General features: G+C 46.9%; 2 protein-coding genes and 1 non-coding gene across 3 annotated transcripts; all 3 read right to left on the bottom strand.

The window, feature by feature from the left end:
* Nucleotides 1-28,363: 28,363 nt before the first annotated feature.
* LOC123183302 (probable GABA transporter 2) lies at nucleotides 28,364-31,059 on the bottom strand. The gene is made up of 4 exons (XM_044596084.1): nucleotides 30,244-31,059; nucleotides 30,004-30,101; nucleotides 29,395-29,581; nucleotides 28,364-29,277 (listed from the first exon to the last, which is right to left on the bottom strand). Exons 1-4 carry the CDS (start codon nucleotides 30,629-30,631, stop codon nucleotides 28,520-28,522), a joined length of 1,431 nt encoding a protein of 476 aa, XP_044452019.1. The 5' UTR covers nucleotides 30,632-31,059; the 3' UTR covers nucleotides 28,364-28,519.
* Nucleotides 31,060-34,730: 3,671 nt separating this feature from the next.
* On the bottom strand, nucleotides 34,731-34,833 carry LOC123183730 (U6 spliceosomal RNA). Its single transcript, XR_006492759.1, has one exon. It is a non-coding gene; the product is annotated as a U6 spliceosomal RNA (small nuclear RNA).
* A 6,494-nt stretch (nucleotides 34,834-41,327) lies between these two features.
* Nucleotides 41,328-46,157, bottom strand: LOC123183301 (uncharacterized). Its single transcript, XM_044596083.1, has 5 exons — nucleotides 45,956-46,157; nucleotides 43,766-45,831; nucleotides 42,993-43,053; nucleotides 42,691-42,914; nucleotides 41,328-42,046 (listed from the first exon to the last, which is right to left on the bottom strand). The coding sequence occupies exons 2-5, from the start codon at nucleotides 45,772-45,774 to the stop codon at nucleotides 41,992-41,994; spliced, it is 2,349 nt and encodes a 782-aa protein (XP_044452018.1). The 5' UTR covers nucleotides 45,775-45,831; nucleotides 45,956-46,157; the 3' UTR covers nucleotides 41,328-41,991.
* Nucleotides 46,158-72,089: the final 25,932 nt, after the last annotated feature.

Here is a 72,089-nt window from a genome sequence, read left to right as displayed (position 1 = left end):
GCCGACCTGCTCTGGCCAAGTTCATGGCTGTGCCCCACTACGCCTACCTAAAGATGAAGATGTCGAGCTCGAAGGGGATCATCACCGTAGCCGGCGACTACAAGAAGTCCATCGAGTGCGCCATGGCCAGCAGTCGGCTGGCCGAGTCCCTCGTAGTGGCAGAAGAGAAGAAGATGCTGGAACGGGTTGTGGCCATGGCCGGCAAGCAGCCGGCTTTGTCCCCCAACCCCAAAGATTGTGATGCGCAGGGCTCCTTCCAGCCGGCCAAGGAGACGAAGAAGATACCCCTGGACCCGGAGAACCCGGAAAGGTTTGCTGTCATTGGGGCAAACCTGGACAGTAAATAGGAAGGCGAGCTCGTCGACTTCCTCCGTGAGAATCGAGACATCTTCGCATGGTCCCCAAAGGACATGCCGGGTGTCCCGAAGGATTTCGCCGAGCACAAATTGCACGTCCGAGCCGACGCGAAGCCGGTCAAGCAGCCCCTCCGCCGACTGTCAGAAGAGAAGCGAAGAATCGTAGGAGAAGAGATAGCCAGGCTCCTCGCCGCTGGCTTTATTATGGAAGTATTTTTTCCAGAGTGGCTGGCCAACCCAGTCTTGGTTTTGAAAAAGAATAACAAGTGGCGTATGTGTATAGACTACACCAGCCTGAACAAGGCCTGCCCCAAGGATCCGTTTGCTTTGCCACGGATTGACCAAGTGATAGACTCCACAGCCGGATGCGAGCTGTTGAGTTTTTTGGATGCCTACTCAGGGTACCATCAAATCAAGTTGGACCCAGCAGACCGACTGAAGACTGCCTTCATCACACCATTCGGAGCTTTCTGTTACCTGACTATGACATTCGGCCTGAGGAATGCCGGTGCCACTTTTCAGCGTTGCATGCAGAAATGCCTCCTCAAGCAACTCGGCAGAAATGCCCACGTCTACGTAGACGACATTGTGGTGAAGACAGAGAAGCGCGGCACCCTGCTGGAGAACATTCGCCAACTTGCGCCGATTCCAAATCAAGCTCAACCCCGAGAAATGCGTGTTCGGAGTACCAGCCGGCCAGCTGTTAGGCTTTCTGGTCTCCGAACGCGGCATCGAGTGCAACCCTGTGAAGATCAAGGCCATCGAAAGGATGGAGATTCCCACCAAATTGCGAGATGTGCAGAAGTTCACCGGGTGCCTGGCCTCCCTAAACCGCTTTATCAGCCGACTAGGAGAGAAGGCTCTCCCCCTGTACCGACTCATGAAGAAGTCCACTCACTTCGAGTGGAATGACCAAGCCGACCAAGCCTTCCATGAGCTGAAGAAGATGCTGACCACTCCACCTGTCCTGGCGGCGCCGACTGAGAAGGAGCCCATGCTCCTCTACATTGCCGCGACTAGCCGAGTGGTCAGTACAGTTGTCGTGGTCCAGCGCCCGGAAGAAGGCCGAGCCCAGCTAGTTCAAAGGCCGGTGTATTATCTAAGCGAAGTACTATCCAGCTCAAAGCAAAACTACCCGCACTACCAGAAGATGTGCTATGGGGTGTACTTCGCCGCCAAGAAGCTGAAGCCCTACTTCCAAGAGCATCCCATCACGGTCGTGTGCACCGCCCCGCTGCCGAGATCATAGGCAGCCGGGATGCATCCGGCCGGGTGGCTAAGTGGGCCATTGCATTGGCACCATACACAATCTTCTACCAACCCCGCACCGCCATCAAGTCCCAAGCATTGGCCGACTTCCTCGTCGACTGGGCCGAGACCCAGTACCTACCGCCGGCTCCCGACTCTACCCATTGGCGGATGCACTTCGACGGGTCCAAGATGCGCACCGGCTTGGGAGCCGGCATCGTCCTCACCTCTCCCAAAGGCGACAAACTCAGATACACGCTGCAAATCCACTTCGCCGCCTCCAACAACGTGGCCGAGTACGAGGCGCTCATACATGGGCTCCGGCTAGCCAAAGAACTCGGCATACGCCGGATCCTGTGTTATGGCGACTCAGACTTGGTGGTCCAGCAGTCATCTGGCGACTGGGACGCCAAGGATGCAAACATGGCGAGCTATCGATTCCTCGTCCAGCAGATCAGCGGGTACTTCGAAGGGTGCGAGTTCCTTCACGTGCCAAGGGCCGACAACGACCAAGCAGATGCCCTGGCACGGATCGGCTCCACCCGACAGGCTATACCAACCGGCGTCTCCCTCCAGCGCCTCCTCAAGCCCTCCATCAAGCCGTCTCCAGAGTCGGACTCTATCTTCGTACCACCTGTGCCAGATGCAGCCGAATCCGACTGGAGGAACCCCGCAGGCGGCACGGGGACTTCGACAACTGGCCCGCCGACTGCCGTAGTCGCACCCGGCCCGGGGACTGCAGCAGTCGGCCCAGGGACTGCAGCAACACAAGAAGCGGCGGCCGACTCCAATTCCACGCCACCCGACCCACCCACCCGAGTCATGGTGGCCGTACTAACAGAACAAGAAGTCACAGCTCCATCATGGGCCCAGCCCATCCTCAAATTCCTAGTCAACAGAGAGCTGCCGGCCGATGAGATTTTAGCAAGACTAGTGCAACGACAAGCCAGAGCATATGCAATAATCAACCGAGAGCTTGTCAAGCGTAGCGTCACTGGGGTCTTCCAGCGCTGTGTCGAGCCAGAAAAAGGAGTGGCAATCCTCAAGGATATCCATCAAGGCGAATGCGGCCACCACGCAGCCTCAAGATCACTTGTGGCCAAAGCTTTCCGCCACGGCTTCTTTTGGCCGACTGCTTTGGAAGATGCCAAAGAGATAGTCAAGAGCTGCAGAGGATGCCAAGTTTTCAGTTCCAAGCAACACCTGCCGGCTTCTTCACTCAAGACCATTCCCCTCACCTGGCCCTTTGCCGTCTGGGGACTGGACATGGTGGGCCCTTTCAAGACAGCCCGTGGCGGCTTGACACATCTGCTTGTCGCCGTGGACAAGTTCACCAAGTGGATCGAAGCGAAGCCGATCAAGAAGCTGAACGGGCCGACTGCCGTGACGTTCATCACCGACATCACTACTCGGTATGGCGTACCGCACAGCATCATCACCGACAACGGCACAAACTTTGCCAAAGGAGCACTGGCACGTTTCTGCGCAACGCAGGGTATCCGACTGGACTTAGCGTCCGTTGCCCACCCGCAGTCAAACGGCCAGGTCGAGCGAGCAAATGGGCTCATCCTCTCCGGCATCAGGCCCCGACTGGTTGTACCATTGGAGCGATCGGCCAGCTGCTGGCTCGATGAGCTGCCAGCTGTCCTCTGGAGTCTGCGTACTACCCCTAACAAGTCAACCGGCTTCACTCCATTCTTCCTTGTATATGGTGCTGAGGCTGTCATCCCAACCGACATCGAGTTCGACTCGCCTCGGATCACCATGTACACGGAGGCGGATGCCAAGGAAGCAAGAGAAGACGGTGTCGACCTACTGGAAGAAGGCCGACTGTTAGCACTCAGCCGGTCCGCCATCTACCAGCAGGGGTTGTGCCGCTACCACAACCGCAAGGTCAAGCCAAGATCTTTCCAGGAGGGCGATCTTGTGCTCCGGCTGATCCAGCGAACAGCCGGCCAGCACAAGCTCTCGGCCCCTTGGGAAGGCCCCTTCGTCATCAGCAAGGCACTAGGCAACAACTCCTACTACCTGATCGACGCGCAAAAACCAAGAGCACGCAAGAGGGACGACTCCGGCAAGGAGTCGGAGCGACCATGGAACGCGAACCTCCTAAGAAGATTTTACAGTTGAAAAGCAGTATGTATCATGCTACCCTTTTGTATTAAGTATGAAACTATAGGCCCCCCGAGGAGCACTCGGGGACTGCCTTTATTTATCTATGAGTGACGAGTGTCATATCCATGAATGTATCACTACATTTGATTTCCTGTCTGACACCGGGTTCGATTAGCCGGCCCGCGGACTGGCTGCCTTAAGCTATATCAAAGTTCTACCTGAAGTCAGACAAGTAGTGTGCCGGCTCCCGAGTCCTCTCTTGTTGAAAGTCGCAGCTCGAAGAACCGACTGTCCGACTAGCAAGAGCCAAGGCAGAAAGGATGCCTACACGAAAAACGGCTAAGGACTAATGAACTTATATAGCAAAAAGACGGCCTCCAACCACGCCTGCCGGCTGTCAGAACAGCCGGCTGGCCGGCTTCCTAAACACTTAGCTCTAATCCAACAAAGCTAGAGTACTTGCCCTCCCAATTGGCCAAGCACTTCTCCAGCTACAGATTGCAGAGCAATTGTCTGTCTGGGGAGGCGACAACCAAGGGAGGGCGGCAAAGGAAACAGCAGAAGGATGAAAAGCAAAGAACAAGGAAAAGCCAAACACATGCATAGTCATATATACATATAAAGCCCCCAACAGGCCAGCAATCGACATAGTTCGAATACACCCCCAGTGGGTGGAATTGTGTAAACTTAACAGAATATTGTTCCAAAAGCGACAAGACAGGAAAATGAAAGATAGCAGACTAGACTAAAGGTGCGACGTGGGAGCCGGGTTGGTCGGTGGAGATGACGTCGCCGGCTGAAGGAGTGGCCGGCTGGCGGGTCTCAGCCTGATCACCACCGGTGGCAGGCGACACACCCGCGCGCGACGTGTTGCTGGAGGCGCGGTCAGGCTGAGGCTGGCCGGTCGCCCCACCATCCGGCCCGGCGTCTTCACCTTCCTCCTCCTCTTCCTCACCCTCGTCGCTGGAGTCGATCTCCTTTGCCGAGTCTTTGCCGTCTGCTGGGTTCAGCCCGAACCAGTCCTCCGGCTGGGCAACACCGTTGTCATCTACCTCAGGGGCGAAGGCGCTGGTGTCGGTGTAGTCGGCGATCGCCGAAGCCCGCCGGATGATAGCCGGCCACGCCGACTCCAGCTCCGTGTCGGCCTGCTGCCGCCAGGTAGCCAGCTGGTCCAGACTCAGGCCAGGATACCAGGCCTTGACGAACTCCAGTGCCCGCCTGGCGCCGGACCGAGCCGCCGAGGCCTTCCAGGCTTCGAAGCGGCCGACCGCCACCTCCAGCCAGTCAGCAGTCCGACTAGGGGTGCGGGGAACCACTTCGCCGGGCCAGAGGGCGGCCAACACCTGCGCCCCGGCACGTTGAAGCCGGCGGAGCAGTCGGTGAGCCGGCTGGAGACGGGCCTGGATCGCCAAGAGCTGCTCCTCCAGCGACCGGCTAGCGTTTGGTGCAATCTCGGCGCCAGCCTGCCTCCGTGCCTCGCGGCGGGCCTCGGATGATCTGGTTGGCGGCGGTAGAGTAGCCAGGGAAGTACTCTGCGCAAGAAAGAAAGAGAAAGAAGAGAAAACACCAAGTCAGAAAACGAGCCAAAAGCGGCAGGCGGCAAGAAAGGACGAAGAAGAAGGCGGCTTACCGTCAACCAAATCTTCGATCTGGCCATAGCCGTTGATCAGCGTCTGCCTTGCTTCGGCCCAGCCAGCCGCCTCTGTCTCATACTCGGCCTGGAGGGCGGCTTCGCTGTCCTGCACCGCCTTCAGAGCCGCCTTGTGGCTCTCCTCCTGGTCGGCCAACCTCTTGGCCAGGCGGTCACGTTCCTACACCAAGGCGGGAAACTCGGCCTCCTTGGCATGAAGGGCAGCCTGAGACCCTCCCAGCTGCGCGCTTAGACTGGCATTGGCCGCTGCAGGGACGGCAGAGAAAGAAGAAGCAATAAGAAGAAGTCGTCAAGGAAGATCCGACCCGACTGCTCAGCAGTCGGCCCGAATCCCGGGGACTACACCCAGTGGGTGCGCTGACGCGCCCCCACGTGAGATAAAGGACGAAGCACTTACCCCGGCTCTCAGTTAGGTCGGCGGTCTTCTGGGTCAGCTCCCGAGCCTGGGAGTTGAAGGATGCCGCGCGAAGATTGTGGTAGTCCTACAAGACAGGCAGAAGAGTGAAGTAAGAGCAAGAACAGCAAAACCAGATCCACTAAGAAGTTCCAAGCCGCCTGCTCAGCAGCCGACTCGGAACTCGGGGACTACACCCAGTGGGTGCGCTGACGCGCCTCCACGGAAGAAACCAAGATCAAAAAGAAGCAAGATAAGAAGACTAACCCGAATGGCCGCCCGTGTCGCAAGGAACTCGTCGTTGTACTTCCTCAGCGCCGTAGCCTGGGCTTGCAGCCGGGTCCGAACGTCCTGCGCGGCCACGTTCATCACGGCTGTCCCTCCGCCCGGCGTCCACCCCGAGCTGGCGCTGGCCGCCTCCATATCTTGGGCCGACGAGCTGGAGCCCGCAGCCGGCTGGGGCTCTGAGGCAGCCTTCTACGGCTCTGATGCGGCCTTCCCCGCGTGCTGGCGCGACGGCGTCTGGACCACCAGATCAACCCTCGCGGTCGGCTCGCCCCCCGCCGACTGCGCAGGCGACAGATCAGGCCGGCCGCGGAGCCGCCGCCCTCTCCAGGATGACGACGTCGTCATCCCTCTCCAGCCCCGGCTGGTCACCGCCGGTTTCTTCTAGCGGGGGCTCCGGGGCCCCAGGCGCCGCGACGCGCAGTGGGGTGACCAGCAAGGCCCCCTCCGCCATCGCTGCAGCCGCAGCCTCTGCTTGGGCCTTGGCTGCGGCGTCAGCGCGCGCCTTCGCCGTCTCCTCCTCCTGCGCCGCCTTGGCGGCGGCCGCCCTCAACGCCTCCGCCTCCCGCTCCTCTCGCACCTCCCGCGCATTCCGCTCCGTCGCCGCCTGAAGATCGGCACGGGGGTCCATGCAGCGAGTAGTGCTCCCAGATCCTCCCGGCGACCCAACGATGGAGGCGGCAGCAGCCCGCTCGAGCGACAATGGAGCCCTGGGTTTTTTTGGAGAAAAAGACAAGGACTCAGGAGCTACCAGAGAAAGGAAAAAAGAATACACGAAGAAGTATATACTTACGCCGACACCGTCTGCGGCTGCTTCACCGCCTTGCGGAAGCGGCCCGCCTTCGCGGCCGCCTCCTCCCGCCTGGTCGCCGCTGCCCCGCCTCTGGGCTTCTTCGGCCGACTGCCGAACAAGCCCGGCGCGGCACGACGCTTTTGCCCGCCGCCCCGAGCAGGCGGCGCAGCAGAGGAACCCGCGCCGTGGCCAGGCGCCGGCTGGCGGTGTGGGACGACTTCAGCCTCGTCATCGTCCGGCCAGTCGTCGAAGCTGACTCCAAGCCCGGAGCCGCCTGCTTCGCCGCCGGCTTGGCCACCGCCCGCCTCGGTGTTGTCGTCCATAGCGGCCGCCCCCAAGTCGGGGTCCTCCAGATCGTGCTCCGTCCGGTCGGGGACAAATCGGCGCTCCGCGTCCGACCCGCCTGCAGGCCGAAGAAGAGGGCTCTATCGAGACAAGCCGACTAGTCAAAGTCGGCCAAAAGGAACTCGGCGACAAAACTAAGAGAAGAGAGAGAGAAAAGGAGAGCATACCGTGGGCGGCGGATGGGCTCGGCAATATGGCTCCTTGCCAAACTGCCACTCTGCGGAGAGCTTGCAGTTCGCAAGGTAGTTCACCATATAGGCCACCTCGTCGTGCGGCATGTCTTTGGTGCACATCCGGCTCGGATCGAGCTGGCCGCTCATCTGACAGATCAGATGAGGGCGGCTTTGGAGCGGGAGCACCCGGCGCGTGACGAAGGCGGCCAGCAGGTCGGGCCCCGACAAGCCCTCCGACTGGATCATCGCCCGCACTCGGGCGACAGCTGCGGTTCCAGCCGGCGTCAGCGTCACGGACCGATAGGACCACTGGGGCCGCCTGCCCACCGGTGGGCCGGCTACGTAAGCCGGCAGATTGACGTAGTCGCCCTGTGGGGCGACGTTCTTCACGTAGAAGTATGACTTCTGACATAGCTTCACCGACTGGATCAGCGTGATGACGGGGAAGGGGTTGTCGGCAGCCACCCTCCGCATCGCGACGAAGGCGCCAGTCTGAGCCGGCACGCCTTGCATGCGCGTGCCCAGCTTGGACTAGAAGAACTCCCCCCAGAGCTCGAGGGTGGGGAGGACGCCGAGGTAGCCTTCGCACAGGGTGACGAAGGCGGACAGCAGCACCACCGTGTTCGGGGTGAGGTGGTGCGGCTGGAGTTGGTAGAATTCGAGAAAGGAGCGGAAGAAGGCGCTCACGGGCAAGCCGATGCCACGCAAGAAATGTGAGCGGAAGACTACCCGCTCGCCTTCCTCCGGCTCCGGCGTAATCTCCTTCGCCGGCGCAAGACGGACCTCCACCTTGTCCACGCCGGGCAGCCGCCGCGTCTTGCGGAGGAACTCGGCGTGATCTTCATGGACCTTGGAGCCGTCCCAATCCCCGCGGAACTGCATCGTGGCGTGAGGCTGGCAAGAATGAGCGCGGCGGCGGAGGATCGAGTGGTGGAGCGGTGCGGCGGCGAGGCGCTGTCGCTAGAAAGAGCAGAAGGAAGAAGATGGCGGAGAGGGAAGGGGCGTGCGAGCGCCTGCCGCTCTCCCCCTCCCCCTACTTATAGCTTCGCACGGTGAAGCCGGGGAGGCGGGGCGTGGGGTGAGACGTGGGATTAACTGCACCCACTCCCCCCACGCCTCGCGATTATTACGCCCTAAAGGCGTGCCGAAACCACGGCAGGAAGACGTGCGGGCGGCTTCGGGCCGCAGAGAATCCGCGCCTGGGCCCAGGCGTAAGCATGGCGGGCCCCCGACCTGCGGCGACGTCCCGTCGCGCGCGTGGGCTGGCAGGCTTTTTAGCCAAGGGATGCCAAGTGGTTCGTAGGCGGCAAGTGGCCGGCCCGCGGCCCGGTGCACGGGCAGGCAGGCTCCCGCCCTCCGACTCCAAAAAATTTCGCCAAGACAGCGCACCCAACCGAAGCCGGCTCCCAGCTGCCGGCTTGTCAAGATAGGAAGCTGACCGAGCTTCTCGACTCCCACCCAACCTCGAAGCTCAATCAGCTTCAGGGACTACTGTCGGAGTAAATGGCCACGGGTAGCCTAACCAACTACCCCTGGCTCTTCAAAATTATCAGGCCATTTGAGCCTTCAAGCATTCAAGGCATTGGGCCGCCTTCCCCCGGCCGGCAACCCCCGGAGCCGACTCTCAGAAGGAGACCCAGCCTTAGGAACCTCCCCCAAGATAACTACGAGATGGCCGACTCCAGGAAGCCGGCCACGGAGAACGCCAACTCCCAAGAGCCGGCCATGAAGAGCGCCGACTCCAAGAAGCCGGCCAAGACCGCACCCACCAAAACTACGCCCACATAATGGTGACGAGACGGGGTGTGGCTGTTGGAAATATGCCCTAGAGGCAATAATAAATAGGTTATTATTATATTTCCTTGTTCATGGTAATCGTTTATTATCCATGCTAGAATTGTATTGATTGGAAACTCAGATACATGTGTGGATACATAGACAACACCATGTCCCTAGTAAGCCTCTAGTTGACTAGCTCGTTGATCAATAGATGGTTATGGTTTCCTGACCATGGACATTGGATGTCGTTGATAACGGGATCACATCATTAGGAGAATGATGTGATGGACAAGACCCAATCCTAAGCCTAGCACAAGATCGTGTAGTTCGTTTGCTCAGAGCTTTTCTAATGTCAAGTATCATTTCCTTAGACCATGAGATTGTGCAACTCCCGGATACCGTAGGAATGCTTTGGGTGTACCAAACGTCACAACGTAACTGGGTGGCTATAAAGGTGCACTACAGGTATCTCTGAAAGTGTCTGTTGGGTTGGCACGAATCGAGACTGGGATTTGTCACTCCGTGTAAACGGAGAGGTATCTCTGGGCCCACTCGGTAGGACATCATCATAATGTGCACAATGTGACCAAGGAGTTGATCACGGGATGATGTGAGTTACGGAACGAGTAAAGAGACTTGCCGGCGAGATTGAACAAGGTATCGGGATACCGACGATCGAATCTCGGGCAAGTAACATACCGATAGACAAAGGGAATTGTATACGGGATTGATTGAATCCTCGATATTGTGGTTCATCCGATGAGATCATCGAGGAGCATGTGGGAGCCAACATGGGTATCCAGATCCCGCTGTTGGTTATTGACCGGAGAGTCGTCTCGGTCATGTCTGCGTGTCTCCCGAACCCGTAGGGTCTACACACTTAAGGTTCGGTGACGCTAGGGTTATAGAGATATTAGTATGCGGTAACCCGAAAGTTGTTCGGAGTCCCGGATGAGATCCCGGACGTCACGAGGAGTTCCGGAATGGTCCGGAGCTAAAGATTTATATATGGGAAGTCTTATTTTGGTCGCCGGAAAAGTTTCGCACTTTATCGGTATTGTACCGGGAGTGCCGAAAGGGGTCCGGGGGTCCACCAAGGGGGTCCACCAGCCCCGGGGGGCACATGGGCTGTGGGGGTGTGCCTTGGCCCATATGGGCCAAGGGAACCAGCCCCAAGAGGCCCATGCGCCAAGAGATAAGATAAATGGAGAGTCCTAAAGGGGGAAGGCACCTCCGAGGTGCCTTGGGGAGGAAGGACTCCTCCCTGGCCGCACCCTTCCTTGGAGGAAGGGCCAAGGCTGCGCCCCCCCTCTCCCTTGGCCCTATATATAGTGGGGGGAAGGGAGGGCAGCAATACCTAAGCCCTGGCGCCTCCCTCTCCCTCCCGTGACACCTCTTCCTCCCCGCTTGCGCTTGGCGAAGCCCTGCCGGGATCCCGCTACTTCCACCACCACGCCGTCGTGCTGCTGGATCTCCATCAACCTCTCCTCCCCCCTTGCTGGATCAACAAGGAGGAGACGTCGCTGCTCCGTACGTGTGTTGAACGCGGAGGTGCCGTCCGTTCGGCGCTAGGATCATCGGTGATTTGGATCACGACGAGTACGACTCCATCAACCCCGTTCTCTTGAACGCTTCCGCTCGCGATCTACAAGGGTATGTAGATGCACTCCTTCCCTCTCGTTGCTAGTAAACTCCATAGATTGTTCTTGGTGATGCGTAGAAAATTTTGAATTTCTGCTACGTTCCCCAACAGTGGCATCATGAGCTAGGTCTATGCGTAGTTTCTATGCACGAGTAGAACACAAAGTAGTTGTGGGCGTAGATGTTGCCAATTCTTCTTGCCGCTACTAGTCTTATCTTGTTTCGGAGGCATTGTGGGATGAAGCGGCCCGGACCGACCTTACACGTATGCTTACGGAGACAGGTTCCACCGACTGACATGCACTAGTTGCATAAGGTGGCTAGCGGGTGTCTGTCTCTCCCACTTTAGTCGGAACAGATTCGATGAAAAAGGCCTTATGAAGGGTAAATAGAAATTGGCATATCACGTTGTGGTTTTACGTAGGTAAGAAACTTTCTTGCTAGAAACCTATACAAGCCACGTAAAAACTTGCAACAACAATTAGAGGACGTCTAACTTGTTTTTGCAGCATGTGCTATGTGATGTGATATGGCCAGAAGATGTGATGAATGATATATGTGATGTATGAGATTGATCATATTCTTGTAATAGGAATCACGGCTTGCATGTCGATGAGTATGACAACCGGCAGGAGCCATAGGAGTTGTCTTTATTTTTTGTATGACCTGCGTGTCATTGAATAACGCCATGTAAATTACTTTACTTTATTGCTAAGCGCGTTAGCCATAGAAGTAGAAGTAATCATTGGCGTGACAACTTCATGAAGACACAATGATGGAGATCATGATGATGGAGATCATGGTGTCATGCCGGTGACAAAGATGATCATGGTGCCCCGAAGATGGAGATCAAAGGAGCAAAATGATATTGGCCATATCATGTCACTATTTGATTGCATATGATGTTTATCATGTTTACATCTTATTTGCTTAGAACGACGGTAGCATAAATAAGATGATCCCTCACTAAAAATTTCAAGAGATGTGTTCCCCCTAACTGTGCACCGTTGCGAAGGTTCGTTGTTTCGAAGCACCACGTGATGATCGGGTGTGATAGATTCTAACGTTCGAATACAACGGGTGTTGACGAGCCTAGCATGTACAGACATGGCCTCGGAACACAAGAGACCGAAAGGTCGAGCATGAGTCGTATAGAAGATACGATCAACATGGAGATGTTCACCGATGATGACTAGTCCGTCTCACGTGATGATCGGACACGGCCTAGTTTGACTCGGATCATGTATCACTTAGATGACTAGAGGGATGTCTATCTGAGTGGGAGTTCAATAATCAGATGAACTTCATTATCATGAACATAGTCAAAAGGTCTTTGCAAATTATGTCATACGCTTTAGTTCTACTGTTTAAGATATGTTCCTAGAAAAATTTAGTTGAAAGTTGGTAGTAGCAATTATGCGGACTGGGTCCGTAAACTGAGGATTGTCCTCATTGCTGCACAGAAGGCTTATGTCCTTAATGCACCGCTCGGTGTGCTGAACCTCAGCGTCGTCTGTAGATGTTGCGGAACATCTGACATACACGTTTTGATAACTACGTGATAGTTCAGTGCGTAATGCTAACGGTTTAGAATTGTGGCACCAAAGACGTTTTTGAAACATCGCAGAACATATGAGATGTTCCGAAGACTGAAATCGGGATTTCAGACTAGTGCCCACGTTAAGAGGTATGAGACCTCTGACAAGTTTCTTAAGCCTGCAAACTAAGGGAGAAAAGCTCAATCGTTGAGCATGTGCTCAGATTGTCTGAGTACTACAATCACTTGAATCGAGTGGGAATTAATCTCCCAGATGAGATAGTGATGGTTCTCCATAGTCACTGCCACCAAGCTAGTAGAGCTTCGTGATGAACTATAACATATCAGGGATAGTTATGATGATCCTTGAGCTATTCACGATGTTTGACACCGCGAAAGTAGAAATCAAGAAGGAGCATCAATTGTTGATGGTTAGTAAAACCACTAGTTTCTAGAAGGGCAAGGGCAAAAGGGATACTTCATGAAACAGCAAATCGTTTGTTGCTCTAGTGAAGAATCCCAAGGTTAAACCCAAACCCGAGACTAAGTGCTTCTGTAATGAGGGGAACGGTCACTGAAGCAGTACTACCCTAGATACTTGGTAGATGAGAAGGCGGGCAAGGTCGAAAGAAGTATATTGGATATACATTATATGAATGTGTACTTTACTAGTACTCCTAGCAGCACTGGGGTATTGGATACCGGTTCGGTTGCTAAGTGTTAGTAACTCGAAATAAAAGCTGCGGAATAAACGGAGACTAGCTAAAGGTGAGATGACGATGTATGTTGGAAGTGTTTCCAAGGTTGATGTGATCAAGCATCGCATGCTCCCTCTACCATCGAGATTTGGTGTTTGCGTTGAGCATGATTGGATTATGTTTATCGCAATACGGTTATTCATTTAAGGAGAATAATGGTTACTCTGTTTATTCGAATAATACCTTCAATGGTCTTGCACCTAAAATGAATCTCGATCGTAGTGATACACATGTTCATGCCAAAAGATATAAAATAGTAATGATAGTTCCACATACTTATGGCACTGCCATTTGAGTCATATTGGTATAGAACGCATGAAGAAGCTCCATGTATATGGATCTTTGGACTCACTCATTTTTGAAAAAAGATTGAGACATGCGAACCATGTCTATATATGCATGAAGAAACTCCATGCAGATGGATCGTCTGGACTCACTTGATTTTGAATCACTTGAGACATGCAAATCATACCACATGGGCAAGATGACTGAAAGTCCTCATTTTCAGTAAGATGGAACAAGAGAGCAACTTATTGGAAGTAATACATTTTGATGTATGCAGTCCAATGAGTGCTGAGGCATGTAGTGGATATCGTTATGTTCTTACTTCACAGATGATTTGAGTAGATGCTGAGTGTATTTACTTGATGAAACACAAGTCTGAATTATTGAAAGGTTCAAGTAATTTCAGAGTGAAGTTGAAGATCGTCGTGACAAGAGGATAAAATGTCTGTGATATGATCATAGAGATGAGTATCTGAGTTACGAGTTTGGCACACAATTGAGACATTGTGGAAAGTGTTTCACAATTAATACCGCCTGGAACACCATAGTGTGATGGTGTGTCCGAACATCATAACTGCACCCTATTGGATATGGTACATACCATGATGTCTCTTATCGAATTACCACTATCGTTTATGGGTTAAGCATTAGAGACAACCGCATTCACTTTAAATAGGGCACCACGCAATTCCGTTGAGACGACACCGTTTAGAGAAACCTAAGTTGTCGTTTCTTAAAAGTTTGGGGCTGCGATGCTTATGTGAAAAAGTTTCAGGCTGATAAGCTTGAACCCAAAACGGATGAATACATCTTCATAGAATACCCAAAAACAGTTGGGTATACCTCCTATTTCAGATCTGGAAGCAAAAGTAATTGCTTCTAGAAACGAGTCCTTTCTCGAGGAAAAGTTTCTCTCGAAAGAATTGAGTGGGAGGATGGTGGAGACTTGATAAGGTTATTGAACCGTCGCTTCAACTAGTGTGTAGCAGGGCACAGGAAGTTGTTCCTATGGCACCTACACCAATTGAAGTGGAAGCTTATGATAGTGATCATGAAACTTCGGATCAAGTCACTACCAAACCTCGTAGGACGACGAGGATGCGTGCTACTTCAGAGTGGTACGTGATCCTGTCTGAGATATCATGTTGTGGGACAATACTGAACCTACAAGCTATGGAGAAGCGATGGTGGGCCCATATTCCGACAAGTGGTTATAAGCCATGAAATTCGAGATAAATGTATCTTTAAGAAGAAGACGAGCGTGGACGGTAAGGTTACCGTCTATGAAGCTCGACTTGTGGCAAAGAGTATTTTCACAAGTTCAAGGAGTTGACTACGATGAGATTTTCTCATCTGTAGCGATGCTTAAGTCCGTCGGAATCATGTTAGCATTAGCTGCATTTATGAAATCTGGCAGATGGATGTCAAAACAAGTTTCCTTACCAGTTTTCGTAAGGAAAGGTTGTATGTGATACAATCAGAAAGGTTTTGTCTATCCTAAGGATGCTAAAAGGTATGCTAGCTCCAGCGATCCTTCCATGGATTAGAGCAAGCATCTCGGAGTCAGAATATACACTTTGATGGAGTGATCAAAGTTTTTGGGTTTATACAAAGATTGTTTGAAACTTGTATTTCCAATAAAGTGAGTGGGAGCACTACAACATTTCTGATAAGTATATGTGAATGGCATATTGTTGATCCAAAATGATGTAGAATTTCTGGAAAGCATAAAGGGTTGTTTGAAAGGAGTTTTTCAAAGGAAGACCTGGATAAAGCTGCTTACATATTGGGTATCAAGATCTATAGAGATAGATCAAGACGCCTGATGATACTTTCAAAGAACGCACACCTTGAAATGATTTTGAAAGAGTTCAAAATAGATCAGCAAAGAAGGAGTTCTTGGCTGTGTTACAAGGTGTGAGTATTGAGTAAGACTCAATACCTGACCACAGCAGAAGAGAGAGAAAGGACGAAGGCCGTCCCCTATGCTTTAGACGTAGGCTCTACAGTATGCTATGTTGTGTACCGCACATGAAGTGTGCCTTGTCATGAGTTGGTCAAGGGGTACAATAGTGATCCGGGAATGGATCACATGACAGCGGTCGAACTTGTCCTTAGTAACTAGTGGACTAAGGAATTTTCTCGATTATGGAGGTGAAAAGGAGTTCGTCGTAAAGGGTTACGTCGATGCGAACTTTGACACTAATCCGGATGACTCTGAGTAGTAAACCGGATTCGTATAGTAGAGCAATTATTTGAAATGGCTCCAAATAGCGCGTGGTAGCATCCACAAGATGACATAGATATTCGTAAAGCGCACACGGATCTGAAAGGTTCAGACCCGTTGACTAATAACCTCTCTCACAAGCATAACATGATCAAACCAGAACTCATTGAGTGTTAATCACATAGTGATGTGAACTAGATTGTTGACTCTAGTGAACTCTTTGGATGTTGGTCACATGGTGATGTGACCTGTCAGTGTTAATCACATGGTGATGTGAACTAGATTATTGACTCTAGTGCAAGTGGGAGACTGTTGGAAATATGCCCTAGAGGCAATAATAAATAGGTTATTATTATATTTCCTTGTTCATGATAATCGTTTATTATCCATGCTAGAATTGTATTGATTGGAAACTCAGATACATGTGTGGATACATAGACAACACCATGTCCCTAGTAAGCCTCTAGTTGACTAGCTCGTTGATCAATAGATGGTTACGGTTTCCTGACCATGGACATTGGATGTCGTTGATAACGGGATCACATCATTAGGAGAATGATGTGATGGACAAGACCCAATCCTAAGCCTAGCACAAGATCGTGTACTTCGTTTGCTCAGAGCTTTTCTAATGTCTAGTATCATTTCCTTAGACCATGAGATTGTGCAACTCCCGGATACCGTAGGAATGCTTTGGGTGTACCAAACGTCACAACGTAACTGGGTGGCTATAAAGGTGCACTACAGGTATCTCGAAAGTGTCTGTTGGGTTGGCACGAATCGAGACTGGGATTTGTCACTCCGTGTAAACGGAGAGGTATCTCTGGGCCCACTCGGTAGGACATCATCATAATGTGCACAATGTGACCAAGGAGTTGATCACGGGATGATGTGAGTTACGGAACGAGTAAAGAGACTTGCCGGTAACGAGATTGAACAAGGTATCGGGATACCGACGATCGAATCTCGGGCAAGTAACATACCGATAGACAAAGGGAATTGTATACGGGATTGATTGAATCCTCGATATCGTGGTTCATCCGATGAGATCATCGAGGAGCATGTGGGAGCCAACATGGGTATCCAGATCCCGCTGTTGGTTATTGACCGGAGAGTCGTCTCGGTCATGTCTGCGTGTCTCCCGAACCCGTAGGGTCTACACACTTAAGGTTCGGTGACGCTAGGGTTATAGAGATATTAGTATGCGGTAACCCGAAAGTTGTTCGGAGTCCCAGATGAGATCCCGGACGTCACGAGGAGTTCCGGAATGGTCCGGAGGTAAAGATTTATATATGGGAAGTCTTATTTTGGTCACCGGAAAAGTTTCGCACTTTATCGGTATTGTACCGGGAGTGCCGAAAGGGGTCCGGGGGTCCACCAAGGGGGTCCACCAGCCCCGGGGGGGCACATGGGCTGTAGGGGGTGCGCCTTGGCCCATATGGGCCAAGGGAACCAGCCCCAAGAGGCCCATGCGCCAAGAGATAAGATAAATGGAGAGTCCTAAAGGGGGAAGGCACCTCCGAGGTGCCTTGGGGAGGAAGGACTCCTCCCTGGCCGCACCCTTCCTTGGAGGAAGGGCCAAGGCTGCGCCCCCCCTCTCCCTTGGCCCTATATATAGTGGGGGGAAGGGAGGGCAGCAATACCTAAGCCCTGGCGCCTCCCTCTCCCTCCCGTGACACCTCTTCCTCCCCGCTTGCGCTTGGCGAAGCCCTGCCGGGATCCCGCTACTTCCACCACCACGCCGTCGTGCTGCTGGATCTCCATCAACCTCTCCTCCCCCCTTGCTGGATCAAGAAGGAGGAGACGTCGCTGCTCCGTACGTGTGTTGAACGCGGAGGTGCCGTCCGTTCGGCGCTAGGATCATCGGTGATTTGGATCACGACGAGTACGACTCCATCAACCCCGTTCTCTTGAACGCTTCCGCTCGCGATCTACAAGGGTATGTAGATGCACTCCTTCCCTCTCGTTGCTAGTAAACTCCATAGATTGATCTTGGTGATGCGTAGAAAATTTTGAATTTCTGCTACGTTCCCCAACAGTGGCCACAGTGCGGCCCACTACCCCCCGAATCCCGAAGCAGGCATGGCCACAGGACGCCGTACGGGTCGGCCATCTCCCGTCCGGCTCGGCACTGTAGCCATGCTGGCCTCAACGTCATCCACGACAGATGCCAGTACGGCCCACGGGCGGCGGGCCCCTTTAGCCAGAGAGAGGCACGAAGGCGGCTCGGCCTTCCCCAGTCGGCCAGGGGCGTAGCCGGCCCCCAGAAGCCGGCTACCCCCTTCCCTCGAAACATGTGCCACATTAAGGAGACAAGACGAGGTAAGGCTACAGTGAGAACCCTCAAGGCGGCACACTGTAGCCATGCTTACCTCGACAAAGCCCTCGTCATCAGGGGCGAGGCTACAGTAAACAGCCGCCGACAAGACCCCCAGGCGGTGAGGCCGGCCTGTCGACCAAGAGGCTGGCAGCCGGCCGGACCCACCAGTCGGCGGGCCCCAATGGCCGGCGGAGAAGCCGGCGAGCGCAGACGCTGACGACTGGGACCCACGCCCAGCCGGATTACAATTGTACCCCCGGGGGGTAGGCCTATATAAACCCCCGGGGCACCCATGCAAAGGGTTGGCTTCTTGGAGTTACACACACACCATATAGAGAGGAAAGTGAGAGCTAGCCTTGCTCTTCTTCCCCCTTGAATCCGACAGCTCTAGGAGCATTTGTAGCTACTCTTTCTGATCTAGTGATCATGCGGAGACCCTGCAGAGCAGGACTAGGGGTGTTATCTCCACGGAGAGCCCCGAACCTGGGTAAGATTCGCCGGCGTGCATGTCTTCGCCTCATCCCGTTTCCAAGCACCGGCGATGTCTTACTGGCTCCCACCATGATAAGCCACCCGTTGGCATATGTCGCACCTACCACCCGACAGCGGAATAGGTCTCTAATATTTGCTCCTTTTCCAGTCCAGAATTCCAGCTGCCGGCATTCTCCCTCTTCATGTAAACCTTGTAAAATAAGAGAGAATAGGCATAAGTATTGTGACATAATGTGTAATAACAGCCCCTAATGCAATAAATATCGATATAAAAGCATGATGCAAAATGGACGTAGCATGCCCTCCCCACGTATATAAAGGAGGGAGAGGGAGGGAGGCAGCCTAGGGCGCGCCCAAGTAGGAGGAATCCTACTTGGGCCCCTAGTCCAATTCGGCCCCCCTCTACCATATTTGGACAAGGGGGAAAGGAAGGAGGGGGGAGGAGAAGGAAGTAGGAGTCCCACTACATACTTTCTTTTTCCTCCTCTCCTTTCCCTTTCTCCCCATGTGGCTGGCCCTACAGGGGGTGCACCAGCCCCTTGTGGGCTGGTGTGTTCCCTTACTTGGCCCATTAAGCCCATATCTTTGCCGGGGGTTGCCCGGAACCCCTTCCGGTGACCCGGTATCACCCGGAACACTTCCGGTGTCCAAATACCATCGTCCTATATATGAATCTTTACCTCTCAACCATTTCGAGACTCCTCGTCATGTCCGTGATCTAATCAGGGACTCCGAACAAACTTCGGTCATCAAATCACATAACTCATAATACAACTCGTCATCGAACGTTAAGCGTGCGGACCCTACGGGTTCGAGAACTATGTAGACATGACCAAGACACATCTCCGGTCAATAATCAATAGCGGACCCTGGATGCTCATATTGGCTCCTACATATTCTACGAAGATCTTTATCGGTCAAACCGCATAACAACATACGTTGTTCCCTTTGTCATCGGTATGTTACTTGCCCGAGATTCGATCGTTGGTATCATCATACCTAGTTCAATCTCATTACCGTTAAGTCTCTTTACTCGTTCCATAATGCATCATCACATGACTAACTCATTAGTCACATTGCTTGCAAGGCTTATAGTGATGTGCATTACCGAGAGGGCCCAGAGATACCTCTCCGATACACAGAGTGACAAATCCTAATCTCGATCTATGCCAACCCAACAAACAACTTCGGAGACATCTGTAGAGCATCTTTATAATCACCCAGTTACGTTGTGACGTTTGATAGCACATAAGGTGTTCCTCCGGTATTCGGGAGTTGCATAATCTCATAGTCAGAGGAACATGTATAAGTCATGATGAAAGCAATAGCAATAAAACTAGACGATCATTATGCTAAGCTAACGGATGGCTCTTGTCCATCACATCATTCTCTAATGATGTGATCCCGTTCATCAAATGACAACACATCACTACTAGATAAAACCTTACTAGTGGCGTTGGTTTTTTACATACCAGTAGCGCGGGCACCCGCGCTACTGCTAGGGCGCTACAGCTATTATTTAACAGTAGCGCGTTTCTAAACAAGCGATGCAGCTAAAATACTTAGTAGTAGCGCGTCTTTCTCCACCAACGCTACTACTATCATCACGTAGTAGTAGCGCCCTATTTTCTCCCCAGCTACTACTAGGTAAATAGAAATAAAAAATAAAAAAGCAGTCAGATGCAATATTCATGGAAATCAAGACAAGTCCAGTGCAAATAAACTAAGTTCACAGAACCATCGCACAAACATTAACGACAATACCACATTTAATATAACCACACAATCTCACAAACTCATATATAGTAGTCAACAATGCATGGATAGATCATAGTTGATAAGTCTACTAGGTAGTCATACTAGCATATATATGGTTCAACAGCCACACGCATGCATATGTAGTTCTAGATGATATCGATGACGACCATCATCCTCAAGCCTGGGCGGTGGGTGTTCCTGATAGTAATTAGGATTGCATGTCCAACATGAAGATTCTTGCCGACGAGGAAGCTCTTCCACCCAACCGAGTTGAAGTGTGTGCGACCGTCCGTGTCCACGCCGTACGAACAAGTGGTGACGGAGCCCCTCAAGGTAAGGCGTATTCCAGCAGAGCCTTCTTCGTCAGGCTTGATACCACAACTCTCAAATAGGCTCTTTGGCAATTTCTGAATAAGAAAAACATATCAATTAATAAGTAGCCTCACACATTCTACACTATCAAAAGACAGTACTACATTTCTGCTAAGCATGAATTCTACTAATAAGTATATATGGATTCTACACTATTAACAGTTCTTTGGATTCTACACGAAGCATATATATCGTCGGATTCACTAAGCATATAGATCATCGGATTCACTAAGCATATAAGATTCACTAAGCATATATATCATCGGACTCTACACTAAGCATAACAATAAAGCATATATATCATCGGATTCACTAAGCATATAGATCATCGGATTTACTAAGCATATAAGATTCACCAAGCATATATATCATCAGACTCTACACTAAGTATAACAATAAAGCATATAAGATTCACTAAGCATATATATCATCGGACTCTACACTAAGTATAACAATAAAGCGTATCATCAGATTACTACAGTAAATGCAACATACCATGATATGCCGATCAACCATGGTACTTGTCAGGCGGGTCATGAATGGCACCCCGGCGAAGTCAGCACGTGGCGGAATGATGTCCCATAGGTTGCACACCTCCTCCTCACTCAACCTCATTCTTTGAGCTATGATGGCTTCACCAAGTGGGTCGTCATCATCCTCATCATCCTCATCATCTTCATCATCTTCTTCTTTGTTGACATAAATCACGGCCAGCTTGGGTCTTTCAGCTTTGAAGGAGAAGCTGATCAACTCACCACCGGTGATACGCATGTGGGCGATGAAACGGACCCATCCATCTCCTCCCACCTGCGTCATATTTTGTCCTTTCTCGACCTCCATAGTGTAGGGGCCCCCAGGAGCCTCAAAGGTCACAGAGTCTCCGGTCAGTTGTTGAATTCTGACCTCACATTGCATGGGACGATCTGTGTACAAAAAGAAAAATGATATATACACGATGCATTAATGCCAATAACACTAAAAACAAAATAGTGGTTACTAGTTTCATATAATTTATTACCTCCGCATGAAGAAAACTAGACTCGAAGTAGATACCGAACAGCGTGCCAGTTGCAAGGCTGCTGGCGCACCTTGACTTTCACCATCGACATGGTGTTGGTGGTGGTGGTGGCACCATTTCCCTAAAGCAATATGATTAAAGGATTAACGATCCAAAAAGTAAACATAAAGTTTTCAATACACATCAGGTTTTGAATAATATACACATCAGGTTCACATCATAGAGAATACACATGAGGTTCACCTGGCAAGCAAAATAACAACTAAATTGTAGTTCAGTTCAGACAATAACCTAATAGAGATCATGTAACCCAAACAGAGCCTAATAATAAGATAAATGGCATATAGCCATTATTGCGCAAGCAGACAAGCAAAAGTAGTTCAATTCAGGGGAACACTTTATCTATTCCCACATCCAAAAGTTGAACCAGCTTAGAATCTTTCAAAACAGCACGGCACAAGATTCACAAAACACAATAAGTAAACATCCATTCCACCTTTGGCATGAGATGCACAATAATTAAAACTATAAAAGGCAAACACCCCCCTTTTAGATTAGATACAACTCTCTGTCTATCTGTGTTTTCTTTTTCTGAAATTTACCAAAAATGGGCTCACTAACAGCATCAGATGGATAGCAATTTGGGTCCATAGGGGGCTTTGTCAATTTACACCCTGCTCCTTTGCCTAGAGAGGCATTGCAAAATTGACAAAGCCCCCTGTGGAGAACAAGGAAGCAAAGTTTATGTACAAAGATTCAGTTGCAGAAACAGAATACACAAGTGGCTGAAAATGTAGCCAACATTTTCTACTACAAAATATAAGCACCAGACTAAGAGGTAATACAAGGGAAGAACAATCGCACACACAGACAAAATATAAGCATTTTTTTCGAAACGGGTGTTAGCATATATTCAAATGCGCACCATAACAACTTGGCAATTTGAGCATCACCACATACAGATACTCTCTTCAACCTGAAAGAGTATCGAATCAAGCATTTATTTTTCCATGAAACCACATAACAGTGAGGGCTTCTTGGTCATATCTTTATATGCATCACCAAAGAAGCTAGTGGATCAAATTCACACATAGGGTAGCTCACGAGGATACAGACATTTAGACCTTTAAGAAGAACTGGCACAATCAACATCATTCAGATGAAAGGAGGAGCATTCACGACATAACCCTAGTGTCAGGAAAGAACCCCTCTCTAAACCCTAGAACACTAGGCACCGCCGCCGCCGCCACTGCTCCAGGGACAGCAGCCAAGTATTGAAACCCAAGTTTCAATTATATGTGCTAAAAGCCTCTACTTCTCTAGCTACTTCTCTCTACTCTCTCCTAAGTTTCGGTGAGCAACAAAAAGCCTCTACTTCTCTCACCTAACCCCTCTCTCTACTCTCTCCCCAATCACGCGAGGAAACAAGACTGGAAACGTCGCATCGAAGTGCAGAGCCACCGTGCAATCCCTAAATCCCTTTCCCCCACGCGAAATCCCAAAACATGGCGAGCCGCCGCGGCAAATCGATTGGAGCCTAGCTAGTGTGGCGCGCGCAGGGAGGAGGAGATCGAGGGGGACTTACGGGGCTGGAGCATCGGAGGAGGCGAGAGGCGACCGCGCGTGGTGGCGGCGCACGACACCGTCGACGGGGGTGAGGCGGCCGGGGAGGAACCCTAACCGCGGCGGCGTCGTCGGGCGGAGGGGATTGATTGTGAGAGTGAGGGGGTGCGGGGGGCGCTCGGGCCGGTTTTCTTTTCCTCTAGTAGTAGCGTTGGGTAGAGGATGGCGCTACTGCTAAGCCCACCAGCTGTAGCGCCCGTTCAAAACAAACACTACAGGTAAGTGGGCTACTGTTTTTGCCCTGCGGCCCATGTAACAGCAGCGCGGCCCATGCTAACAAACGCTGCTGTTATTTATTAGTAGTAGCATGTTTTCTACCCAGCGCTACTGGTAAATACCAGTAGCATGGGTCATAAACAGGCGCTACTGGTAAACTTCTATCTATAAGCATTTTCCTAGTAGTGCATGTCTATGGTCAGGAAACATCACTACTAGGAAAATGCTTATACATAGAATTTTAGCAGTAGCGCATGTTTGGGCGCCCATGCTACTGGTATGTACCAGTAGCGCCAGCCAAAACGGGTGCTACTGCTACTGAATAGCAGCAGCGCTGGTTGGCGCGGGCCGCGCTGCTATTTAGCGGGCCGCCGGGGCCAAAAGGGCAGGCCACTTAGCTGTAGCATGTGATGTGCGCCGGCGCTACAGCTAGTGAGCTTAGCAGTAGCGCTGGCCCATTACCCGCGCTGCTGTTAAGCCCACTCCCTCCCCCGCGCGCCCCCCGGCCTGCTCGCGCCCCCCGGCCTCATCACTCAGCTCACTCACACACTCCACACTCCTCCCTCAATCCCCCGCGTGCCGCCGTCGACCCCCGCACGTTGTCGTCCCCCGCGCCGGCCCTCCTCCCTGTGTCGGCCGCCCTCACCCGCGCTGGCCCTCCTACCCGCCGGCCGCCCTCCCCCGCGTCGGCCTCCTCCCCCCCCGGCCGCCCCGGCCACCGCGCCGGCTCTCCTCCTCCCCCCCCCCCACCCCGCCGGCCCTCCTCCACCGAGAGGTACATCCTCCTCCCTCCTTCCTCCTCCTCCCTAGTTTTTTTTGAACCCTAGCAAGTTGAAAATTTTAGGTTTTTAATCTTAGTTGTTTAATCATAGGAAAATGTAGTATGAAACCTAGCTAGTTAATCTTAGGATAATGTAGTGTGAATCTTAGGATAATGTAGGTTTTTAATCTTAGTTGTTTAATCTTAGGTGTTTAATCTTAGTTGTTTAATCTTAGGATAATGTAGGTTTTTAATCTTAGTTGTTTAATCTTAGGTGTTTAATCTTAGTTGTTTAATCTTAGGATAATGTGGTATGAACCCTAGCTAGTTAATCTTAGGATAATGTAGTATGAATCTTAGGATAATGTAGTATGAACCCTAGCTAGTTAATCTTAGGATCATGTTTTGAACTATCACATTTGTTGTTATTTTTTTAGTAAAAACAATTATTCCTGTTATATGCAAATTTGAAGTGGATATATGTCATATTTTGAACATGTCACAATCTTAGTTGTTTAACCGAGTGGCCTATGTTTTGCCAGAAATGTTGATTCGTTTACGTTCTGGCAAATTTCAGGCGCTCGATATGTCCTGTTTTTAGCAAAGGTCATGCCGAATTTTGCTAAGTGTTTATTAATTTTGTTTTCATAATTAAGCATTTTGTTCTCGACGTCGACGATGCCTATCCCGCATCCTCGTCGTCGACTCGGCAGAGGACTCCTGCTTGAGCCGAGGGGCCATGTCCGGGACTGGGCTCCGCCGGGCTGGTACTGGGTTGTGCTACCGTCTGGTGAGCGCAGCTTAGTGAGGAGCCAGCCCGTCGTTGACCTAGAGCTTCTTTGGTGGCGGTCACGTGGGCCTGCATCGGCGGAGATGCTTGAGTCCCCCGCGCAGGTGGTACAGCACCGTGTCACGGAGGAGAACGCGCACGTCCAGCACTACATGGTTGCGTTGGCGAACGACCGGTTCTCCAATACCTGGCAGATTCTTTGGGGATCTCACCGGAGCTATGATCCGGTGATGGTTCCTTCTCTTTGGGTGTCCACCGCGGCCCACTGAACCTAGAGGAGCTATTATTCGAGATGTATTAGTGATATTATATGATGATCTTTGCTACTAACTACTATATATGTATTCGATGATGGATTATTAATTACCTATTAGTTATTTGCTTATTGAATGCAAAAGATGAGCGCGGTTTGTGCTACAAACTACTATATATGTATTCGATGATGGATTATATGATGATCTTTGCTACAAACTAGGTTCGATGATGATCTTTGCTACAAACTACTACAAACTACAAATTTTAGGTGTTTTAGTTGTTATATGATGATCTTTGCTACAAACTACTATATATGTATTCGATGATGGATTATTAATTACCTATTAGGAAATGTCTGACGACGAAAGGGAATTCGCTATGTGCGAGTACTGCGAAGATGAGCGCGGTCTGTGCGACAGGCCTCACCTGGTAGAAGGTCGGCGCTTCAGCATCAAGCTCCAAGAGACCTTCGATGTTGAAACGGTACGCAACGACGACAAGTGTTTTTTGTTATTTTTTGCACGACTTCTCTGCTTCTTCAACGTGTAATTTCCGTCTTTTACAATTCGACTAGCTTATCCCATGCCATGCAAGACGCTATGTCTTGGAGAAGATGGGTTTTGAAGATCATGAAAGCATGGAGACAAAGATAATTCAACTAAGGACCCATCATGGTTATGATTTTGCTGTAAATCTATACAATTCTGTGAACTCATCCAATTTTGGTTGCCTGAATTGGGAAGCCCTTTGCAAGGCGTATGATTTTCATGAGGGTATGCTTCTCACCTTCGATCTTGGTGATCCTGACATCGACGAAAATAATATGACCATTTGGGTCCTTGTTGACACGCTTCCAGTTCTACCGCTGTGTGAGTTTCTCAAACATATTTATTAAGTAATTTATATTGTTTATTTCAAAATATTTGACAGCTTATTTCCATTGACAGCTTATTTTCATTCTTCAAAAAATGTACGGAAAATGGTAGACAGAACCTACTACTACAATGATGAAGCACAATTAACTTATAAGGAGAAAGATGGTCTTATCGCATTTTTTACTAATCTTGAGAATTACAATAGCTATTATCAAACTCCTCCACATTATGGTCAATACGTGCCACTAGTGCACGTGTTGAACTACGGTAACATCAATGGAGATAGCATGGTAAGATTTTCTACTATTACGACATCCGTGCATCTTTTGCATAAATTCTTCTAAAACTAAACTACATTGCTAACTACAAAGTTATTACTATGTTTTTGAACAGAAAATCCCGATGGATTGTGTGCCTCATCTGATGTTGCCGAGAGGTCGCGTTGATGTTATGAGCTTACGGCCACCACGGCCAGGTCAGCCGCAGTATCCACATCACTCCTGTCCATACCGGATTTCTAAAAGCGAGGAAGCCATGATAATAAATGATTTCAAAAAATGTTTGAACCATCGTAGAGAGCTACTTGGAAGCAACATTTTGCATAGGCCAAGACTTGGAGACAGGATGATCTCCGTTCTTTATTATGGAGAGTCAGTTTTCCTTAATGGAGAGTCAATGCCTATCTTGTTTTATGATATTTTACCTAAGAGAGGGTAGAGTAGGTCCTATGAGAGGAGTAGGTCGTAGCTAGAATGTGTTATTATGTGCTACAATGTGTTAGTGTTGATGATGATGAGGAGGAGTTGTGATTATGACTAGTGACCAACTTGTTATATGATGTCTCATTGACGAACATTGTGTTGGTGGTGATGACAAGTGGTAATGAATATGCTATTTAAGCAGACTAGTTCATGATGAGTTGTTATTGTATAAAAGATATATCTGTTTAAACATGTACATCGCCAAAATGCTAAAAAAACATAAATTTTAGCAGTGACGTGGACCAAAATATTACCAGCAGCGCTCATTTACCAGTAGCGCTCTCCAGTGCCGCGCTACTAGTACCTGAACTTACCAGTAGCGCTGGCCTAAAAAAGCGCTACTGCTACAAAATAGCTGTAGCGCCGTAGCAGTAGCGCTGGCGCCCGCGCTACTGGTAGCTCAAAAACCAGCGCTACTGGTAAGGTTTTTCCTAGTAGTGCATAACCATCTTTGATTAACGAGCTAGTCAAGTAGAGGCATACTAGGGACACTCTGTTTTGTCTATGTATTCACACATGTACTAAGTTTCCGGTTAATACAATTCTATCATGAATAATAAACATTTATCATGATATAAGGAAATATAAATAACAACGTTATTATTGCCTCTAGGGCATATTTCCTTCAAAATGTATACTACATTCCTGTAAATTTTCATGATGAAATATGCTTTGGTGTGAGCTGCGCAAAAATTATATGGTGTACTCCCTACGTCCTTGAAAGAGTATACTTTCAACTTTGTCGAAAAGTCAAACTTTTTTATGTTTGACCGTATTTATTTATACAATAAACCAATATTTGTGCCATCAAATTAGTAGCATTAGATTCATGATAAAATATATTTTCATCATATACCTATTGGTTTCACAAACATTGATATATTTTAGCACAAACTCGGTCAAACTTTTAAGATAGTTTGACCCTCCAACCAAGTTGGAAGTACACTCTTTGAAAGACGGAGGGAGTAGTAAATTGTGCATGAGCTAGAAATACATGATTTTTTGGGGTAGTTTTCACCAAAACTTATTTTCATCATGAAAACTGATGGAGATGTGGTGTACATCACTAGGCTTTTCTTTTCAGAGTTTTTTTTTATTTTGAAATATTGCTTTTGTGTTTTTCACAAATCAGGGCGCCAGCCGCCATGAGTCCGGGACCAAAAATAATTTTCGCAAAGTATTTGGATACTGTAAGCTGGACCCATTTCCAACATATGGAGTTATTCATGTGTTCTTTATGTGCAGCGAAGTTCATCATGTCGTTATTGTCTGCAATTGCTGAAGGTCTTTTTGCCCCTACGTACGTTGTGTTGTGATGTGATATTATGATGCTTACCGATTATTCCATTGTTTTGAAATGAGCCTGTGTAGCTGGACCTGATCAGGGATGCAACAAAAGTACCTAAAAAATAGAACCATGTGAAGTGTTGTCTTTTTTAGGTTATTTCTTGAGAGACCATGAATATTTACAATTGTTAAATCAAATTATTGAGCAAATTACAGAAAAACAAATATATCAGAACTCTTTTTGTGTTGCTCAGAGAAATATTCAGCATATTGTAACACAGAACCATATATTCGATGATTTGGATTGTGTGGTAGATGGTCCACGCGCGGCCTACTTTAGTTGAGATATATAAAAAGAACTTCCCCTAAAAATGATAAAATGACCTACAAAGGGGACAAGAAACTAATTCAGCTGATGACATGGTCACTGAACAGCTTGAACTGTCCGGCGTCGAGCACAAGCTTCCGCACGGACGCAATGGCGCCAATGATCCCAACACCGGTGAACAAGGCCATGATAGCCACGTTGATTACGTACACCGCCGACCTCTTAGGCGGGGCCAACGCCATGTTGTACATGACGACGGGGAGCACGAAGTCGAGCGGGATGAACCCCAACGCACCGACCACGCCCACGATGTCACCGAAGAACGGCAGGGCCGCCGCCACAAATGCGCATGCCGCAACGTACAAGGTCCGCAGCGCCACCCGCGGCGCCAGGTTCCGCCATGAGAACCTTCCATGGCCCGCGTCTGCCGACCCTTTCTCCATGATCTCGTAGGCCACTTGCGAGTACACCAGCGCAATGGCCAGGAGCTGGAGGAGGACGAGCACGACGGCGAGGCCGAGGAGCCATGTCGGTGCCAGAGAGGGTCCCGAGTCCGGCATCAGGCTCTGCAGCGCATTGGACTGCACCTTGTTGCCGAAGGCCCAGTAGCCAGAGATGGCCGACAGGTAGAAGGTGAAGAAGACCACAGTGTAGCACAGCACCAGCGCCTTCACCATCTTCCCCGCCGCTGGTGGCGCCAGGGTGGCTTGGATCTCAGGCAGGATGCCGTTGCCGAACACGGTGGCCAGGATCGAGATGGAGAGGAAGGCGTCATACATCTTCCCGGACTTTGACGGGCTCAGCGAGTAATCTTTCACCGGAGCATTGCTCATCATACCTGTCAAAAATTCAGATCTAAGACTGACCAAATTTTTTTTCTTCCTAGCTCTTTTTCATCTCAGAAACATCAAGTACAACATAGACGTAAACACGTGATGCACGCAGGATCACATACCTGCCCGAATGCACGCGCCCGATATGAGGATGGTGTAGCCGAAGGCTAGGACTAGGGACCCGAGGTTGATATACCGCAGCGAGTGGAATGACGGCATCTGCGAGAAGAGCGACAACACGACGGCGACGATGATGATGAAGTGGTACAGCTTCAGGGTACCATTCGGCGCCAAGCTCTCGTACATAATCTGCACCCGTTGACATGTAAACGTATAGCCAAGGTGCAATAGACATATCAGTTAGGCACATAGCTTGGTAAACATTTTGTTTCTCTACAACATTTTATTGTGCTTTTTGACACGATCTATTCCTGCAACCATTATTAGTTGTGCAATGCTTTTCGTTTACATTGAACATTTACTTTATTAGCAAGCAGAGGTGCACAGTTAAGGTAAACATTTTGTTTCAGTTTCTGACACGATCTATTTGTGCCATCATTTATATACTGTATGTTGCAATGTTTCTGGTTTACATTAACATTGGACTTCACAATGGTTACACCGTCTACCAGAGATTTTACAGTAAAACCTGGGAGATCATCAGGCCACCAATCGTGCGACGCTAACAGCTGAATAGAATTTTGTGGAAATCAATCCATGTTATCGTTTACCTGGAGGCAGTTGCCGGCGATGAGGATGCTGCCGATGGTGATGCCGGCGTTGATGGCGGTCTGCACGGTGACCACCGCGTAGAACACCCACCCGGACCCTGCCACACCACACCGATCCAAAACAGCACATCATTCACGCCGCTCATTATACTTGGCCCACGATTATTATTAGCACATTAATGGCGGCAGTCGAAGCACCAGCAGACAATTAAAGTATGTACAAACACGGAAGGCACGTACCGAGGACGTCGGCGGCGAGCTCCCGGAAGCGGATGTGGCGGCGGCCGGCGGCCTCGCGGTGGTCGAGCACGCGGGACATGAGGTAGTAGGTGTAGAAGGTGACGGCGGCGACGGCGGTGAGCGCGGCGAGGCCGAGCGCCCAGCCCATGCCGCGGAGCGCGTACGGCAGCGTGAGCACCGTCGGGCCCACCATGGCGGTGGTGAGGTGGAACCCCGCGTGCCACCACGTGCCCTTGGACTCCAGCACGAACGCCGCGCCCGCGTCCCCCGCCGCCGGCTTCCCGTCCTCGCCGCCGCCGTAGGAGGCGGAGGGGGTCATGGCGCGCCCCGTCGACGGCGACACCAGGAACGGGCTGGCCCCGGTGTGCCCGGCCATGTTCGGATCCATCGACCCTTCCCGCCGGTCAAGACTCTCGATCGATCGATCGTCGCGGCGTCAGATTAAGCGCTTGCACTAAGCCGGGCGCGCGAAGAGGGCATGAGCGGAGAGGAGAAGGAAGGTGTGGAGCGGGATTAATGGCGCGGGATCTCGGGGAGATCGTGGCTGCTACGACTGCTACTAATTAATTGGCGCGCTCGTGTTCTTGCTGGATTGTAACTAGGCGGGGCTGGATGACGTGGAGGGATTGGATTGAGCTACAGATCCGGACGGACAGGCGGCCGGGGGAGCTCCCCTTCTTCTCTTGTTTACTTTTCTCAGCTCAATTTTGCAGTGGAGAAGGAAGAAGAAGAAGGTCAAACCAATTCGTCCAGATCCAGATAAAATAGTCGATTTATAGGACAATACGAGGTGTGGAGTGCACCCAACAAGTTGCTGCCTGCATGCGTGCCGTGCCACACAACTGTCTGCCCATATCTATCCACCAATCCTCTCCGGGATCGGGGAGCAAGACGACAACACCTGGTGAGCGCCATACGTACAACTAAACCCGGGCATGGACAGCTCGGCCCGAAAAACCCAGGCCGGGCCGGGTCGGGCTTGATGTTTGGGCCAGGCTCGGGCCTTGTTTTACAGCCCGAAAGATAGTTCGGGCTGGGCTCGGGCTTCATTTTTTCTGTATTTCAGGCCGGGCTTTCGGGCTTCGGGCTGGGCTTGCACATGTGTACACTAAAAAATAGCGTTCGGGCCGGGCTTTCGGGCTTCAAGCTTGATTTAAGGCCGGGCTTGGGCTTGAAAACAGGGAGTATTTCGGGCTTCGGGCCAGACTCGGGCTTGGGAAATGAAGGTTGGGCTTTTACAAGCCCGGCCCGACGTTTGCCATGGTTTACGTACAAGTATAAATACACGCATGTGGTGGGATATGTATGGGTTGTTTCTGGCTATTTATATATGGTACTGACGTAAATGAATGCTTCCTTTCTTGGCTTGTCCTATGTTTATCGACGTTTTAGTAGCTACCAAAAGTGTAAAATAAACACGTCAAAAAAAAGTGTAAAATAAGAAGGGCATTAGGGGATATTCTCCAATGCATTTCTTATTATCCATACAAGCTACAAACAATATGGTTATCTCTGCCAATTAATGTTTGTGTAACTCTGAAATTTTAGGGTGATTTGATTATAATTAAACTACTCCCTTCAATCCATATTTAATGGTTGATGATTTAGTACTAAAACTTTATATTGAATCAGCGACAATTAATATCGATGGGATGCGAGTAGAAAATATGTGAATTGGGGAACGTCATCTTGTACGATGGAGAATGAGCTTTGGTCCTTGGGTGCAGTGGCGGAGCTACGGTAGAAAACAAGGGCGGCCGGTACAAAGGAAGACCCATAATTTTCAAGCTCATGGCTGAGTTTACTCTCAAATCTCCACTGTAATTGCTATGAGCTAGGCGGGCCACGGCCGATTTTATCAACACGTAGCTCCGCCAGTGCTTGGGTGATCCTTCTACCTGGCAGCTGTTTGCTTCATGTCCTCGTAGAAAACAAGTCTGCCTGGCCAGGTCGTCCCCGCTAGGTGATTAGCCTGGTTCAACTAGGAATAAAAAATTCAATAGAGAACATTTAGCCCAGACAACCTCATTAGCCTAGTCCAGGCGTCCCTCTCCAAGTGCCTGGTGTGCTACAACAACAGCCTAGCACTAAGTAATGCTCAGTAAATTATATGTCTATTCTTTGAGAATATTTTAAACAGTCGACTCACACCAGCCAGGCGAACCAGCCTGTAGTTGGATGGTTAGAGGGACAATGGTATCCCCAGCCCATCAGGGTCATGTCCTGTTGCTCGCATTATTTCTAGATTTATTTTAGAATTTCCGGCGATGCATTTCAGTGGGAGGAGATGTTCCCGTCGATGACGAGGCGCCTATGATGACTTCGTAAATCTTAAGATGATATGTCGGCTCAGTCTCTCGAAGGTGCTCATAGGGATAGGGTGTGCGTGTGTGTGCGTTCATAGGAGTGAGTGTATGCGCGTATTAATGAACGCTTGCGTCTGTACTGTGTTCAAAAAGAAAACTCACACCAGCCAGGCAAGGGCAAGAACCAAACATGCGGGTGGTAGCTAGCCTGGCCAGGCAAATTTTTGCTTCGTCCCGGGCGTTATCTAGGTACCTTATTTTCTTAGGCACACTGGCTAGGTCTCCAACCAAACATGCTCTGCGTGTGTGTGAATAAAGCAAATCGGTATCATTACTGCTCCCTTTGTTCGTACATATAAGATGTTTTAACTTTTTTCTGAATCGGATGTATATAGACATGTTTTAGTGTATTTGTTTACTCATTTCAATCCAAATTTAGTTTATATTAAAATATCTAAACATTTTATACTATTTGTGAACAGAGGGAGTAACTACTAAGAGCATGAGTTGTTGCTTTCGATAGCTCTTATCTATGTAACTATCATACTTTCTGAATTTCCTAAACTGCGTGGCAGCCTTTCGATGGCTTTTCCTTGTGTTTTCAAATATTAAATAGGATGGAAAAGGAGCCCGGCAAATCCCACGCCCCCATGCCGCTATCACTTCGTTGGACAAATGACACTATATACCCATACATGTAATATTTGCTAAGTCGGAATGGAACATTTAGGATTGTCAAGTCAATATGATAAGCAAAGTATGAAAATCACAGACACTCAAGCTCTTTTTTTTTTAAAGAACTATTGGGCATCTTGTAACCCTTTTTCTTTTGCCAATTTTACTTTATTGACACACTAGAGTATCTGCCATGGGACTTGATTCTCGTGAATGAAGCAAATCTATACAATCACCAACCGCACGAGCCGATTTGAGTTTCGACAATTTTTATCTTTGCATCTTTTCCTGATTGTTTCTTGACTAAAACATGGTCTTTCGATAGCTTTTCCTCGTATTCTCAAGAACTACAAGTTATGTAAAAGGAGAACAATAATACCGCACTCTTGATGCTCCTAGCACTTCGCCGGAATTACAAAGGACCCCCACCATGTTATATAAACTCACGTGTAGAATGCTTTTTGGGGGTATTTAGGGCTATCAAAACAAGATTTTGAGAAAATCAGTTCTTTCTAAATACTTATTACAACCCACTATCTATTTTTTTCCTGATCACAAGGTTTGCTACATCTGTAATTCATGCATCAGCTCCTATCACCAGTTCCTACTAATGCAATCAAGAGATTGTGCCCATGTTTAATGCAGAATTTTCTTCCCTCCCCACCAACTACTCATATACTTCCCTCATCTTCGGCAAGTTTGCCACCATCTCTTTGCCTCCGCGCAATGGCATGCTGCGACTACATTCATATTGGTCACGCGTTGAGGTCGTCATAAGATGAGAGGGGTAAAGAAACTTCTGCCATAGGCATTACATGTGTCATGCTTTGACAATCTACCATGTTACCAATAACCTTCAATAAATCAGTTACCTCTTTTATGTGAGTGATGCGAGTCAATATGTGAATACGAGTTGTCATGTACTATGATTAATGTTAGTTTTTTCTTTAACTTTGTATTGATATATTTGGTTATCCTGACGATCAAATGTAGGATCACCAAAATGTTCAAATCTAATTTATTTTGCATAATAAAGATCACTAAAGGTTTATGCTGTTTGTCTTTGACAAGGAAACCATATGAATTCATTCTCCGGGGTATAATTCTCAACATATCCTACAGTTGAGATTGAGATTTAGTTAGGGTTCCAATTACTGGAAACATAAGGTGGTGAAGACATACTGAAATAGGAAATGTAGAAGGCAGCCGATCTGCACGTGGCTTGGAAAATGGGGGCAAAACAGTGAGTGGAATATCCATTTAAGACTTGGTTGTAGAGATGAGAAGAGGCTGAGGAAACTGCAGGGATCTGTCTCTCAGAAAACAGAGGATTTTCTTGGGCTGAGCAGCTAGTATTGACTGAATGGTGTGGCAGAGGGAATACTGGCGGAGAGAAGGGTCTCGATGTAATTACGACAAGGGAAGGCAAAGCCGCTGAAAGAAGGATCCAGGGGCATAGATGCAAGAGAAAAAGAACGTCCCAGGGACCGGCGCGCGAAATCTTCAAAAAATTTGGACCATTTCTCGATTTGTGCGTGTCATCCTTGCGCAGGGGCCATGCTAATCTTCTCTGTATCGTTCCAATTTTATCGGATGTCCCCGAAGGGACGAGTATAGCAGTCGCGCTCGAGCTTATAAACCGGTCGAATCGTTCTTGTGTAGCCGAGGTGGGACTAAACAACCTTACACTGCTGTGTTTGCTCTCCCCGGCCGCGCCCGCGTGAGCGAAGGAGCCCGATCCTGAAGGCCCAAAAGCCCATCAGTAGACTAACATGGGCTGCATCCCATTACGTGGCCCAAACCAGCAGGGAGCCAGAGCGTAGTGTTTTTCTTCCTCTGCGTCGTAGGTGCCACACGCCTCCACATTATCGTGTTGTGTTGTGATACATATTTGTGGATGGGGACTGATGGGCGCCGGCGCACCGGCCTAAAGTTTCGGCCGGTCGCGCGTAGGTCGTCCGATTCGATTATTTTAATCCGTCCGATCGTCTGGCACGTCGTTCCTTTCTTCCTTTGGTACGCTAGTGGCCCACCTGCATCGCCCGGAAGTCGCTTGTCCCATGCGCCGTGGATGTTGCATGCTGTCACGTGGGTGGAGCCCATCCAAATGATGATTGTGACTTCTCTCTGCTATGTGCACACAATAGTTTCAATCAAAAAATGTACATTGAAGATCTGCGCTTGTTGTTAAACTGTATTTGTATGTAGCATTGCAGCAAAAATTCACAACAAAAATCAAAAAACACAAATAAAAAAATCATATGTTTTGTAGCATAATTTCTGTACTTTTACAATGAAAAAAGAACATATGTAGCATTGTGCAAAAAAAGTTCACAACAAAAAACAAAAAAATATGGAAGCAAAATTGTTATATGTTTTGTACATATTTTCCAGTATAAATTTACAACTAAAAAAGCACTCATGTAGCAGTTCGCTGGGCCATTGCAGCTTTCATGGAAGCGCGAGCCTCCAGGAAGATTTTTTCTATCGCCGGTTGAAGCCTTTTTCGTATACAATTGAAGCTTTTTTTGTCAACGGTTATAGCTTTTTCCATTGCACAGTGTCCTGGTTGAATCTTTTGCATCTACCGTTGAAGCTTTTTCTGTCAACGGTTGAAGCTTTTTTCGTTGCACAGTATCCTGGTTGAAGCTTTTGCATCTACGGTTGAACCTTTTTCTGTCAACGTTTCCAGCATTTTTCTTTTTTCAGTGCCTCGTTGAAGCATTTTTTATCCATGGTTGATGCATTTCTGTCAATGGTTGCAGCACTGAGTGGCCCCTAGATTCCGCTATCTTCGATTGAAACTTATTAATGATTGGTTGTGGTTGTAGCTTTGCGGGTTGCACAAAACTGGCTGCAGCACTCATGCAGCAAAAAGATAATGCTGATTCCAGCGAAAGATCACCACCGGTTCCAGTAAAAGATCTTTGTGGTTGTTGCGTTGGTGGGGGAGTAATTTTAGATGTATGGGGACTGAAGAGGTAAGGTGAGAGGCAGAAGCGATAAGGCCAGAGGAAAAGTAAGGAGAGAAAAAAAAGTAGGAAGAGATCAGAAAATCGCTTGAGGCCCACAGAACGCATGTGCCTGTTCCCACGTGATAGAGCGAGCGAGCGAGGGGCGACCGGCCGAGCGCTCGGCCGGTCGTCCGGTGGGAAACGTTTCCCTTTGTGGATTGTGGTGAATTGTCTCGACACGAGATTATTCGAGCTTGCGATTCTCTAGCTGTTTGCAGCAATCTAGCCCCAACATTTTGACCTACTGAATAAGTCTGATACTCTTGTTTAAAAAAAAAGAGTCTGAGATTCCAATACATAACTAGATATCCGATGAGAGATTTCGCAAAAAAAAAAAAGATATCCAATGAGAGAGGTCGTGTGATAGGAGCAAGAAATTAATTCATTTGACGACATGGTCGTTGAAGAGCGTGAAACGCCCGGCGTTGAGCGCGAGCTTCCTCACGGATGCGACTGCGCCAATGACCCCGAGGCCGGTGAACAAGACCATGATCGCCACGTTGGTCACATACACCACCGACCTCCTAGGGGGCGACACTACCATGTTGTACATGACGACGGGGAGTATAAAGTCGACGGCGACGATGAAATGGTACAGCTTCAAAGGGCCATATGGCACCAAGGTCGTGTACATAATCTGCACAATTATACAAATGTCGAAGGAAGATGAGTAAGATTAGCTACTTGGAGTGACATAGCTAGAGGATTTTTATTGTATAGTATAAGATAAAAATAGCGAGCAAATAACCATTTATGATATTCAAAAAAATCCGATATCAAAAGCAACAGAGACCAAATATTCATTACCATAAAATTGAAGGAGTATCTGATAAGTGTCATCACCGAGCTAATAAGTTCTCTGAAACGAAATGAATGTGCGTTCACAGGTCATTCAAGAAGTGGTGGTCACCTGTAGAGAATTGCCGGCGAGCAAGATACTTCCAATGGTGACCCCGACGTTGATCGCACCCTGCACGGCCACCATCAGGTAGAACGCCCATCCAGACCCTACCAAAAATCCAAAACCACACCGCTCATTAGTAGGTTCATATCAACTAGCAGCAGTACGCTGCTAGTACCTACCTCACTTCAATTCTATAAGGTACACATGAGTTTTTCAAGATCATCAATCGGGTTTTAGTTTGATGAGAGTGGTTTTTTACTAGTTTGATACTCCCTTCGTTCCATAATATAAGAACCTTTTTTAACATTAGTGTAGTGTAAAAAACACTCTTATATTATGGGACGGAGGGAGTATATATTTGGTCGATCAAACTGATGATCTATAAATACTTGCTCCTAGTAAGCTGAAGAGAGTGACTAGTGGTGATGAAAGAGGTATATGGTATGCTTGGTGTACGGTATTGCTTACCCAGGACGTCGGCGGCGAGGTCGCGGAAGCGGATGTGGCGGCGGCCGGCGGCCTCGCAGTGGTCGAGCACCCGGGACATGGCGTAGTAGGTGTAGAAGGAGACGGCGGCTAGCGCGGAGAGCGTGGCGAGGCCGATCCCCCGCAGCGCGTACGGCAGCGACAGCACCGCCGGCCCCACCATGGCGGTGGTGAGGTGGAACCCCGCGTGCCACCACGTGCCCTTGGACTCCAGCACGAACTCCGCCCCCGCGTCCCCCGCCGCTTTCCCTTCGCCGTCACTGCGGCGGGTCGCGGCCTCATCGGCGACGGCCGCGGAGGGGGAGGACACCGCGGGTCCGGTGCGCGCGGCCATGGGTGTATCCTTCTTTCCTTTACCTTCGCGGCCGGGCTGATGGATTGTAGTCCGTCACGGCGTCACCATGCATGCGCAGATACATAGTACATGGAGACCGGCCGGCGATGAACGTAGCTCAGTCAACCAATGCTGGCGAGCTGGGACAAGGGAGCACAGCATACACGACTTGAAAGAAGATTGCTCCCGCAGTCGTAGCTCGCAGGGTCACAACTCACAAGTGAGGTAAAAGTCTAGAGACGCATGGCATGGATGGAGGTGAGGCTGGCTAGGTCACACACATATATCACACGGAGCAGTAGGTGCCGGCGGTTACCACGGGCCTGACCGCAAGTCAAATATATAAATTACTATCAACATGGCATTTTTCAAACCTCGGAGGTGAATGATGGATCATAGTATAACAACAGTGGCCCCATCCAGTTGCTCAAAGATGGCATTTTCAAACACGAGAATCATATTGTATACCAACATGGCATGGTTTCATGCGGTTCACCTTGACCATGTCGCATTTCGTGACCTACTCGGCACGGTCAAGCCCGAGGGCTGCTACTTCCGGCGGTGCCTAACTCGTTCGTAGGAGTACGGTGTCGTACCGTACTCTTTTTCTATCAAAAAAAAATGCATCCAGACGCAAGGCCTCTTGTGTTTTCTCAGGGGGGATAAAATTACCACTGATATGGCTAAAGGAAACATTCAAAGTTGGACATGGTACACGCCTACAACAAGGTTCAACTACTGACAGGGCACTTCAGAGACTGACTGGGTCGTACCAACTGAACCCAAAGCCAACACTTCCAACGCATATGCTCTGCTTTCTCTCTGAATATACATAGTTTAATCTAGTGTGTGAGTAAGGCAACCCCAACTGATCTAGTCTACTCCAAATAAAGAGGAAGAAGATAACCAAGCCCTGATTAATTTCCACGTGACTCAGATTGTCAAATATGCAAAAGTTTATCTATTTCAGCTTCCAGCTTGCCCATGTGCCGGCAACATACATTGACCAGGGAAAACACACAGGGTTTAACCGCTCTTCAAACAAGAAAACTGACAATAATGGAAATACAGTTGCGACAGTATACACATTTGCGTTATTCCAACCATGTTCCAAAATGACAAAAAAATAATACGTACTTTTGAAGGATGGGTGGTACAGGTGTATTGCACAAAGCATGGTTGCAATTCACAGAGCACACATCAACCACCCCTGTAGGTGGTTCAGGAGGATAGATATTTACAGTTGGTTCTACAAGGTAGTAGAAAGATTCTACCAGTGAATTACAATCCCACCAAGATATCCTGCGGTTTCAAAGCTACCTACGCGTAGGAAAATTTGTACAGGTGTATTGCACAAACCAGGGTTGCATTTCAAAGAGCACACATGCATCAGCCACCCAGCAAGAGGTAGTATAGGAGTTGATATTTACAATTGGTTACAAGGTAGAAACATTCTACCGGTGTATTACAACCCCACAAAGATATGTCGGAGTAGTACTTTCTCTGTAAAAAAATATAAAAGCGTTTCATCTTCTCGATTCTGATATTTGAAAATCGAAATGGTTAGTGTCTGACAAAAAGTATCCACATTCAGAGTTGAGACAAGTGGGGAAGCAATATAAAATTCCAACATAATACTTGCACGTTTCCGTACGACGGCCAAAGTGCCGATCATGCACGAGTTTATATGATATGAGCAATTCCGTTCCATGTAGAACGTGACGGCGAGGTCGGGGAAGCGGATGTGGCGGCAGCCAGCAGCCTCGCAGTGGTCGAGCACGCCGGACATGAGGTAGTGGTCGAGCATTAGCCAGCATCTCGCGAATGGAATGAGAAAGCACGTAAATTTCTTTAATTCACAATATTCAACGGTGTGGATAGATATACACATTAATTGATAATAGAAAAGGTTAATTTTTTATATTGAATTTGTTAAGACAGAAAAAATAGTAAAAAAGAATATCTAGAATATATCCAGATGTGTGTGTATATCAGAGTTTTGATTTTCGCTTTGTGATTTTTTTTTCGCCCCAGGCCGAGATGGCCGAATTTCTGCCATTTTCAAAAATTTCAGCTGAAATTTGACTGAAATCTATGTGTTTTTCGGCTGAAAGGTACTTTCCATCCCAAGCAGAGATGACCGAAATACGACCACCATTTTTTTCAGCTGGAAATCGAAACACAAAGAGTAGGTGTAGAAGGTGATGGCGGTGAGTGCCGCGAGCCTGAGCGCCCACCCCATGCACTGGAGCGCGTACGACAGCATGAGCACTGTCCGGCCCACCATGGCCGTGGTGAGGTGGAACCCCGCATGCCTCCACATGCCTTGGACTCCGGCACGGACACCGCGCCCGTGTCCCCCGCCGCCTTCTTGCCCTCGCCAACGCGACGGCGGAGAAGGAGAAGGAGGACAGCGCGGCCACGGCCATGATTGCTCCTTGGGAGCTTCCTTTAGCTTCGCCGCCGGGTTGATGGATGCTCAGCTACATAGTCCACATAGCCCATCCGTTTCAAAATAGGTGTTTCAACTTTATAACGGAGACCGGCCGACGATGGAGGTAGCTCAGTCAAGCAATGCTAGCGAGCTGGGACTGTGAGTACTCACTCGTACTACATACAGGACTCAAAACTCGATACGTACAAGATTACTCTCGCAGGGTCACAACTGAGCAAGTAAAGACGCTTGGATCGAAGTAAAAGGCTGGCTGGATCACATATAGAACATGGAGAAGCGGGCGACGGCGGCTACCACCGGCCTGACCCGAAGTCGAATATATAAATTACTATGAAGATAGCACTTCCAGAGATGAATGAATCATAGTATAATAACAACACTGGTCCCACTCAATTGTTGAAAAGAAGATAAAACAAACAGTTTTCATCCATGTGGTCTGGTCATTGGCCCATTGCAGCTCGGTCAAAGTTGGACATGGTACGTACCAACAGATAGCGCAGTTGAGAGACTGACCAAGTCCTACATATCAGCTGGAGCAGTCCGTGGAGTGTTGTTCGAACGTACTAGTACGAACGCTTCCCAGGCGTACGTTGTGTTTCCTCTCCGGTGAATAAACATTACTCCCTCCGTTCCAAAATAGATGACGCGATTAAATATCAGCAGCCCGGTAAGCAAGACACCTGAAGATCGACTGATCATCTCTGACTGTATAGCAAGATCCAATTTCCGCATGACGTGTCAGCTTGACTCGGATTAAAAATAAAGATTTGCTGACTCAATCGATTCAAACACGCAGCTTGTGTTCACTTGAGCTGCCCATCCCATTCCCATGTGCCGGCAACATTGACCGGGAGAAACGCAAGGATTGGCTGCTCTTCAGGCAAGAAGAACAGCAGTACAAAAAACAGAGTTGCAGCAGTATGTACACTATGTTATTATAGCATTCCAACCATGGTCCAAACTGACAGATAATTGTGATTCCCGGGCACAGGACAGGTGTACAAACCAGGTTTGCATTTCAGAAAGCACACACCAGCCACCCACCCAGCAGGTGGTGGCAGAGAGTTGATATTTACAGTTGGTTCCACAAGGTAGAAGGATTCTACCGCTGTATTACAACCCCACAAAGATATCGTACATTTCAATGCTACCTATGCCGACGAAGAACTGCATTGACAACATACATATGCAGTGGACGAGATGAGAAAACAGCACAACAGGAGGAGCTTGGAGCTGCGTCATGCCCGAATATATGATCAGGAGATATATCTGGATGGATGTTTCAGGTAAAGGAATGGAATGTGTGGATGCACAATAAGAGGAACTTGGAGCTACCTCGGCCCGAATATATCATTAGGGGATATATCTCAAGTAAAGGAAAGCAATGTGTGGAAATAGGTTTTCCTGGGAGTATAATTGGTGCTGCTGCGCAGCTAGGCCACAAGAAGTAGTATCATCTAGAAGGCTTTCTTCCATAGGATAGTCCAAACATTTAACTTGCACAGGCAGCTTACAGGTGTGGTAGGGCACGGGGATAGCAAAGCAAGGAGCCATCATCATAGACAGTCAGAGTGCTAACTTATCTCTTCAGGGACGTGCATGCCAAAACCGCGTTTCATCTTCTCGATTCTGTCATTTGAAAATTGAAATGGTTAGTGTCTAACTAAAAAAACATGGTTTAGAGGAAATTGATGAAGACGATTTGCTGATCAAGAATTTTAAGAGGTTATTAAACACATGGTACTCAGAGTTCAGACAAGTTGTGGCTAAAAGCAAATAAAAAGTTCTAACATAATGCATGCACGTTTCCGTACGACGACCAAAGTGACAACCTCGCACAAGTTCACATGATATCAGTAATTTCTTTCGTGTAGAAAACAAACAACAATTGAACAAAAGGTTTACAATAACCACAGCAAGAAATGGTCAAAGGAGAAAGTGAACAAATGATGTTGACCTACTGCGTGGAAATAAGGCATGACCACACTGGCTTTGCCTATTAGGCAGTCCCCTGCTATTAGGTAATTCATCTCAAGTAGTGAATCACAGGGGGGTAATTGATTAAGCCATTAGATGATTTGTCAAATACAAATTACTAATGCCAGGGAAATTTTACCGAAGACTGCAGATATCTAGAAACCAAAACTAGTGTTAACATCAAAATGAGTTGAAGTTTCCTTTTATACGAAGATAGCAAAAATATACACATATATACATATATATATATAGCCCACTCTTCCTGAGGAAATGCAGTCTGTACAGGAGGAACTTACGTAGGAGCGAGCTTTCCAAGGCTGCGTAATTTGTCTCCAGTTGCAGCATCAATCACATTTCCTGAGATATCAACGGTATATGATTTTTCAGAGAAACGTTGAAGGCCTCTCTTTACAAGCAAATCGAAATCTTTCTGATGAAGTTCTCTGCCATTTACAAGCACTCCAGTGTTCCCACCGGCACAATTCTTGGGCATTGAATAACTGAATTCTTTTATAAATGGCTGCAAAATGAAAGACTGGTCATGACATGCAAACACGCAGTTCTAGGGAAATCATCCCATGGAAAAGAGTTATCTTACAGGAATAATGCCGCTGCACTCATGCCCCATGACACCCCAAAATCCAGCACGTTGGTCATACCTGAATTAGCAAAGAGAGAAAACACTATGTTACCTTTGCTTTAAAGAAATTTCCAATCCCTGTGAATTAAAAGTTACTGTAACCGACTATCTCTGTGCTGAAGATCTAACGGAATTGCAACAAGTTATAAACTAGCTACATGGTAATATTGCACGATCTATTATTTAATCATGCATCTGTATCTGCCTTCTAAGTATACTTATCAGAATGTTGTGTCTGGTTAAAGGCAGACAAAACATTGAATTCTGATTTTGAGCTTAAAGCATTTAGTAGAGCAACCACCAAAGAATACAAATCAATGATGAACAAGAATCTTAAGTCTATGAAAGAATGTACAAACAGACACACTAGTCTAGTGATCATTTCAAGATGAAGTGGCCAATTTGGCTAAAAAAGCAAAGTCTTCCTTCTTTCTTTAGATTATGGAAGGAAATATTACAGAGTTATGCAGTGGAATCAGGCATGATCATTTTATAACAGTGGGTCAGTATACTTCATCATGATTCTCACCATTAAACTAGATTTATTCTGAAGGAGAATACATATCAATTCATTTGTCTCTTGATTGTTGCAGCATCCCTTAAGGTAAGAAAGGTGTATGTTCTGGGCAGATGATGCTAAGAGTAAACGATGAACTAAAGCAACAGGATATACAGCATATGCTGCAAATACAGGACATGTTCTGAAATCCAAATGAAAGGAAATGACTTACCAATATGAACCAGGGCTAACAGGACCAGCTTTTTTCTCCGCCTTATGAAGAGCACGTTCAGAGATTGGATGACCATTGATGGAAACCTTGACACTGTCCATAGACTGGTTGAATAAAGAAAGATCTTTGAAACCTTTCTTTAAGAAACCACCAAAAAATGATGAATCCCCACTCTTACCAGCTGAAGATTGAATTTCATCTAGCCCAGCATCAGAAGAGACATGCGAGCTAGTATTTGTTCGCTCACTGACTGATGACTCATTTTTGGCTACTCCCTTGGCATTTTCACAGTTCGAGGACAGTGATTTCGCATAGTCATCTTGTACGCTCTCTTCTTCACATGTCTTAGTAATGCTATCAAATCCAAAGTCATTGTTATAACCTTCCTTGTTGCAGTTGTCGTATCTCTTATTAACGCCTTGAGCCTCAAAGTTGTTGTCATCTTGTCTGCTCTTTTCTTCATACTTTTTGCTTGTAGCTTCATCTTCAAGGCTGCTGCTCCTGCTATCATCACTATTGGCCTTCCGCGTGTTCTTGCTACCCATGTGACCATCATGACAACTAGCATTAAGTTGCTTGAGATATTTCTGTCCATATGTTTTCTTCATAGTTTCTCCACTAAATCCATCCTTCCGACTTTCATTGCTCTTTTGTTCACATTTCACATCAATCCTCTCACCTCTAACATCAAAGTTTCCTTTGCTATTTAAGCCATACCTCTTGCTCTTGATTTGATCCCCACCACTGCAATCATTTTGCTGGCTGGAAAAGGGATCAACAAGTTTATCCTCTAAAACTGGGGCTTGTGGACTGATTGTGCGAATAACTGAAGCTTCGACCTGACTGTCTGCATCTCCTTGACATAATATATCTTTTGGGCTATCTGCAAATCTAGACTTGCTGACGGATACAGGTTTTACCTGACTGATCTTGTTTGGCCCCCGCTCTTTGCTTGTGCTGCTGCCATAGCTTCCAATAGAAGACTGCGACAGATTGTCGGAAAAATTCTGTTTCTGTCGATAGCTACCGAAACTGGAAGTGTCATCATCCTCATATGGATACCACCCAGAACTTTGAGGAGCCCGACGATCGGAGCTTCTCACGCTTTTCGGTACACTGAAAGACGATGATGGGATCACCGGGTGAACTTTCGCACCCTTGAGCTTCAAAGTAACAACCTCTGAGCAGGAGCCACACTGAACCTGGTTCTGCTTCGGTGATGTGCATTTCCCAGGAGGCAGCTGCAGAAGCTGGTTACAGGAGCTGCACACGACGAACGGCGCGCCGCCCTTCGTCGGCCGGCAGAAGCTGTCTGCCCTCTTGCTGAAGTACTCCACCCTTCTCTTGGACATCGAAAGGTGCGAGTAGAGCGACGAGGCCACCGATCTCCGGTCGTACTCTGACGATATCGACGAGGCGGACCTGTCGAACTGGTACGGCGGCCTCTGCTGCCCCGCGAAGAACCTGGCCATCGGAATGCTCTCCTCCTGCGGTGGCATGGCCCGCTGGCCGTGCACGCACTGCCCACACTGGCACGAGCTGTGGTGGCCGCCGTAGCCATAGCCCTCCCACTGCCCCTCCGGGCGCGGCTGCCGGAACCTCCCGCTGGGCTGCCTCGCGTACCTGTCATCGCACACGGACCGCTGGTCGTACGAGCTCGGCGGCCCGCCTTGCCCGTACCGGCCGGCGTGGCGCGAGGAGCGGTAGTACTCCGGCGGCGCACCACGGCCCGGCGGGGGTGGCAGGGGGTCGGCGTGCGAGTGGCGCATGGAGACGGCGCCTCGGCCCATGCGGTGCGGCGGGTCCGCCGGCCGCGGCCCCGCGGCCTCGCAGGACCTGGTGATCTGGTCCCGTATCTCGTCCAGCTTCCTGAGCAGCTCCGCCGGGTCCTGCTGCTTGAGCGCGGCCCAGTCCACCACGCCGCCGCCCCCGCCGCATTGCCCGTAGTCCCCCGGCTCGGGCGCCCTCGCCCTCCGCCTGTACTTCATCTCCTTGGGCTCGCTCCCCATGGCGCCTGATTCTCCCCCCTTTCACGGAACCAAGAACCGTAAAGCGGTTGCAGAAATCTGCAGAATCCGCAAGATATCCCGACGGATCAGAGAATACCAACGGAAGATAATATAGGTAGTACGTAGTAGAGAGCCTTAAACAGCGATGGCAGAGAGAGGCGGCGGCGGCGGCGGCAGTTACCTCGACGCGCAATCGGAGAGCTCGCGGCTCTCGGTTCTCGGCGGCGGCACAGAGGCTGGGGCGCGGGGCACGCGGCGGCGGCGCCTCCGGTTCTCCGTCAGAGCTTCGCGGCGGCGGCGAGGAAGAGGCCGGTCGGCATTGGCGAGGGAGGGCGGCGTGGCAGTGTGGTGGCGGAGTGGCCGCGGCGAGGAGGACGAGGAGGGGGGCAAGTGGAAGAGCGGCTATGTACTGGTGTGACTCTCGAGGGACCTGTCTGTAATATGTTAAATTGTTGAGGGCATGAACGCGATATTCCGGCAGAGTTCGGCGGAACCGCGTGCTCCAGTTGGAGGGCTGACTGACGCGTGGGGCCCACGGGCAGAACGGGGTGTCCAGCTGGGGTTGCTTGACTAATGCCACGCGCAAGAAGAGTAACATGGGTTAATCAGTACTCCTCGCAACAAATTCGTCCGGAATTTATTTATGATTAAAAGGTGTACTCGCAAGAAACGTAGTATTACTCCAAGCAACACCGTTAATCTATCATAACTTTGGGTTGGTATTGATAATTAATTGTATCACCCGTGCCTTCACCTGAAATCCTTTTCTGTCTTTTTCAAAACTCTCTGCAAATCGATCAAAACCTTGTAATATAGCCGGAAAAACATGCATTTCGTGGTGCCGGTAAAAGGAAAGCCGCCGCCGCCGCCCGAAATGAAACGTGGGCACATTCGCCATGCTCGGCAAGAACAATGCCCTCCATGACAAAGACTGCAAAGATGTTTGTGCGTGTAATTATATATGTGATGTATAAGTTTCTTTTTCGCGTGATCAATCAATCGATCATGGCGCGTAGGCTAATGATAGCCTCCCCCGTTTCGGTTGATATTGCTGTTGGGTCCGAATCTGAATTTTAGTTATTAGCTCTCTCGGTGTCAATAATACCACCGGCCACCACTAGCGCTGCTTACGCACCGCACCGCCGATCAAATCAATCAGTGGCGTGGTGTGGTGTGGTGTGAGCATCTCAAAAGGAGACGGAAATGAAATGAGTGGCGTGGGTTAGTAGGAGGAGGTTGTAGTATTTTTTTGTAGTATAATGGAAGCAATGATATTTGTCAACGACAAGGGAAAGCGGACGAATATATGCGCCTAAACACACACTCACTCGCGCATGCATGTGGTCCGTTCCCTCCTTCTCCGCTTTGCTTTGCTTATATGATTATTGTTAATGCAGTATGATATAATACAGTTTGTCCGTCAGGTTAATCCTATCTGTCTTGTATCGATGTCTCTGACAGAGACCGATTAAATAAGTCGGGCCAGCATGATCGATGCTCGGCGCAGGACGTTTTAGGTGTTCAGTGACAAGTGAGGAGAGGCTGCCTAACACATGTGTATCGTGTGTATGATGAGAAATGCTAGGCACTGGTACTGATGATAAACAATGCAGTGACAGTGCAATTTCCCGGCTGTGTTTTTGTGCCTGCTTGCTGGATCATCTGCCCCGCATCTTGCAAAGATCGCCACAGCGGTGCAGTGCGCTCCAAGGAAAAATAAAGTTAGTGCTACCGAGATACTGTCAAGGAACTGTAGCACTGAGATGGACTCGACACCTCTGTCTGAAAGCGTGCTGTATACACCGGTGTAGTATATGTGTGCAACGCATGGCTGGGTGGCAGGAAACCAGCGAGGCAGAGCACCTAACACGTACTGTACGACGGTACGAGCGCCGAGGCTGACCCGATTGACAAAACGGATCAACCAACTTAAAGTTGCAGTGGTGCACGTCGCTCCTCAATCTCCTCCACCTGCCCCGAGTCCCTCCCGGACGCGACTCCGTTTCATCGGCATATATAGACAACTAAGTCCGCCGTCCAGGTACACGTCCGGTACCATTGAGAATAGCTCGGCTTTGAATTAACGAAGCCAAGGACCCCGGCGATACACCCTACCGTCATCCACTCTGGCGATAGAAAAAATGTCAGATCTCAAAAAACTTTCAAATCAGGGTTAGATCTTGCTAAACTTTCGCAAAAGGGTCAAAACATCAAAATCGGCCACGAGGCGTTGCCTTGATACATAATGGAGGTCTCGACCAAGGATGACAACTTGGGCTGAAGGCAGAACACCCTCCTGCTCTCAAGCCAAAGAGGGACCCTCCCCTCTCGCCTTGGCTCAAAAGGCGATGTATCATCGGACATGAGAGACACTCACCCGAAGCTAAAGAGTGACAAACTTGACCAAGAGCTGCCACAAAGCGCAACCATCGTGTCAATGCGAAAACATCACATCGGCCACACCGCCGAGACCCGTGGCCATCCGAGAGCCACAAGAAAGCCACCAGACACGACCGCAGAGGAAGGGGCAGTAGGCCATTATATTGTCCGCGTCGGGTGACTTGGGCAACGACTAGCTTTTTTTTTAGCACCACCACCCTCTCTCACCATCACCGACACCCGAGGAGGCCGTCGGGCAAGCTCAGTTGTACACCGATGTCGGTGGAGGTGAAGCCCTTGTAGCTCCGTTTTGAGGCGGAGGACTCTCGGAACTGGGCGGCAGCCCAAGCAAGCAAGGCAACGACGTCCTTGCGGCAGGCAAGGCGATGTCGGCGCACCGGGCCGTGTTATCTGTGGTGTGACAATGTGGTCTTGACGATGCCGAACTCCCTGTCGGCTAACTGAGGTGGCTATGTGGCGTGTTTGACCTCGGTTCGATGAAGTGACGACGCAGTGATGTCGTCAGCGCATGCCGGCATCCATGGAGCAACGAGGTTGGACCGGTGTGACACCAACGCGGGGCGAAAAGCACCTCGAAAAAGGCTCAAAATTTGGAGGCACATGTTCAGGACAAAACACAATACCCTGCAAAAAAATCCTTAAAGGACGTCTGATAGCCCGTTCATGAAAAAAGGTAAACTCGGGTCGGATTTCTTTTCACGGTGAAAACATATTCAAAAAAGGATGTCGGAGTTGGCCGGTGGCCTCCTTCTTCCGTATCTCGCACGCATTTTCGCACAAATCCGATAGGGTCTTTGTATTTCAGATATTACCAGAGATTCCACCGTTGGATCGTGATAAAATTTTACAGTGTTGTTGTAGACTCAATTACACACAATCCCACCGAAGGAATCATCGAACCGATGCTTGAGGAGGCGGGGATGGCAAAAATGAATCTGCTGTCCAGAAAATTTTGCACAGTCATGCGAGGGCAAAGTTGACATTGGGCGCCCCGAGCTCAACGGATGAATTTTTCCATGATATTGGTTAAGATCAAAGTTTATGTTGATGAAGAAGTCCGTCTGTCTGATCTCTGACGATCCGCTCTGGGCGCAGTCCTTGACCTGATCAAGGTGACCAGTCGAGTCGGCGATGAATGAGATTGCACCAAAAACAAAGATATGCCACGGCGTGTAAATCGCGACGGAACCGATATAAACTCCCATCATACCGCAACGATCACTTAGCAGGACCTGTATGGGCCACCAATGACGGGACTAAATTCGGTAGATCTCGGGTAGGGGGTCTCGTACTAGGCGTCTAGATGATATGATAACAAGGACACGAGGTTTTACCCAGGTTTAGGCTCTCCGAAGAGATAAAACCCTATGTCATGCTTGTGATTATTGCTTTGAGTTGGAGTACAAAATACAGATGATTTCCCTGAGATTCTTGTCTCTTATCTAATGTAAGATATGATGATCTAAGTTGTTTTCTATCGACTAGCCCAACCTCGGTTATAAGATACGAGAGGCCTAGGATCACAAGAGTCCTAGTCGGCTATGCCGGTGGAGGAGAATCCTCTAGAGATACAGAGTCCTTGTCTAGAACGATGCTACCTCTTGAGCTTGCGCTGGTTTTTCCCTCGAAGAGGAAAGGGTGATGCAGCAAAGTAGCGTAAGTATTTTCCTCAGTTTTTGAGAGCCAAGGTATCAATCCAGTAGGAGGCCACACGCAAGTCCCTCGTACCTACACAAATAAATAAGAACCTTGCAACCAACGCGATAAAGGGGTTGTCAATCCCTTCACGGCCACTTGCAAAAGTGAGATCTGATAGAGATAATAAGATAAATATTTTTGGTAGTTTTGTCGTATAAATTGGAAAGTAAAGATTGCAAAATAAAATAGATCAGAAACTTATATGATGGAAAATAGACCCGGGGGCCATAGGTTTCACTAGTGGCTTCTCTCAAGATAGCATAAGTATTACGGTGGGTGAACAAATTACTATCGAGCAATTGATAGAAAAGTACATAATTATGAGAATATCTAGGCATGATCATGTTTATAGGCATCACGTCCGCGACAAGTAGACCGAAACGATTCTGCATCTACTACTATTACTCCACACATCGATCGCTATCCAGCATGCATCTAGAGTATTAAGTTCATAAGAACAGAGTAACGCATTAGGCAAGATGACATGATGTAGAGGGATAAACTCAAGAAATATGATATAAACCCCATCTTTTTTATCCTCGATGGTAACAATACAATACATATCGGTTCCCCTTCTGTCACTGGGATCGAACACTGCAAGATTGAACCCAAAGCTAAGCACTTCTCCCATTGCAAGAAAGATCAATCTAGTAGGCCAAACCAAACTGATAATTCGAAGAGACTTGCAAAGATAACAAATCATACATAAAAGAATTCAAAGGAGATTCAAATATTGTTCATAGATAATCTTGATCATAAACCCACAATTCATCGGATCTCGGCAAACACACCGCAAAAAGAGTTACATCAAATAGATCTCCAAGAGAATCGAGGAGAACTTTGTATTGAGATCCAAAGAGAGAGAAGAAGCCATCTAGCTAATAACTATGGACCCGAAGGTCTGAGGTAAACTACTCACACATCATCGGAGAGGCTATGGTGTTGATGTAGAAGCCCTCCGTGATCGATTCCCCCTCCGGGGGAGCGCCGGAAAAGGCCCCAAGATGGGATCTCACGGGTACAGAAGGTTGCGGCGGTGGAAATAGGGTTTCGTGGTGCTCTCAGATGTTTTCGGGGTACATGGGTATATATAGGAGGAAGAAGTAGGTCGGTGGAGCTGCGAGGGGCCCACGAGGGTGGGGGCGCGCCCAGGGGGCAGGCGCGCCTCCCTGCCTCGTGGCCTCCTCACTTCTTTCTTGACGTCCACTCCAAGTCCCCTGGATTGCGTTTGTTCCAAAAATAACTCTCCCGAAGGTTTCATTCCGTTTGGATTCTGTTTGATATTCCTTTTCTGCGAAACACTGAAATAGGCAAAAAACAACAATTTGGACTGGGCCTCCGGTTAGTAGGTTAGTCCCAAAAATAATATAAAAGTGTATAATAAATCCCATTAAACATCCCAAACAGATAATATAATAGCATGGAACAATCAAAAATTATAGATACGTTGGAGACGTATCAAGCATCCCCAAGCTTAATTCCTGCTCGTCCTCGAGTAGGTAAATGATAAAAACAGAATTTTTGATGTGGAATGCTACCTAGCATATTCTTCAATGTAATTTTCTTTATTGTGGCATGAATATTCAGATCTGAAAGATTCAAGATAAAAGTTTAATATTGACATAAAAATAATAATACTTCAAGCATACTAACTAAGCAATTATGTCTTATCAAAATAACATGGCCAAAGTAAGTTCATCCCTACAAAATCATATAGTTTGGCTATGTTCCATCTTTGTCACACAAAATATTCAAATCATGCACAACCCCGGTTTCAGCCAAGCAATTGTTTCATACTTTAGAATTTTCAAAAAATTTCAACTTTCACGCAATATATGAGCGTGAGCCATGGACATAGCACTATGGGTGGAATAGAATATGATGATGGGGGTTGTGTGGAGAAGACAAAAAAGGAGAAAGTCTCATATTGACGCGGCTAATCAACGGGCTAGGGAGATGCCCATCAATTGATGTCAATGCAAGGAGTAGGGATTGCCATGCAACGGATGCACTAGGGCTATAAATGTATGAAAGCTCAATAAAAGAAACTAAGTGGGTGTGCATCCAACTTGCTTGCTCACGAAGACCTAGGGCATTTGAGGAAGCCCATTGTTGGAATATACAAGCCAAGTTCTATAATAAAAATTCCCACTAGTATATGAAAGTGACAGAACAAGAGACTCTCTACCATAAAGATCATGGTGCTACTTTGAAGCACAAGTGTGGAAAAAAAGGATAGTAGCATTGCCCTTTTTTTTCTGGGCCTTCCTCGCCTTTCTCTTTTTTTGGGACAATGCTCTATGGATGATGATCACCACACTTCTAGTTATTTACAATGATTACAACCCGATACTAGAACAAAATATGACTCTATATGAGTGCCTCCGACGGTGTACCGGGATGGGCGATGAATCAAGAGTGACATGTATGAAATAATATGCATGGTGGCTTTGCCACAAATACGATGTCAACTACATGATCATGCATGGCAATATGACAATGATGAAGCGTGTCATAATAAACGGAACGGTGGAAAGTTGCATGGCAATATATCTCGGAATGGCTATGGAAATGCCATAATAGGTAGGTATGGTGGCTGTTTTGAGGAAGATATAAGGAGGTTTATGTGTGATAGAGCGTATCATATCACGGGGTTTGGATGCATTGGCGAAGTTTGCACCAACTCTCAAGGTGAGAAAGGGCAATGCACGGTACCGAAGAGGCTAGCAATGATGGAAGGGTGAGAGTGTGTATAATCCATGGAGTCAACATTAGTCATAAAGAACTCACATACTTATTGCAAAAATCTACAAGTCATCAAAACCAAGCACTACATGCATGCTCCTAGGGGAAGGGTTGGTAGGAGTTAACCATCGCGCGATCCCGACCTCCACACAAAGGATGACAATCAAAGAACACCTCATGTTTCAAATTTGTTACACAACGGTTACCATACGTGCATGCTACGGGACTTGCAAACTTCAACACAAGTATTTCTCAATTTCACAATTACTCAACTAGCACAACTGTAATATCACTATCTCCATATCTCAAAACAATCATCAAGTATCAAACTTCTCATAGTATTCAATGCACTTTATATGAAAGTTTTTATTATATCCATCTTGGATGCCTATTATATTAGGACTAATTTCAACCAAAGCAAATTACCATGTTGTTCTAAAGGACTCTCAAAATAATATAAGTGAAGCATGAGAGATCAATAATTTCTATAAAATAAAACCACCACCGTGCTCTAAAAAGATATAAGTGAAGCACTAGAGCAAAATTATCTAGCTCAAAAGATATAAGTGAAGCACATAGAGTATTCTAGTAAATTCCGATTCATGTGTGTCTCTCCCAAAAGGTGTGTACAGCAAGGATGATTGTGGTAAACTAAAAAGCAAAGACTCAAATCATACAAGACGCTCCAAGCAAAAGACATATCATGTGGTGAATAAAAATATAGCATCAAGTAAAGTTACCGATGGACGAAGACGAAAGAGGGGATGCCTTCCGGGGCATCCCCAAGCTTAGGCTTTTGGTTGTCCTTGAATTTTACCTTGGGGTGCGTTGGGCATCCCCAATCTTAGGCTCTTGCCACTCCTTATTCCATAATCCATCAAATCTTTACCCAAAAATTTGAAAACTTCACAACACAAAACTCAACAGAAAATCTCATGAGCTCTGTTAGCGAAATAAAACAAACCACCACTTCAAGGTACTGTAATGAACTCATTCTTTATTTATATTGGTGTTAAACCTACTGTATTCCAACTTCTGTATGGTTCATAACCTCCGATACTAGCCATAGATTCATCAAAATAAGCAAACAACACACGAAAAACAGAATCTGTCAAAACAGAACAGTCTGTAGTAATCTATAACTTTCGAATACTTCTGAAACTCCGAAAATTCTGAAATGAATTGGTGGACGTGAGGAATTTGTCTATTAATCATCTGCAAAAAGAATCAACTAAATAGCACTCTCCAGTAAAAAGTTGTAGCTAATATCGTGAGCGCTAAAGTTTCTGTTTTTTACAACAAGATCATAAAGACTTCACCCAAGTCTTCCCAAAGGTTCTACTTGGCACAAACACTAATTAAAACACAAAACCACATCTAAACAGAGGCTAGATGAATTATTCATTACTAAACAGAACCAAAAATTAAGAAACAAAAATAAAATTGGGTTGCCTCCCAACAAGCGCTATCGTTTAACGCCCCTAGCTAGGCATAAAAACAAGGATATATCTAAGTATCATCATCTTTAGTATGCAATTCTTCAATAGAACACTTATAACCCTTAAGAGTTTCTTTCTTTTTATTGATGGTCAAACTCCTAGGCAAGAAATCAATAAATTCATTTGTAGCATAAGGTTCCTTAATGATAGCGAAAAAGTTGGGGTGAACACTTATCGATTTGAGATCCACATTTTCCTTACTAGAAGATTCACCCTTATTTTTAGGAACATACATTAGCTTGGCAACTTTGGTAGGAGGAGGATTTGGAGTGTTTTTCACGGATGAAAAGGCAAACCCTAAGTTGGTAATAATATCCTCAAGTTTACCAATTCTTGTGGAATCTTGATCTATTCTATCGTTAACTATAGGTTCCTTTTCTTTAAAAAAAATTCAGAGTAACTCCTACCTTAGATCCATATTGAGTAATTTGGTTGTGGATCTTTTTATCCAAATTTTCAATCAACTCAATAGTAGCAACTTTATTTTCAATAATTTCAAGCCTTTGCATCACATGTTCCAAAGTTAAAATAGTTCCATTAACCAAAAGAGGTGGTGGGCCAAACAAATCTATCAACGCATTATAAGAATCAAAAGTATGGCTACCGAAGAAATTCCCTCCGGTAATGGTATCAAGAATATATCTGTTCCAAGGAGTGATGCCTACATAAAAATTGAAGGAAATATGCCCTAGAGGCAATAATAAAGTTATTATTTATTTCCTTATATCATGATAAATGTTTATTATTCATGCTAGAATTGTATTAACCGGAAACATAATACATGTGTGAATACATAGACAAACAGAGTGTCACTAGTATGCCTCTACTTGACTAGCTCGTTAATCAAAGAAGGTTGAGTTTCCTAGCCATAGACATGAGTTGTCATTTGATTAACGGGATCACATCATTAGGAGAATGATGTGATTGACTTGACCCATTCCGTTAGCTTAGCACTCGATCATTTAGTATGTTGCTATTGCTTTCTTCATGACTTATACATGTTCCTATGACTATGAGATTATGCAACTCCCGTTTACCGGAGGACACTTTGTGTGCTACCAAACGTCACAACGTAACTGGGTGATTATAAAGGTGCTCTACAGGTGTCCCCGAAGGTACTTGTTGGGTTGGCGTATTTCGAGATTAGGATTTGTCACTCCGATTGTTGGAGAGGTATCTCTGGGCCCACTCGGTAATGCACATCACTTAAGCCTTGCAAGCATTGCAACTAATGAGTTAGTTGTGGGATAATGTATTACAGAACGAGTAAAGAGACTTGCCGGTAACGAGATTGAACTAGGTATTGAGATACCGAGGATCGAATCTCGGGCAAGTAACATACCGACGACAAAGGGAACAACGTATGTTGTTATGCGGTCTGACTGATAAAGATCTTCGTAGAATATGTGGGAGCCAATATGAGCATCCAGGTTCCGCTATTGGTTATTGACCGGAGACGTGTCTCGGTCATGTCTACATAGTTCTCGAACCCGTAGGGTCCGCACACTTAAAGTTTTGATGACAGTTATATTATGAGTTTATATGTTTTGATGTACCGAAGGTTGTTCGGAGTCCCGGATGTGATCACGGACATGACGAGGAGTCTCGAAATGGCCGAGACATGAAGATTGATATCGGAAGCCTATGTTTGGATATCGGAAGTGTTCCGGGTGAAATCGGAATTTTACCGGAGTACTGGGAGGTTACCGGAACCCCCCGGGGGCTTAATGGGCCATAGTGGGCCTTAGTGGAAGAGAGGAGAGGCGGCCAGGACAGGGTCGCGCGCCCCTCCCCCCTAGTCCGAATAAAACAAGGAGAGGGGGGCGGCGGCCCCCTTTCCTTCCTCTCTCCCTCCTCTTTCCCCCTCCACTCCTAGTCCAACTCCGGTGGGAGTAGGACTCCTCCTGGCGCGCCCCTCCTGGCCGGCCGCACCTCTCCCCCTTGCTCCTTTATATACGGGGGCAGGGGGCACCCTAGAGACACAACAATTGATCGTTTGATCTTTTAGCCGTGTGCGGTGCCCCCCTCCACCATAGTCCACCTCGATAATACTGTAGTGGTGCTTAGGCGAAGCCCTGCGTCGGTAGAACATCATCATCGTCACCACGCCGTCGTGCTGACGAAACTCTCCCTCAACACTCGGCTGGATCGGAGTTCGAGGGACGTCATCGGGCTGAACATGTGCTGAACTCGGAGGTGCCGTGCGTTCGGTACTTGATCGGTCGGATCGTGAAGACGTACGACTACATATATCAACCGCATTGTGCTAACACTTCCGCTTTCAGTCTACGAGGGTACGTGGACAACACTCTTCCCTCTCGTTGCTATGCATCACCATGATCTTGCGTGTGCGTAGGATTTTTTTTGAAATTACTACGTTCCCCAACAATGGCATCCGAGCCAGGTTTTATGCGTTGATGTTATATGCACGAGTAGAACACAAGTGAGTTGTGGGCGATATAAGTCATACTGCTTACAAGCATGTCATACTTTGGTTCGGCGGTATTGTCGGATGAAGCGGCCCGGACCGACATTACGCGTACGCTTACGCGAGACTGGTTCTACCGACGTGCTTTGCATACAGGTGGCTGGCGGGTGTCAGTTTCTCCAACTTTAGTTGAACCGAGTGTGGCTACGCCCGGTCCTTGCGAAGGTTAAAACAGCACCAACTTGACAAACTATCATTGTGGTTTTGATGCGTAGGTAAGAACGGTTCTTGCTCAGCCTGTAGCAGCCACGTAAAACTTGCAACAACAAAGTAGAGGACGTCTAACTTGTTTTTGTAGGGCATGTTGTGATGTGATATGGTCAAGACGTGATGAGATATAAGTTGTTGTATGAGATGATCATGTTTTGTTGAATTTATCGGCGACTGGCAGAAGCCTTATGGTTGTCTCTTTATTGCATAAGATGCAAGCGCCAAATAATTGCTTTACTTTATCGCTATGCGATAGCAATAGTTGCAAGAGCAATAGTTGGCGAGACGACCATGTGACGACACATTGATATAGATCAAGATGATGGAGATCATGGTGTCATGCCGGTGACGATGGAGATCATGACGATGCTTTGGTGATGGAGATCAAAGGCACAAGATGATGATGGCCATATCATGTCACATATTATGATTGCATGTGATGTTTATCTTTTATACATCTTATTTTGCTTAGTTCGGCGGTAGCATTATAAGATGATCTCTCACTAAATTATCAAGGTATAAGTGTTCTCCCTGAGTATGCACCGTTGCGAAAGTTCTTCGTGCTGAGACACCACATGATGATCGGGTGTGATAGGCTCTACGTTCAAATACAACGGGTGCAAAACAGTTGCACACGCGGAGTACTCAGGTTAAACTTGACGAGCCTGGCATATAGCAGATATGGCCTCGGAACACTAAGACCGAAAGGTCGAGCGTGAATCATATAGTAGATATGATCAACATAGTGATGTTCACCATTGAAACTACTCCATCTCACGTGATGATCGGACATGGTTTAGTTAATTTGGATCACGTGATCACTTAGAGGATTAGAGGGATGTCTATCTAAGTGGGAGTTCTTAAGTAATATGATTAATTGAACTTAAATTTATCATGAACTTAGTCCTGGTAGTATTAGCATATCTATGTTGTAGATCAATAGCTTGCGTTTTGCTCCCCTGTTTTATTTTGATATGTTCCTAGAGAAAACTAAGTTGAAAGATGTTAGTAGCAATGATGCGGACTTGGTCCGTGATCTGAGGATTAACCTCATTGCTGCACAGAAGTACTATGTCCTTGATGCACCGCTAGGTGACAGACCTATTGTAGGAGCAGATGCAGACGTTATGAACGTTTGACAAAAGCTCGGTATGATGACTACTTGATAGTTTAGTGCACCATGCTTTACGGCTTAGAATCGGGACTTCAAAAATGTTTTGAACACCACAGAGCATATAAGATGTTCTAAGAGTTGAAATTGGTATTTCATACTCATGCCCGTGTCGAGACGTATGAGACCTCTGACAGTACTTTGCCTACAAGATGGAGGAGAATTGCTTAGCTAGTGGGCATGTGCTCAGAATGTCTGAGTACTACAATCACTTGAATCAAGTGGGAGTTAATCTTCCAGATAAGATAGTGATTGACAGAGTTCTCTAGTCACTATCACCAAGTTACTAGAACTTCATGATGAACTATAATATGCAAGGGATAACGGAAACGATTCCCAAGATCTTCGTGATGCTGAAATCGACGAAGGTAGAAATCAAGAAAAACATCAAGTGTTGATGGTTGACAAGACCACTAGTTTCAAGAAAAGGCCAAAGGGAAGAAGAGGAACTTCAAGAAGAACGGCAAGCGAGTTGCTGCTCAAGTGAAGAAGCCCAAGTCTGGACCTAAGCCTGAGACTGAGTGCTTCAACTGCAAAGGAACTGGTCACTGGAAGCGGAACTGCCCCAAGTATTTGGCGGATAAGAAGGATGGCAAAGTGAACAAAGGTATATTTGATATACAGATTATTGATGTGTATTTTACTAGTGTTCGTAGCAACCCTTCGGTATTTGATACTGGTTCAGTTGCTAAGAGTAGTAACTCGAAACGGGAGTTGCAGAATGAACAGAAACTAGTTAAGGGTGAAGTGATGATGTGTGTTGGAAGTAGTTTCAAGATTGATATGATCATCATCGTACACTCCCTACACTTTCGGGATTAGTGTTGAACCTAAATAAGTGTTATTTGGTGTTTGCGTTGAGCATGAATATGATTTGATCATGTTTATCGCAATACGGTTATTCATTTAAGTTAGAGAATAATTGTTGTTATATTTACATGAATAAAACCTTCTATGGTCATACACCCAATGAAAATGGTTTGTTGGATCTCGATCGTAGTGATACACATATTCATAATAGTGAAGCCAAAAGATGCAAAGTTAATAATGATAGTGCAACTTATTTGTGGCACTGCCATTTAGGTCATATTGGTGTAAAGCGCATGAAGAAACAGAAGTCTGAAACATTTGAAAAGTTCATATAATTTCAGAGTGAAGTGGAAAATCATCGTAACAAGAAAATAAAGTTTCTATGATCTGATCGTGGAGAAGAGTATTTGAGTTACGAGTTTGGTCTTCAGTTAAAACAATGTGAAATAGTTTCACTGCTCACGCCACCTGGAACACCACAGTGTAATGGTGTGTCCGAACATCGTAACTGTACTTTATTAGATATGGTGCAATCTATGATGTCTCTTACCGATTTACCACTATCGTTTTGGGGTTATGCATTAGAGCAGTTGCATTCACGTTAAAAAGGGCACCGTCTAAATCCGTTGAGACGATGCCTTATGAACTGTGGTTTGGCAAGAAACCAAATTGTCGTTTCTTAAAGTTTGGGGTTGCGATGCTTATGTGAAAAAGTTTCATCCTGATAAGCTCAAACCCAAATCGGAAAAATGTGTCTTCATAGGATACCCAAAGGAGACTGTTGGGTACACCTTCTATCACAGATCCGGAGGCAAGACATTCGTTGCTAAGAATGGATCCTTTCTAGAGAAGGAGTTTCTCTCGAAAGAAGTGAGTGGGAGGAAAGTAGAACTTGATGAGGTAACTGTACCTGCTCCCTTATTGGAAAGTAGTTCATCACAGAAATCTGTTCCTGTGATTCCTACACCAATTAGTGAGGAAGCTAATGATGATGATCATGTAACTTCAGATCAAGTTACTACCGAACCTCGTAGGTCAACCAGAGTGAGAACCACACCAGAGTGGTACGGTAATCCTATACTGGAAGTCATGGTACTAGACCATGATAAACCTACGAATTATGAGGAAGCGATGATGAGCCCAGATTCCGCGAAATGGCTTGAGGCCATGAAATCTGAGATGAGATCCATGTATGAGAACAAAGTATGAACTTTGATTGACTTGCCCAATGATCGGCGAGCCATTGAGATTAAATGGATCTTCAAGAGGAAGACGGACGCTGATAGTAGTGTTACTATCTACAAAGCTAGAATTGTCGCAAAAGGTTTTCGACAAGTTCAAGGTGTTGACTACGATGAGAGTTTCTCACTCGTATCTATGCTTAAGTCTGTCCGAATCATGTTAGCAATTGCTGCATTTTATGAAATTTGGCAAATGGATAAACAAAACTGCATTCCTTAATGGATTTATTAAAGAAGAGTTGTATATGATGCGACCAGAAGGTTTTGTCGATCCTAAAGGTGTTGACAAAATGTGCAAGCTCCAGCGATCCATCTATGGACTGGTGCAAGCATCTCGGAGTTGGAATATACGCTTTGATGAGTTGATCAAAGCATATAGTTTTATACAGACTTGCGGTGAAGCCTGTATTTAAAAGAAAGTGAGTGGGAGCACTACAACATTTCTGATAAGTATATGTGAATGACATATTGTTGATCGGAAATAATGTAGAATTATTCTGCAAAGCATAAAGGAGTGTTTGAAAGGAGTTTTTCAAAGAAATACCTCGGTGAAGCTCCTTACATATTGAGCATCAAGATCTATAGAGATAGATCAAAACGCTTGATAAGTTTTTTCAATGAGTACATACCTTGACAAGTTTTTGAAGTAGTTCAAAATGGAACAGTCAAAGAAAGAGTTCTTGCCTGTGTTACAAAGTGTGAAACTGAGTAAGACTCAAAACCCGACCACGGCAGAAGATAGAAAGAGAATGAAAGTCATTCCCACTAGTAGGAAAAGGGCCTTTAGTCCCGGTTCATAAGGGCCTTTAGTCCCAGTTCTGGAACCGGGACTAAAGGGTCGTTACTAAAGCCTCCCCCTTTAGTCCCGGTTCTTACACGAACCGGGACTAAAGGCCCTCCACGTGGCCGCTGCCTGGAGGTCCACCTTTAGTCTCGGTTGGTAACACCAACCGGTACTAAAGGAAATTTTATGAATTTTTTTTGAATTTTTTTGAACTTTTTTGAATTTTTTTTATTTTCAAATTTCTGAATTTTTTTAACCTCTAATCTCTAATCACCCCTCATCACTGCTCAATTTAACCTCTAATCTCTAATCACCCCTCATCATTCCAAATCATCTAACTTCCCGGACGGTCACCCATCCTCTCACTACTCCAGCCTGAGCACGCTTAACTTCCGGGTTCTATTCTCCCTCGTTTCCAAGTCTGCACTTGTTGTTTTCCTTACAATAGTAAGATGTCAATCCTATTAACCCTGAGGAATTTAGCTTGAGCATGAAGTCACACATTTCACTGTTTGAGTTTGAAACTATTGTTCTAAAAAACAATAATTATTTAGTAACACTAATATTTCTTGAATAAGTAGTTTGACCATAGTTTGACCACAGTTTGACCAGATTTGACCAAAATTCAAAAAAACTGAAATAATTATTTAGTAACACTAATATTTCTTGAATAATTAGTTTGACCATTGTTTGACCACAGTTTGACCAGATTTGACCAAAATTCAAAAAAACTGAAATAATTATTTAGTAACACTAATATTCTTGAATAATTATTTAGTAACACTAATACTTCTTGAATAAGTAGTTTGACCATAGTTTGACCAGATTTAACAAAAATTCAAAAAAAACAGAAATTTGAGCATAACTTTTTTTCCTTTTAGAATTTGAGGATTCTAAAAATTTGCAAACAGGCCGTAGGCGGTCAAAATCGGATGCGGATTTTCATGCTGAACATTTTGATATATTATACGTTTTTTTGACATCGTATGCAAAAGTTATAGCCGTTTTACATTTTCCCTACACTTTTTGCAAAACATGTCCAAATTTAAGTTTTTAAATTTTCCTAACTAGTACATGTAGTAACCTAACTACATCTGGAAGGATTTTAATTTTTGAAGTTTTTATCATTTTATTTTGCTTTTTACAAAACTGAAAAGGCGATCCGGGGGGGGTAGAGTTTGAAAATGGGACCTTTAGTACCGGTTCGTGCGATGAACCGGTACTAATGCCTCAAACCCCATTAGTACCGGTTGGTGGCTCGAACCGGGACTAAAGGTCTAACCTTTAGTACCGGTTGGTGCCACGAACCGGTACTAATGAGCATCACACCCTTTAGTCCCGGTTCGTGGCACCAACCGGGACTAAAGGTCCCATTTGAACCGCGACTAATGCCTGTACGGTGCCCTAGCCGCTCGAACCGGGACTAATGCTCACATTAGTCCCGGTTCGTTATGCAACCGGGATTAATGCTCTTTTCTGGCCGAACCAAAGCCTTGTTTTCTACTAGTGGGCCTATGCCTCAACCATAGGTTCTATAAATTATGTCATGCTATGTACCAGATCTATTGTATACCCTACACTGATTTTGGCAAGGGAGTACAATAGTGATCTAGGAGTAGATCACTTGACAGTGGTCAAAATTATCCTTAGTGGAATAAGGATATGTTTCTCGATTATGGAGGTGACAAAAAGGTTCGTCGTAAAGGGTTACGTCAATACAAGTTTTGGCACTGACCCAGATGACTCTAAGTCTTAATCTGGATACATATTGAAAGTGGGAGCAATTAGCTAAAGTAGCTCCGAACAGAGCATTGTAGACATAGAAATTTGCAAAATACATACGGATCTGAATATGGCAGACCCATTGACTAAACTTCTCTCACAAGCAAAACATGATCACACCTTAGTACTCTTTGGGTGTTAATCACATAGCGATGTGAACTAGATTATTGAGTCTAGTAAACCCTTTGGGTGTTGGTCACATGACGATGTGAACTATGGGTGTTAATCACATGGTGATGTGAACTATTGATGTTAAATCACATGGTGATGTGATCTAGATTATTGACTCTAGTGCAAGTGGGAGACTGAAGGAAATATGCCCTAGAGGCAATAATAAAGTTATTATTTATTTCCTTATATCATGATAAATGTTTATTATTCATGCTAGAATTTTATTAACCGGAAACATAATACATGTGTGAATACATAGACAAACAGAGTGTCACTAGTATGCCTCTACTTGATTAGCTCGTTAATCAAAGATGGTTGAGTTTCCTAGCCATAGACATGAGTTGTCATTTGATTAACGGGATCACATCATTAGGAGAATGATGTGATTGACTTGACCCATTCCGTTAGCTTAGCACTCGATTGTTTAGTATGTTGCTATTGCTTTCTTCATGACTTATACATGTTCCTATGACTATGAGATTATGCAACTCCTGTTTACCGGAGGAATACTTTGTGTGCTACCAAACATCACAACGTAACTGGGTGATTATAAAGGTGCTCTACAGGTGTCTCCGAAGGTACTTGTTGGGTTGGCGTATTTCGCGATTAGGATTTGTCACTCCGATTGTCGGAGAGGTATCTCTGGGCCCACTCGGTAATGCACATCACTTAAGCCTTTCAAGCATTGCAACTAATGAGTTAGTTGTGGGATGATGTATTACAGAACGAGTAAAGATACTTGCCGGTAACGATATTGAACTAGGTATTGAGATACCGACGATCGAATCTCGGGCAAGTAACATACCGATGACAAAGGGAACAACGTATGTTGTTATGCGTTCTGACCGATAAAGATCTTCGTAGAATATGTGGGAGCCAATATGAGCATCCAGGTTCCGCTATTGGTTATTGACCGGAGACGTGTCTCGGTCATGTCTACATAGTTCTCGAACCCGTAGGGTCCGCACGCTTTAAGTTTCGATGACAGTTATATTGTGAGTTTATATGTTTTGATGTACCTAAGGTTGTTCGGAGTCCCGGATGTGATCACGGACATGACGAGGAGTCTCGAAATGGTCGAGACATGAAGATTGATATTGGAAGCCTATGTTTGGATATCGGAAGTGTTCCGGGTGAAATCGGAATTTTACCGAAGTACCGGGAGGTTACCGGAACCCCCCGGGGGCTTAATGGGCCATAGTGGGCCTTAGTGGAAGAGAGGAGAGGCGGCCAAGGCAGGGCCGCGCGCCCCTCCCCCCTAGTCCGAATAGGACAAGGAGAGAGGGGCGGCGCCCCCCCTTTCCTTCCTCTCTCCCTCCTCTTTCCCCCTCCACTCCTAGTCCAACAAGGAAAAGGGAGGGAGTCCTACTCCCGGTGGGAGTAGGACTCCTCCTGGAGCGCCCCTCCTGGCCGGCCGCACCTCTCCCCCTTGCTCGGGGGCAGGGGGCACCCTAGAGACACAACAATTGATCGTTTGATCTTTTAGCCATGTGCGGTGCCCCCCTCCACCATAGTCCACCTCGATAATACTGTAGCGGTGCTTAGGCGAAGCCCTGGGTCGGTAGAACATCATCATCGTCACCACGCCGTCGTGCTGACGAAACTCTCCCTCAACACTCGACTGGATCGGAGTTCGAGGGACGTCATCGGGCTGAACGTGTGCTGAACTCGGAGGTGCCGTGCGTTCGGTACTTGATCGGTCTGATCGTGAAGAGGTACGACTACATCAACCACATTGTGCTAACGCTTCCGCTTTCGGTCTACGAGGGTACGTGGACAACACTCTCCCCTCTCGTTGCTATGCATCACCATGATCATGCGTGTGCGTAGGATTTTTTTTGAAATTACTACGTTCCCCAACAAAAATTACGAAGAAGAACGGAAGTAGATTGCTTCCTAGTAGATCTATTCTAAGCATTGCAAATTCTATGCCAAGCATCTTTTAGATTTTCTCCCTCCCTTTGTTTAAAATTAAGAACTTCATGATCGGGAGTACTAATAATTATAAAAGGACTAGCCATGACGACGAATGCCAACACAAGAAGCAGGCGAAAAAGAGGTGAACGGAAAAGAGGGCGAATAAAACCGCAAGGGTGAAGTGGGGGAGAGGAAAACAAGAGGCAAATGGCAAATAATGTAATGCGAGGGATAAGAGTTTGTGATGGGTACTTGGTATGTCTTGACTTGTGCGTAGACTCCCCGACAGCGGCGCCAGAAATCCTTCTTGCTTCCTCTTGAGCTTGCGTTGGTTTTTCCCTTGAAGAGGAAAGGGTGATGCAGCAAAGTAGCGTAAGTATTTCCCTCAGTTTTTGAGAACCAAGGTATCAATCCAGTAGGAGGCCACACGCAAGTCCCTCGTACCTACACAAACAAATAAGAACCTTGCAACCAACGCGATAAAGGGCTTGTCAATCCCTTCACGGCCACTTGCAAAAGTGAGATCTGATAGAGATAAAAAGATAAATATTTTTGGTATTTTTGTCGTATAAATTGGAAAGTAAAGATTGCAAAATAAAATATATCGGAAACTTATATGATGGAAAATAGACCTGGGGGCCATAGGTTTCACTAGTGTCTTCTCTCAAGATAGCATAAGTATTACGGTGGGTGAACAAATTACTGTCGAGCAATTGATAGAAAAGTGCATAATTATGAGAATATCTAGGCATGATCATGTATATAGGCATCACGTCCGCGACAAGTAGACCGAAATGATTCTGCATCTACTACTATTACTCCACACATCGACCACTATCCAGCATGCATCTAGAGTATTAAGTTCATAAGAACAGAGTAACGCATTAGGCAAGATGACATGATGTAGAGGGATAAACTCAAGAAATATGATATAAACCCCATCTTTTATCCTCGATGGCAACAATACAATACGTATCGGTTCCCCTTCTGTCACTGGGATCGAACACCGCAAGATTGAACCCAAAGCTAAGCACTTCTCCCATTGCAAGAAAGATCAATCTAGTAGGCCAAACCAAACTGATAATTCGAAGAGACCTGCAAAGATAACAAATCATACATAGAAGAATTCAGAGGAGATTCAAATATTGTTCATAGATAATTTTGATCATAAACCCACAATTCATCGGATCTCGACAAACACACCGCAAAAAGAGTTACATCAAATAGATCTCCAAGAGAATCGAGGAGAACTTTGTATTGAGATCCAAAGAGAGAGAACAAGCCATCTAGTTAATAACTGCGGACCCGAAGGTCTGAGGTAAACTACTCACGCATCATCGGAGAGGCTATGGTGTTGATGTAGAAGCCCTCCGTGATCGATTCCCCCTCCGGCGGAGCACCGAAAAGGCCCCAAGATGGGATCTCACGGGTACAGAAGGTTGCGGCGGTGGAAATAGGGTTTCGTGGTGCTCTCGGATGTTTTCGGGGTACATGGGTATATATAGGAGGAAGAAGTAGGTCGGTGGAGCTACAAGGGGCCCACAAGGGTAGGGGCGCGCCCTGGGGGCAGGCGCGCCTCCCTGCCTCCTGGCCTCCTTGCTTTTTTCTTGACGTCCACTCCAAGTCCCCTGGATTGCGTTTGTTCCAAAAATAACTCTCCTGAAGGTTTCATTCCGTTTGGATTCCGTTTGATATTCCTTTTCTGCGAAACACTGAAATAGGCAAAAACAACAATTTGGACTGGTCCTCCGGTTAGTAGGTTAGTCCCAAAAATAATATAAAAGTTTATAATAAAGCCCATTAAACATCCAAAACAGATAATATAATAGCGTGGAACAATCAAAAATTATAGATACGTTGGAGACGTATCAAACGACAAGGCTTCTTGATTTTCCTTGTGGGTCGCCATGGGCCGGCCAAAGTGGCCCAAGACGGAACCGACCTAGGAGTCCTTAGCTCAACTACCAGGGCGGGAGTTGACGTGGTGACAACCCCCTGGCCGAGACACTGTCACGTTGTTCGCGGGTGGCTGTGGTCAACGTCCTCGACCACTTGGGTAGTGATACGGTGACTACGGTCCGGAGTGTTGGGGAACGCAGTAATTTCAAAAAAATTCCTACGCACACGCAAGATCATGGTGATGCATAACAACGAGCGGGAGAGTGTTTTCCACGTACCCTCGTAGACCGTAAGCGGAAGCATTATGATAACGCGGTTGATGTAGTCGTACGTCTTCACGATCGACCGATCCTAGTACCGAAAGTACGGCACCTCCGCGATCTGCACACGTTCAGCTCGGTGACGTCCCACGAACTCTCGATCCAGCTGAGTGTCGAGGGAGAGCTTCGCCAGCACGATGGCATGATGACGGTGATGATGAAGCTACCGGTGCAGGGCTTCGCCTAAGCACGACAACGATATGACCGAGGTGGATTATGGTGGAGGGGGGCACCGCACACGGCTAAAAGATCAATGATCAACCTATGTGTCTATGGGGTGCCCCCTCCCCCGTATATAAAGGAGTGGAGGAGGGGGAGGGTCGGCCCTCTCATGGCGCGCCCCAAGGGGAGTCCTACTCCCACTGGGAGTAGGATTCCCCCCTTCCATGTAGGAGTAGGAGAGGAAAGAAGGAGGAGAGAGGGAGGAAGGAAAGGGGGGCCGGCCCCCCTCCCAATTTGGATTGGGCTTGGGGGGGCGCCCCCTCCTAGGGCGCCTCCTCCTCTCTCCCACTAAGGCCCAATAAGGCCCATACACTCCCCGGGGGGTTCCGGTAACCTCCCGGTACTCCAGTAAATGCCCGAACTCACCCGGAACCATTCCGATGTCCAAACATAGCCATCCAATATATCGATCTTTATGTCTCGACCATTTCGAGACTCCTCGTCATGTCCGTGATCACATCTGGGACACCGAAAAACCTTCGGTACACACATAAACTCATAATACCGATCGTCACAGAACGTTAAGCGTGCGGACCCTACGGGTTTGAGAACTATGTAGACATGACCGAGACATGTCTCCGGTCAATAACCAATAGCGGAACCTGGATGCTCATATTGGCTCCCACATATTCTACAAAGATCTTTATCGGTCAAACCGCATAACAACATACGTTGTTCCCTTTGTCATCGGTATGTTACTTGCCCGAGATTCGATAGTCGGTATCTCAATACCTAGTTCAATCTCGTTAGCGGCAAGTCTCTTTACTCGTTCCGTAATGCACCATCCCACAACTAACTCATTAGTCACATTTCTTGCAAGGCTTATAGTGATGTGCATTACCGAGAGGGCCCAGAGATACCTCTCCAACAATCGGAGTGACAAATCCTAATCTCGATCTATGCCAACTCAACAAACACCATCGGAGACACCTGTAGAGCACCTTTATAATCACCCAGTTACGTTGTGACGTTTGGTAGCACACAAAGTGTTCCTCCGGTATTCGGGAGTTGCATAATCTCATACTCATAGGAACATGTATAAGTCATGAAGAAAGCAATAGCAACATACTAAACGATCAAGTGCTAAGCTAACAGAATGGGTCAGGTCAATCACATCATTCTATAATGATGTGATCCCGTTAATCAAATGACAACTCATGTCTATGGCTAGGAAACTTAACCATCTTTGATTAACGAGCTAGTCAAGTAGAGGCATACTAGTGACACTCTGTTTGTTTATGTATTCACACATGTACTAAGTTTCCGGTTAATACAATTCTAGCATGAATAATAAACATTTATCATGATATAAGGAAATCTAAATAACAACTTTATTATTGCCTCTAGGGCATATTTCCTTCAGTCTCCCACTTGCACTAGAGTCAATAATCTAGATTACACAGTAATGGTTCTAACACCCATGGAGTCTTGGTGCTGACCATGTTTTGCTTGTGAGAGAGGCTTAGTCAATGGGTCTGCAACATTCAGATCCGTATGTATCTTGCAAATCTCTATGTCTCCCTCCTTGACTTGTTCGCGGATGGAATTGAAGCGTCTCTTGATGTGCTTGGTTCTCTTGTGAAATCTGGATTCCTTTGCCAAGGCAATTGCACCAGTATTGTCACAAAAGATTTTCATTGGACCTGATGCACTAGGTATGACACCTAGATCGGATATGAACTCCTTCATCCAGACTCCTTCATTTGCTCCTTCCGAAGCAGCTATGTACTCCGCTTCACACGTAGATCCCGCCACGACGCTTTGCTTAGAACTGCACCAACTGACAGCTCCACCGTTCAATATAAATACGTATCCGGTTTGCGACTTAGAGTCATCCGGATCAGTGTCAAAGCTTGCATCGACGTAACCATTTACGACGAGCTCTTTGTCACCTCCATAAATGAGAAACATATCCTTAGTCCTTTTCAGGTATTTCAGGATGTTCTTGACCGTTGTCCGGTGATCCACTCTTGGATTACTTTGGTAGCTCCCTGCTAAACTAATAGCAAGGCACACATCAGGTCTGGTACACATCATTGCATACATGATAGAGCCTATGGCTGAAGCATATGGAACAACTTTCATTTTCTCTCTATCTTCTGCAGTGGTCGGGCATTGAGTCTGACTCAACTTCACACCTTGTAACACAGGCAAGAACCCTTTCTTTGCTTGAACTTTATCAAGGTATGTGCTTTGTGAAAGTCCAATTAAGCGTCTCGATCTATCTTGATGCCCAATACATAAGCAGCTTCACCGAGGTCTTTCATTGAAAAACTCTTGTTCAAGTATCCTTTTATGCTATCCAGAAATTCTATATCATTTCCAATTAGCAATATGTCATCCACATATAATATTAGAAATTCTACAGAGCTCCCACTCACTTTCTTGTAAATACAGGCTTCTCCAAAAGTCTGTATAAAACCATATGCTTTGATCACACTATCAAAGCGTTTATTCAAACTCCGAGATGCTTGCACCAGTCCATAAATGGATCGCTGGAGCTTGCACCCTTTGTTAGCATCCTTTGGATCTATAAAACCTTCGGGTTGCATCATATACAACTCTTCTTCCAGAAATCCATTCAGGAATGCCATCTTTACATCCATTTGCCAAATTTCATAATCATAAAATGCAGCAATTGCTAACATGATTCGGACAGACTTAAGCATCGCTACGGGAGGGAAGGTCTCATCGTAGTAAACTCCTTGAACTTGTCGAAAACCTTTTGCAACAAGTCGAGCTTTGTAGACAGTAACATTACCGTCAGCGTCAGTCTTCTTCTTGAAAATCCATTTATTCTCGATGGCTTGCTGATCATCGGGCAACTCAACCAAAGTCCACACTTTGTTCTCATACATGGATCCCATCTCAGATTTCATGGCCTCAAGCCATTTCGCGGAATCTGGGCTCATCATCGCTTCCTCATAGTTCGTAGGTTCGTCATGGTCAAGTAACATGACCTCCAGAACAGGATTACTGTACCACTCTGCTGCGGAACTTACTCAGGTTGACCTACGAGGTTTGGTAGTAACTTGATCTGAAGTTTCATGATCATTATCATTAGCTTCCTCACTAATTGGTGTAGGGATCACAGGAACTGATTTCTGTGATGAACTACTTTCCAATAAGGGAGCAGGTACAGTTACCTCATCAAGTTCTACTTTCCTCCCACTCACTTCTTTCGAGAGAAACTCCTTCTGTAGAAAGGACTTAGCAACGAATATCTTGCCTTCGGATCTGTGATAGAAGGTGTACCCAACAGTCTCCTTTGGGTATCCTATGAAGACACGTTTCTCCGATTTGGGTTCGAGCTTATCAGGTTGAAGCTTTTTCACATAAGCATCGCAACCCCAAACTTTAAGAAACGACAACTTGGGTTTCTTACCAAACCACAGTTCATAAGGTGTCGTCTCAACGGATTTAGATGGTGCCCTATTTAACGTGAATGTAGCCATCTCTAAAGCATAACCCCAAAACGATAGCGGTAAATTAGTAAGCGACATCATAGATCGCACCATATCTAATAAAGTGCGGTTACGACGTTCGGACACACCATTACGCTGTGGTGTTCCGGGTGGCGTGAGTTGCAAAACTATTCCGCATTGTTTCAAATGAAGGCCTAACTCGTAACTCAAATATTCTCCTCCACGATCAGATCGTAGAAACTTTATTTTCTTGTTACGATGATTTTCCACTTCACTCTGAAATTCCTTGAACTTTTCAAATGTTTCAGACTTATGTTTCATTAAGTAGATATACCCATATCTGCTCAAATCATCTGTGAAGGTGAGAAAATAACGATACCCACCGCGAGCCTCAATATTCATCAGACCACATACATCAGTATGTATGATTTCCAACAAATCCGATGCTCGCTCCATCGTTCCGGAGAACAGAGTTTTAGTCATCTTGCCCATGAGGCATGGTTCGCAAGTACCAAGTGATTCATAATCAAGTGATTCCAAAAGTCCATCAGAATGAAGTTTCTTCATGCGCTTTACACCAATATGACCCAAACGGCAGTGCCACAAATAAGTTGCACTATCATTATCAACTCTGCATCTTTTGGCTTCAATATTATGAATATGTGTGTCACTACTATCGAGATTCAACAAAAATAGACCACTCTTCAAGGGTGCATGACCATAAAAGGTATTACTCATATAAATAGAACAACCATTATTCTCATATTTAAATGAATAACCGTCTCGCATAAAACAAGATCCAGATATGATGTTCATGCTCAACGCTGGCACCAAATAACAATTATTCAGGTCTAAAACTAATCCCGAAGGTAGATGTAGAGGTAGCGTGCCGACAACAATCACATCGACGTTGGAACCATTTCCCACGCGCATCGTCACCTCGTCCTTAGCCAATCTTTGCTTAATTCGTAGTCCATGTTTTGAGTTGCAAATATTAGCAACAGAACCAGTATCAAATACCCAGGTGCTACTGCGAGCATTAGTAAGGTACACACCAATAACATGTATATCACGTATACCTTTGTTCACCTTGCCATCCTTCTTATCCACCAAATACTTGGGGCAGTTCCGCTTCCAGTGACCAGCCCCTTTGCAGTAGAAGCACTCAGTCTCTGGCTTAGGTCCAGACTTGGGCTTCTTCACTTGAGCAGCAACTTGCTTGCCGTTCTTCTTGAAGTTCCCCTTCTTCCCTTTACCCTTTTTCTTGAAACTGGTGGTCTTGTTGACCATCAACACTTGATGCTCCTTCTTGATTTCTACCTCCGCAGCCTTTAGCATTGCGAAGAGCTCGGGAATTGTCTTGTTCATCCCTTGCATATTATAGTTCATCACGAAGCTCTTGTAGCTTGGTGGCAGTGATTGAAGAATTCTGTCAATGACACTGTCATCAGGAAGATTAACTCCCAGCTGAATCAAGTGGTTGTTATACCCAAACATTTTGAGTATATGTTCACTGACAGAACTATTCTCCTC

Source organism: Triticum aestivum, chromosome 1D, assembly GCF_018294505.1.
Source record: "Triticum aestivum cultivar Chinese Spring chromosome 1D, IWGSC CS RefSeq v2.1, whole genome shotgun sequence".
In the NCBI taxonomy this organism is placed as follows: Eukaryota; Viridiplantae; Streptophyta; class Magnoliopsida; order Poales; family Poaceae; genus Triticum; species Triticum aestivum.
This window is presented reverse-complemented; position numbering and strand designations above follow the sequence as displayed.

What these genes read in the sequence shown, in the direction of transcription:
- LOC123183302 (XM_044596084.1), bottom strand. Translation starts at nt 30,631, where the DNA reads ATGGATCCGAACATGGCCGGGCACACCGGGGCCAGCCCGTTCCTGGTG. An exon ending in GCTCGCCGCCGACGTCCTCG is followed by an intron (nt 30,102 to 30,243) that starts GTACGTGCCTTC and finishes GTGGTGTGGCAG; the next exon opens with GGTCCGGGTGGGTGTTCTAC. An exon ending in GGGCGCGTGCATTCGGGCAG is followed by an intron (nt 29,278 to 29,394) that starts GTATGTGATCCT and finishes AATTTTTGACAG; the next exon opens with GTATGATGAGCAATGCTCCG.
- LOC123183301 (XM_044596083.1), bottom strand. Translation starts at nt 45,774, where the DNA reads ATGGGGAGCGAGCCCAAGGAGATGAAGTACAGGCGGAGGGCGAGGGCG. An exon ending in AGTGCAGCGGCATTATTCCT is followed by an intron (nt 42,915 to 42,992) that starts GTAAGATAACTC and finishes TTCATTTTGCAG; the next exon opens with CCATTTATAAAAGAATTCAG. An exon ending in CTTGGAAAGCTCGCTCCTAC is followed by an intron (nt 42,047 to 42,690) that starts GTAAGTTCCTCC and finishes TTCAAATGACAG; the next exon opens with AATCGAGAAGATGAAACGCG.